At 49.4% G+C, this 72,089-nt stretch overlaps 1 protein-coding gene across 2 annotated transcripts; it reads right to left on the bottom strand.

Annotated features, from left to right (window-relative positions):
* Positions 1 to 45,910: 45,910 nt before the first annotated feature.
* On the bottom strand, positions 45,911 to 47,843 carry LOC100273913 (uncharacterized). 2 transcript variants are annotated; one of them, XM_008669811.3, is made up of 3 exons: positions 47,540 to 47,811; positions 46,676 to 47,085; positions 45,911 to 46,602 (listed from the first exon to the last, which is right to left on the bottom strand). In XM_008669811.3, the coding sequence occupies exons 1-3, from the start codon at positions 47,601 to 47,603 to the stop codon at positions 46,195 to 46,197; spliced, it is 882 nt and encodes a 293-aa protein (XP_008668033.1). In that variant the 5' UTR covers positions 47,604 to 47,811; the 3' UTR covers positions 45,911 to 46,194.
* Between the last annotated feature and the right edge of the window lie 24,246 nt (positions 47,844 to 72,089).

The following is a 72,089-nucleotide window of genomic DNA, read 5'->3' as shown; positions in this document are numbered from 1 at the left end:
ACACGCCAATCCCGAGAAAGCGGACGACGCCAGCGCGCTTGCGCAAAGCTTGCTGGACGTCGCCCTCGTACCTGAGACGACGGTGCAGTCAGTCCCCGCCGTGACTTCATCGCCGCTCGTCGACCAAAAGGTACCGACCGATTCCCATCCTACGTCATTTGGATTCATCCTCAACCCGCCTAGCGACCTTGCTTTGGCGGGCGCTCTCGTAGAGGCGAGTCCAAACCCTCTGGGGTTTCGCATGCGGTCGCCTTGGGACCGGCTGACGGACGTCTCGACCTACGGGCCCTCTGGGTCCGAGGAAGACGACGAACCCAACATCTGTTGGGATTTCTCTGGACTTGGCAACCCTAGTGCCATGCGGGACTTCATGACCGCATGTGACTACTGCCTCTCCGACTGTTCCGACGGTAGCCGCAGCCTCGACGACGAGGACTGCGGCCCAAGCCGCGAATGTTTCCACGTCGATCTAGGGGGTCCCTCCGAAGGCAATCATCTCGGCATGCCGGAGGACGGTGATCTCCCTAGGCCGGTGCCCCGCGTTGACATCCCACGGGAGCTAGCTGTGGTCCCCGTTCAGGCGGGGGGCCATGACCCACAGCTCGAGCAAATCCGCGGGGTGCAGGCCATGCTCGATGAAGGAACAGGAGCGCTTGAGCCGATCCGCCGGGACGTCGGGCAGGCATGGGCGGGCCAACCCCCGGTCGGAGAAATACGTCATCTGCCCCAGGGCTTCCAGCACCGCATCGCCGACGACGTCCGGGTCAGGCCGCCACCTGCATCTAGTGGGGTCGGCCAGAACCTGGCTGCGGCAGCGATGCTTCTCCGCGCGATGCCGGAGCCATCAACCACCGAGGGTCGGCGAATCCAGGGGGAGCTCAAGAATCTCCTGGAAGGCACCGACGGGCCGAGAGCTCTGCCTCCCGAAGGCAGGGGTACCCCTCGGAACCTCATGCCGCGACTTCCCGATTCATGCGGGAAGCCTCGGTCTACACCGGGCGCACGCGCAACACCGCGCCTGCGGCCCCGGGCCGCCTCGGCAACGAGCACCATCACCGCGACCGTCGGGCCCACCTCGACGAGAGGGTGCGCCGAGGCTACCACCCCAGGCATGGGGGACGCTACGACAGCGGGGAAGATCGGAGTCCTTCGCCCGAACCACCCGGTCCGCAGGCCTTCAGCCGGGCCATCTGACGGGCACCGTTCCCGACCCGGTTCCGACCCCCGACTACTATCACAAAGTACTCGGGGGAGACGAGACCGGAACTGTGGCTCGCGGACTACCGCCTGGCCTGCCAACTAGGTGGAACGGACGATGACAACCTCATCATCCGCAACCTCCCCCTGTTCCTCTCCGACACCGCTCGCGCCTGGTTGGAGCACCTGCCTCCGGGGCAGATCTCCAACTGGGACGACGTAGTACAAGCCTTCGCCGACAATTTCCAGGGCACGTACGTGTGCCCTGGGAATTCCTGGGACCTCCGAAGCTGCCGGCAGCAGCCGGGAGAGTCTCTCCGGGACTACATCCGGCGATTCTCGAAGCAGCGCACCGAGCTGCCCAACATCACCGACTCGGATGTCATCGGCGCGTTCCTCGCCGGCACCACCTGCCGTGACCTGGTGAGCAAGTTGGGTCGCAAAACCCCCACCAGGGCGAGCGAGCTGATGGACATCGCCACCAGGTTCGCCTCCGGCCAGGAGGCGGTCGAGGCTATCTTCCGAAAGGACAAGCAGCCCCAGGGCCGCCCATCGGAGGATGCTCCCGAGGCGTCGACTCAGCGCGGCACCAAGAAGAAAGGCAAGAAGAAGTCGCAAGCGAAACACGACGCCGCCGACGCGGACCTTGTCGCCGCCGCCGAGTACAAGAAACCTCGGAAGCCCCCCGGAGGTGCCAACCTCTTAGACAAGATGCTCAAGGAGCCGTGCCCCTATCATCAGGGGCCCGTCAAGCACACCCTTGAGGAGTGCGTCATGCTTCGGCGCCACTTCCATAGGGCCGGGCCACCCGCGGAGGGTGGCAGGGCCCGCGACGACGACAAAAAGGAAGATCACCAAGCAGGAGAGTTCCCCAAGGTCCGCGACTGCTTCATGATCTACGGTGGGCAAGCGGCGAATGCCTCGGCTCGGCATCGCAAGTAAGAGCGCCAGGAGGTCTGCTCGGTGAAGGTGGCGGCGCCAGTCTACCTAGACTGGTCCGACAAGCCCATCACCTTCGACCAAGCCGACCACCCCGACCACGTGCCGAGGCCGGGGAAATACCCGCTCGTCGTCGACCCCGTCATCGGCGACGTCAGGCTCACCAAGGTCCTTATGGATGGAGGCTGCAACCTCAACATCCTCTACGCTGAGACCCTCAGGCTCCTGCGTGTTGATCTGTCCTCCGTCCGAGCAGGCGCTGCGCCCTTCCATGGGATCATTCTCGGGAAACACGTCCAGCCCCTCGGACAACTTGACCTTCTAGTCTGCTTCGGAACGCCCTCCAACTTCCGAAGGGAGACCCTGACGTTCGAGGTGGTCGGGTTCCGAGGAACCTACCACGCGGTACTGGGAAGGCCATGCTACGCGAAGTTCATGGCCGTCCCCAACTACACCTACCTGAAGCTCAAGATGTCGGGCCCCAACGGGGTCATCACCGTCGGCCCCACGTACAAGCACGCGTTCGACGTGGAGTGCGTGGAGTACGCCGAGGCCCTCGCCGAGTCCGAGGCCCTCATCGCCGACCTGGAAAGCCTCTCTAAGGAGGTGCCAGACGTGAAACGTCATGCCGGCAACTTTGAGCCAGTGGAGACGGTTAAGGCCGTCCCCCTCGACCCCAGCGGCGACGCCTCCAAGCAAATCCGGATCGGCTCTGGGCTCGATCCCAAATAGGAAGCAGTGCTCGTCGACTTCCTCCGCGCGAACGCCGACGTCTTCGCGTGGAGTCCCTCGGACATGCCCGGCATACCGAGGGATGTCGCCGAGCACTCGCTGGATATTCGGGCCGGAGCCCGACCCGTCAAGCAGCCTCTGCGCCGATTCGACGAGGAGAAGCGCAGAGCGATAGGCGAGGAGATCCACAAGCTAATGGCGGCAGGGTTCATCAAAGAGGTATTCCATCCCGAATGGCTTGCCAACCCTGTGCTTGTGAGAAAGAAAGGGGGGAAATGGTGGATGTGTGTAGACTACACAGGTCTCAACAAAGCATGTCCGAAGGTTCCCTACCCTCTGCCTTGCATCGATCAAATCGTGGATTCCACCGCTGGGTGTGAAACCCTGTCTTTCCTCGATGCCTACTCAGGGTATCATCAAATCAGGATGAAAGAGTCCGACCAGCTCGCGACTTCTTTCATCACGCCCTTCGGCATGTACTGCTATGTCACCATGCCGTTCGGCTTGAGGAATGCGGGCGCGACGTACCAGCGGTGCATGAACCATGTGTTCGGCGAACACATCGGTCGCACGGTCGAGGCCTACGTCGATGACATCGTAGTCAAGACGAGGAAAGCTTCCGACCTCCTTTCTGACCTTGAAGTGAAATTCCGATGTCTCAAGGCGAAAGGCGTCAAGCTCAATCCCGAGAAGTGTGTCTTCGGGGTGCCCCGAGGCATGCTCTTGGGGTTCATCGTCTCCGAGCGGGGCATCGAAGCCAACCCGGAGAAGATCGCAGCCATCACCAGCATGGGGCCCATCAAGGACTTGAAAGGCGTATAGAGGGTCATGGGATGTCTCGCGGCTCTGAGCCGTTTCATCTCACGCCTCGGCAAAAGAGGTCTACCTCTGTACCGCCTCTTAAGGAAGGCCAAGTGCTTCACTTGGACCCCTGAGGCCGAAGAAGCTCTTGGGAACTTGAAGGCGCTCCTCACAAAGGCGCCTATCTTGGTGCCTCCAGCTGACAGAGAAGCCCTCCTGGTCTACGTCGCCGCGACCACTCATGTGGTTAGCGCCGCGATTGTGGTCGAGAGGCAAGAAGAGGGGCATACATTGCCCGTTCAGAGGCCAGTTTACTTCGTCAGCGAGGTACTGTCCGAAACCAAGATCCGCTACCCACAAGTTCAGAAGCTGCTGTATGCAGTGATCCTGACGCGGCGGAAGTTGCGACACTACTTCGAGTCTCATCCGGTAACTGTGGTGTCATCCTTCCCCCTGGGGGAGATCATCCAGTGCCGGGAGGCCTCGGGTAGGATTGCAAAGTGGGCGGTGGAAATCATGGGCGAGACAATCTCGTTCGCCCCTCGGAAGGCCATCAAGTCCCAGGTCTTGGCGGACTTCGTAGCCGAATGGGTCGACACCCAGCTACCGACGGCTCCGATCCAACCGGAGCTCTGGACCATGTTTTTCGACGGGTCGTTGATGAAGACGGGAGCCGGCGCAGGCCTACTCTTCATCTCGCCCCTCGGGAAACACCTACGCTATGTGCTACGCCTCCACTTCCCGGTGTCCAACAATGTGGCTGAGTATGAGGCTCTGGTCAACGGGTTGCGAATCGCCATCGAGCTAGGGGTCCGGCGCCTCGACGCCCGTGGTTACTCGCAGCTCGTCATCGACCAAGTCATGAAGAACTCCCACTGCCGCGACCCGAAGATGGAGGCCTACTGCGATGAGGTTCGGCGCCTAGAAGACAAGTTCTACGGGCTCGAGCTGAACCACATCGCTCGGTGCTACAACGAGACTGCGGACGAGCTGGCTAAAATAGCCTCGGGGCGAACAACGGTTCCCCCGGACGTCTTCTCCCGGGATCTGCATCAACCCTCCGTCAAGATCGACGACACGCCCGAGCCTGAGGCGCCCTCGGCCCAGTCTGAGGTACCCTCGGCTCAGCCCGAGGTACCCTCGGCACAGCTCGAGGCACCCTCAGCTCGGCCCGAGGCGCCCTCGGTTCAGCCCGAGGTACCCTCGGCCCCCGAGGGAGAGGCACTGCGCGTCGAGGAGGAGCGAAGCGGGGCCACGCCTGATCGAGACTGGCAGACCCCGTACCTGCGATATCTCTACCAAGGAGAGCTACCCCTCGACCGAGCTGAGGCTCGGCGGGTGGCGCGGCGCGCCAAGTCGTTCGTCTTGCTGGGCGAAGAGAAGGAGCTCTACCACCGCAGCCCTTCAGGCATCCTTCAGCGATGCATCTCCGTCGCCGAAGGTCAGGAACTCCTGCGAGAGATACACTTGGGGGCTTGCGGCCATCACGCAGCGCCTCGAGCCCTTGTTGGGAATGCTTTTCGACAAGGCTTCTACTGGCCGACAGCGGTGGCCGACGCCACTAGAATTGTCCGCACCTGCGAAGGGTGTCAATTCTATGCGAAGCAGACCCACCTACCCGCTCAGGCTCTACAGACGATACCCATCACCTGGCCTTTTGCTGTGTGGGGTCTAGACCTCGTCGGCCCCTTGCAGAAGGCGCCCGGGGGCTACACGCACCTGCTGGTCGCCATCGACAAATTCTCCAAGTGGATCGAGGTCCGACCTCTGAACAGCATCAGGTCCGAGCAGGCGGTGGCGTTCTTCACCAACATCATCCATCGCTTCGGGGTCCCGAACTCCATCATCACCGACAACGGCACCCAGTTCACCGGCAGAAAGTTCTTGGACTTCTGCGAGGATCACCACATCCGGGTGGACTGGGCCGTCGTGGCTCATCCCATGTCAAATGGGCAAGTAGAGCGTGCCAACGACATGATTCTACAGGGGCTCAAGCCTCGGATTTACAACGACCTCAACAAATTCGGCAAGCGATGGATGAAGGAACTCCCCTCGGTGGTCTGGAGCCTGAGGACAACGCCGAGCCGAGCCACGGGTTTCACGCCGTTCTTCCTAGTCTACGGGGCCGAGGCCGTCTTGCCCACAGACCTGGAATATGGCTCCCCGAGGACGAGGGCCTACAGCGATCAAAGCAACCAAGCTAGCCGAGAAGACTCGCTGGACCAGCTGGAAGAGGCTCGGGACAAGGCCTTACTACACTCGGCGCGGTACCAGCAGTCCCTGCGACGCTACCACGCCCGAGGGGTCCGGTCCCGAGACCTCCAGGTGGGCGACCTGGTGCTTCGGCTGCGACAAGACGCCCGAGGGAGGCACAAGCTCACGCCCCCCTGGGAGGGACCGTTCGTCATCGCCAAGGTTCTGAAGCCCGGAACGTACAAGCTGGCCAACAGTCAAGGCGAGGTCTACGACAACGCTTGGATCATCCAACAACTACGTCGCTTCTACCTTTAAGATGTTTTCAAGTTGTTCATATACCTCGCACCCACGCAAAGTTTAGTCATCAAGGAAGGGTCGGCCTCGCCTCGGCAAAGCCCGACCCTCCCACGGGGGCTAAAAGGGGGGGAACCCCCTCTGCGTTGAAATTTTCCTCGAAAAAAGATCTCTTCTGCCAGAATATCTTTCGTGCTTTTTGACTACTTCGAAAAGTGGATCCCGAAAATGACGGAGTACACGTAAGCAACCAAGGCTGACCGAGCCGAGGGACTCCTACGCCTCCGGGATACGGATACCTCACTCATCACCTTCTGCGATAAGTAACTCACGTTCGGATAAGTGGTTCCGCGGACCGAACAAGTCTTCACGTTTGGAAGTTCTTCTGACGAAGCGATCCTTCGAGCCTTCTCGACTGAGTCGGTGACAGAGCCTCATGGACGGGTAAAAGTGCGCGTAAGCGACAAGGCCGACCGAGCCGAGGGACTCCTACGCCTCCGGGATACGGATACCTCACTCATCACCTTCCGAGAGAAGCAACTCTCGCTCGCACAAACATCCCTGTTGCCGACAAAAAAGTCTAGATACTCGAAACAAGAGGAAAAGAGACGCAGCTTTACAACACAGCGAGGGTGTGTGTTCTGGCCTCAGCGGCCACAGGAGACACACGCTACAAGACAATCTGATCCTGCAGGCTCGGGTCTTGACGCTGGAAGGGGGCAGCAGCACCCTCGGCATCGACGACACCTTCGGCGAGGTCCGACCTAGCCTTGGACGGCGACGCGGTCCAAGGATCTCCGCTCTAAAGGACGACGTCATCGCCACACCCGGGCAATCGCTGCCAGGGTCTTCTCCGGAAATCTGGCCCGGCTCGGCCGGTCACCCCGGGGGCCTCGGCCAACCATCTTCCAAGGGCGCCAGCCCGACCCGAGGCCTCGGCTGGTCAACTCCGGCGTCGGTCCCGCTAACGGACGACCCGGCTGGGCTCCGGCCAACCAGGTTTCCTTTTCGAGCCAACTCCGCCCCTGTTCATGCTGATATCGCTACCCCTGGCCTCGGCTCATCGAAGAGCGGCCAAGGGGTCCCTTTAACTAAGCTAGAGAAGCCTCAGACAACAAGGCCGACCGAGCCGAGGGACTCCTACGCCTTCGGGATACGGATACCTCACTCGTCACCTTGACACGGGGCGACTCACGCTTGGTGAAGCGGTTCAGACAACCAACAGGCGAGTCTTAGTGCTCGAAAATGAGGAAAAAACACGGCTCCGTGCCAAAATTACATACATGTTCAGGCCTCGACAGCCACAATGAACAAAAAACACTGGCATCCAAAGTGCCATTACAAACGGAACTCCGGTTCCCCCTCCGCAGGTACGAACAACCCCACTCGATGGGGGAGGGCCTGCGGAGCAACAGAAGACCGACGAATGGCGCGCCATCGCCCGCTCCAGCAGCAGCGACGACGACGACTTCTGCTCCGGGGGGCCGAACAGCGGCAGCACTGACCTCAGGGTGGATGCTGCTGCCAAGAGGCCCCCGCCCATGCCCAAACTCGTGAGGCAAGGACGGGCAGAAGGCCGTAGAGTTGGAGGTTGGTCCGTGGCCGGCCCTGGCTATCTCGTCGGCGGAAGAACCTCTTCCAGCTGCCGTGGCAGACACTGGCGCCGCGAGCGGCTCCGAAGCCACTCGCGTCCGAGAGCCAGGCACGGTGCAGCTGCCGGCGCCACGGACGACGACCGCCCTTCCCTCCGATCACTGAGTGAAGGAGCGGGCCACCGCCCACGCAGGGGCCGACCCCAACTCGGCACACTCCCCTCCCCAGCCCTGGTGATGAAAATCCTTGAGGCTGAGGGAGGGGTAGAGGCCTGTTGGGGCGAAGGCAAAGGCGCCACCCTTCGCTCGAAGCCTTCGCTGCAGCAGCTGAGCTAACAGAGACAAAACAGGCAGGGACACCCTTCGCATGTACTGCACCAGACGAAGACTGGCGACGAAGGGCACCCCACAGTGCAGCCTCATCCAGCTTGGAGGCCCACGTGTGATCCGGCCCATCGTTACGGGCCCCGCGTGGCCGCCGTGCGTTACGGGCCTGATTTGTAAAGACATCCCTGTAATTACGGTCTGTAACCCCGCTTTATGGGAATATTCTGGGGATAATCTAGATAGCTGAGGGCACATACGTCCTTAGCTCAAGGCGTTGCGCGCTCAGGTACCTATAAATACCCCCGCACAGTGCCCGTGAGAGGCCAGATCAACAGAGCTTTTGCCATCTTGCGCGTGTGCCCTGTTGACATCACTGTTCTCCCTTGTTGGATCCCCTTGCGACCGAGAGCAAGTTCCAACATTTGGCGCCCACCGTTCGTGCTACGAGAAAATCACCTGCGATGGCACCCAAGAGAGCTAACCCGAAGGCTGACGAGGCTGCGAAGGCAGCACTGCTCGCCGCAAGAAAGGGCAAGGCCCTCGCCCTCACCCACTCCACCCACCAAGAGGCCACTGAAGACGACACCCTCCGCACCTGCGACCCTGAGGGACAATCACAACTGCCCTCAGGCTTCGCACCACCGGAGGGCGCAGACCTCACCGAGGACGGTGAAGTCCTCAGCGTCTCAGCAGAAGAACAGCTACAGCTGCGCGCCCTGCGCCTCAAGAACCGCAATCCCCAGAGGCAGAAGCAGATACTGGAGGCCAAGCGCCAGCGTGTGTCCGCACTAGCCAAAGTGCGGCAAATGATACGCGACGAAGAGCAGAAGGCTCAAGAACTCGAGCGGGAGATTGCGCTGATGCAGCGCGAAGGCCATCCCGGCCTGCAGCACGAGGCACCCCTCCAGCAGCGCGCACAACTCGAAGACGCGCGCGAAGGCCACCTCGGCCTGCAGCATGGGCCACCCCTGCAACACCGCGCGCAACCAGAGGACCCGCGTTTCCCCCAGCGCGACCACACCTTCCCGCACGCCGCACCATTCCAAGGGGTCAACTATCTCGATGAGCGAAGTCCCCTGGCGCCACACCTGCAAGTGACGCCTTGGCCAGCTAACTTCCGGGCAGGGACCTATCCCAAGTACAATGGCAGCACCGACCCAACTCAATACATAATGAGTTCTCAGGTCGCCGTTGCATCTTCCGGAGGGGACGATGCCACAATGGCGAAGTCTTTCATCATCGCCCTCGAGGGCCCGGCACTCACCTGGTTCACCAGGTTGCCTCCGCTGTCCATCGATTCCTGGAGAAGTCTCCGGGACAAGTTCCTGCTCAACTTCCAAGGGTACCGCCCAGACACCGACGCACTGGCTGAACTCTCGCTCTGCAAGCAGCTGGAAAAGGAGACTCTGAGGGAGTATTACCGCAAATTTTTAACACTCAAATCACAGCTGCCCTCAGTCGATGACCAGATTGCCATCCACTATGCTATCAGTGGCCTTCGCGCCGGCGTCCTTTACAGCCACTGCATCAGAGATCCGCCAAAGAACCTCCAGGAGTTATATCAGTTGTTTGAAAAGTACGCCAGATCCGAAGAGCTCCACCAGCGCAAGATTGAGTCCCAAAGGAAGCCAAAAGATGCTCCACAGTCCAGCCGCACGTGGACAAGGACTCCGCAGCCAGACTCCGGTCGAGACGGCCGCAACCAGCAGCAAGTGCACAACATCGCCAACCAGCATCCCGCTGCTGACCCCCCTCGCCGCCAGGAATATCCCCCTAGGGTCGCGGAAATGGCACTCGTGGTAGGGGCCGAGGGCGTGCGCAGCCGCCGCGCCGATTCTACTGCCTCTTCCATGGCGAAGACTGCGCCCACCAAACCAAAGACTGCCCCGAAACGAAGGCTACCAGAGACAGAATGGCACGGGCGCAGCCAGTCGACAACCCCAGAATTGTCGCGCACAATTACCAGCAACCCCCTCCACCATATATCCACGCTCCCGCCCCGCATCCACCGCACCACGCTTACCAACACCATCAGGAAGTACAAATCGTACCTCCTCCACCCCCACCACCACACCAGCAACATCAAAACATCCCCCATGCTCCAAAGCAGGAAGACTTTGCCGATCAACCATATCGCGGAGTCATCCACATGATAACTGGGGGGTCCAGCACTGACTTCGATACCAAGCGGCAGAAGCGGGACCATTATCGCAGCATCAACCATGTCGCCGTCACGGGCCCAGTCGTGCAGACAAAGTGGTCCCACATACCGCTAACCTTTGACGCACGGGACATCGACCTGCGCAGCGCCCCCCACTGTGACGCCATGGTTATCAATTGCAGCGTGGCAGACTGGGACCTGCACAAAGTCCTAGTTGACAACGGCAGTCAGGCGGACATCATCTTCCTCCACGCCTTCGATCGCATGGGCATAAGCCACAGCCTGCTTAAGCCTTCGGACAATCCGCTGTATGGCTTCGGTGGCAAGGGCACCTTCCCCGTCGGCAAAATAGAGCTGCCTCTCTCCTTCGGTGTAGCACCCAATGCCCGAAGCGAGCAAATAACCTTCGACATTGTGGACATGGTATATCCTTACAATGCCATCATGGGCCGGGGCTCCATTAATAAGTTCGAAGCAGCCATTCACGGACTGTACCTATGTATGAAGATACCAGGTCCGTCAGGCGTCATCACAGTCTTCGGCAATCAACAGACTGCGCGCAACATAGAGCGGGACTTCGTGCCCGGTCAAAGAAACGTGCACTGCCTCACGGCCCAACGCGAGGTCCCCGCGCCTGCCAGCCCAACCAATAAGCAGCACGACAAGGCCCAGCTGCAGAGCAACGACGGGACCAAGATTGTCCCCCTCGACCAGGCCACGCCCAGGCAAACAGTCATTATCAGCGAAGACCTTACTTCGCATGAAGAAGAGAAGCTCCTCTGCTGCCTGACCAAGAACAAAGATGTCTTCGCCTGGTCGGCCCTCGATCTGGTCGGGGTTAGCCATTCAATAATTGAGCACAGTTTGGGAATCGACCCTTCGGTACGGCCGAAAAAGCAGCGGCTTCGCAAGATGTCCGACGAGAAGATGGAGGCCGCCAAGGCAGAAGTGCACCGCCTCCTGGAAGCCAAATTCATCGAGCCGGTGGCTTACCCCACATGGCTCTCCAATGTCGTAATGGTGCAGAAAAAGAGCGGGAAGTGGCGAATGTGCATCGACTTCACCAGTCTCAATAAAGCTTGCCCAAAGGACAACTTCCCGTTGCCGCGGATCGACAAAATAGTCGATAGCGTGGCCGGATGCGAGGTCATGTCTCTCCTCGATTGCTTCTCCGGCTACCACCAGATATACATGAAGGAAGAAGACAAGGCTAGCACCAGCTTTATAACACCCTTCGGCACATATTGCTTCATTAGAATGCCGGAGGGACTCAAGAACGCCGGGTCCACCTTCTCCCGGCTTACCAAAACTGTGCTCGAGGGGCAAGTGGGCAGAAACATATTCACATATGTGGACGACATCGTCGTCGCCAGCAAGAGCAAGGAGGACCACCTCGCCGACCTCGCCGAAACATTCGCGAACATGCGAGACGCACAACTCCGCTTAAACCCGGAAAAGTGCGTCTTTGGCGTTCGCCAAGGCAAAATATTGGGCTACCTGGTATCACACCGCGGCATCGAGGCCAACCCAACCAAGATTCAGGCCATCCTAGACATGACGCCTCCGCAGTCCGTCAGGGACGTCCAACGCCTGACAGGCAGATTGGCCGCTCTCAACAGATTCATCTCCAGGTCCGCCGAGCGAAGTCTCCCCTTCCTCAAGACACTCCGTGGTGCAAAGGACTTCGCCTGGGGACCAGAGCATGCGGCGGCCTTCGCCTCATTAAAACAGTACCTGACAGAGTTGGCCGTCCTCACCAGCCCCAACCCCTCGCTCCCCCTGCTGCTCTACGTTGCGGCTTCGCCACATGCGGTCAGCGCGGCACTAGTGCAAGAGCAGACAGTCGAGGGCATGGTCCGGCAGTGCCCCGTATACTATGTCTCCGAAGTGCTGACACCGTCCAAGTGCAACATGACAGAGCTGGAGAAGATTGCCTACGCAGTCGTCATGTCGTCGCGCAAACTGCGCCATTACTTTGAAGCATTCAAGGTCCTAGTCACCTCAAACAGGGGACTCGACGAATTATTCAGAAACCCAGAGGCGTCAGTGAGGATCACCAAGTGGGCGGCCGAACTCTCCGGCTACCACATCTGCTTCGAGCCCAGGACAGCTATCAAGTCTCAAGTCCTCGCAGACTTCGTCGTCGACTGGACGGGGCCAACAACACAGCCAGACCCATCCGCAGAGAAGGTTTGGACGATCCACTGCGACGGCGCATGGTGCCATGCGGGGGCAGGCGTCGCTGCAGTCATCACCTCACCAGTCGGGGTCAAGCACAGATATGCAGCACGACTCAGCTTCAATCTGGAATCCGACAGATGCACAAATAATATAGCAGAATACGAAGCAGTCATCCTCGGCCTCCGCAAGCTAAGGGCCCTCGTAGCCACCACCTGCATCATCAAAACAGACTCCAAGGTAGTTGCCGGCCAAGTCGAGAAAGACTATGCAGCAAAGGACCCCGCGCTCATGCAGTACCTCGCGACCATTCAAAGTCTCGAGAGGCAATTCAAGGGGTTCACCTTGCAGCATGTGGATCGGGCCAAGAATGAAGAGGCCGACGCATTGGCCAAGGCTGCCGCCAGGGGCGAAACTCTGCCCTCCGACGTGTTCTTTCATGTCATCGGCACGCCAGCCGTCCGGAGCCCCGAAGGGCTCCAAATAACCAATGACAGCGAGGGCCACCGCATAGTCAACCTTATCATGACCGAGGACTGGCGGGCACCAATAACCCTGTTCCTACAGGGGTATTATCATCCAGCCGACATCAGTGAGGCCAAGCGCCTCAAACATCGAGGCCGAGACTTCGCACTGATTGAAGGCCAACTCTACAAAAAAGGGGTCAGTCAGCCAATGCTTAAGTGCGTCACTGAAGCCGAAGGCATGCAGATCCTACGTGAAGTCCACAGTGGCACGTGCGGCTCACACGCAGGGCCAAGGGCCCTAGCTGCTAAGGTGATCCGCCAGGGCTTTTACTGGCCCGCAATGATCTGCGCCGCAAATCGGGTCACACGGTCTTGCGAAGCCTGCCAGAAGTTTTCTCCTCGGTCAGGCAGCCCCTCGCAGTATACAAAGCTGATCGCCCATACATGGCCTCTCCAACGCTGGGGCCTGGACATCGTCGGGCCCCTGCCCACCGCTCAGGGGAACCTTAAGTTCGCCTTCGTCGCTGTCGAGTACTTCACCAAATGGATCGAGGCGCGGGCTGTCTCTACAATAACATCAAAGACTGCCCAAAAATTCTTCTGGCAGATCATTGTTTGCCGCTTCGGAGTACCGTCCGAACTAACAGTTGACAACGACAAGCAGTTTGACAACCAAGACTTCAAAGATTTTTGTTTCTCCATTGGCACCAAGCTTGCCTTCGCCTCAGTCTATCATCCGCAGTCCAACGGGGTCGTGGAACGCGCCAACGGGAAAATCTTCACAGCTGTCAAGAAAATGCTCCTTGATGAAAAGAAGGGCAGATGGACCGATTTGTTACCTGAGGCAGTCTGGGCACTAAACACGACTGAGTGCAGGGCGACCGGGTTTACTCCATTCCGCCTTCTATATGGATCGGAGGCCATGACCCCGCAAGAAATAAAGCATGGGTCCCCGCGAACAGTCCCGTCAGCCGTCCCCAACGTGGACGAGCCAACTTCAAAGGATCTCATTGACGGAGACCGAGTCTTCGCCCTACAGGCCCTAAACAAATATCAAGCCCAGACCAAAGCATGGCGCGACCACTCAGTCATCCCGAGGGAGTTCAGCGAGGGGGACCTCGTACTCGTCCGAACAGCTCGGACGGAGTCCAAGGGCAAGCTGGAGCCCAGGTGGGAGGGCCCCTTTATAGTCAAGACAAAAGCTTCCCCCAGTGCGTACAGGCTCACAACACCAAACAACGAGGACCTGGAGCACTCCTGGAACGTCGACAACCTCCGTAAATTTTTTGTTTGACTCCTCGGGGCTGATTTTGCCTTTGTAATTCGCAAAAACAATCCTGTACCGGCCCACACTCTTTTCCTCCCGGGGGGTGAGGTTTTTAACGAGGCGGAGCCATGTAATATATGTGTGAAAAATCCCCCGCAAAAACATGCGTCGAAAAAAGACCGCGACGACGGTCTTCGACATTCGACCAACACGTGGTCACCGCGAGGCTAAGCGTTAGCCACCCTCGCGTGCGACAAATCCGTGCAGAAGTCGCCTAAGGGTGCAGCCGGACTAGCACAACAAGTGCGGAAAAACCAGAGTCTATCGCGAAGACTATCCGCGCAGAAGTCGCCTAAGGGTGCAGCCGGACTAGCACAACAAGTGCGGAAAAACCAAAGTCTATCGCGAAGACTATCCGCGCAGAAGTCGCCTAAGGGTGCAGCCGGACTAGCACAACAAGTGCGAAAAAACGAAAGTCCATCGCGAAGACTATCCGCGCAGAAGTCGCCTACGGGTGCAGCCGGACTAGCACAACAAGTGCGGAAAAACCAGAGTCTATCGCGAAGACTATCCGCGCAGAAGTCGCCTAAGGGTGCAGCCGGACTAGCACAACAAGTGCGGAAAAACCAAAGTCTATCGCGAAGACTATCTGCGCAGAAGTCGCCTAAGGGTGCAGCCGGACTAGCACAACAAGTGCGAAAAAACGAAAGTCCATCGCGAAGACTATCCGCGCAGAAGTCGCCTACGGGTGCAGCCGGACCTTAGTGACAGGGAACGCGGAACGACGCCGCGTACCGCGTTCCGGGAACTTCGTCCCGAAACGAGGAACGGGAACGTCGCGGAACACATCAAGAAACGGTCGCGGAACGTAGATTTTCAAGGTTAGGAACGCGTACCGTGAGGAAGCCGCGCCGCCGCGCTGTCGTCGTCCAACTCCGGTCGCCGCGCTGGGTGATGCGTCGTGCGGTCGTCGCGCTGGGACGATGCCGCGCTGGGTGATGCGTCGTCCGGCGGCCGCGCTGCCGTCGTCCGACCACCGCGTTGGGACCGGCCGCGCGATGGAAGGGGAAGGGAAGCGCTGGGAGTCTGGGACCGACCGCGTGATGGAAGAGGAAGGGAAGCGCTGGGACCGACCGCGCGATGGAAGAGGAAGGTAAGAGGAAGGGAAGAGGAAGGGGGAGAGGAATCGAACCGCGTGGAAGAGGAAGGGGAATCGGCCGCGCTGAAGTATGCCGCCCGTGGAAGAGGACCACTCTGTTCGTGCGTCGTCGGTGGAAGAGGAAGCGTAGGGTTAGACGCGTTGCAGTGGGGGAAGAGGAAGCGTGGGATGCCAGCAGCCAGCCGCTCGCCGCGTTGCAGTGGGGGAAGAGGAAGCGTGGGATGCCAGCCGCTCGCCGCGTTGGGAATGGACTGGGAGTGGAGTAGTGGAGAACTGGAGATTGCCGGCCGCCGCCGTGTAGGAAGAGGAATGGACTGGGTCACTGGGACTTGGACGCGTACAGGCTACGCTGTTATTTAAATAGACTTATAGACCTCCTCACAATACCGTAGTACAGTGCCACAACAGCCCAACTCAGAGTCTGAATACCGCAGTCGCAGACATGGTTTTCGGTTCATCAAGCAAAAGAAAGCGTGCAGATGAAAAAGAAGATGATGATGTGCAAATCGTCCAAGATGTGCCTGTAGATATCCAAGATGCTGACGCAGACAGCGGTGACGAAGATGGGGCTACGGTTGCGGCTACTGGTATGAGACATCCACTACTAGATGAAATTAATATTATTGGTGTTCCGAGTGGAAAAAATGTTGGTGGAACAAAGGAGTGGCAGTGTAAACATTGCAAGAAATCGTACAAAGGTAGTTTAACTAGAGTTCGTGTTCATTTGCTTGGTCCATTACCTGGTAAAAAGGCACAAATTGCTCGTTGTATGTCATTGCAAAACGATCCCAACAAGAGCAAAGCTTTGCGGGAAAAGGTGAAAGAAGCTGATAGTAAAGGATATCATATGAGATCAACATCAGGGACGTCCACTCCGAATCCGTTGGCAAAATCGTTTGGAGTAGCCCAAAGAGAATCTGTCGATATGGAAATTACCAAATTTTTATGTGCCAACGGTATTCCATTCAATGTGTTGAGGAGCCCTCAATTTTCACAAATGATAATGGCAATAAAAATGGTCCAAAAGATTATAAAGGCCCGTCGAGTGAAAAGGCAAGGACAACTCTCCTAGATGCATGCAAGAGAAGTGTGGAGACCGACTTAGCACCACTTAAAAATACATGGTAAGTTCTTAATTTTATTGCCTTTTCATTGTATGGTTTTGTCCCGAAAACTCACTTGTAATCATGCATTAGGTTGACACAAGGTGTTTCGGTTGTGTCCGATGGATGGACGGATATTAAAAACAAGCCCCTAATCAATGTGATTGCGTCAAACAGTCGAGGTTCATGTTTCTTATATGCAGAAGATTTCTCTGGAGTTGAAAAAACAGGTGAAGCTATTGCACAATATCTCTTGAAGGCTATTGATGAAATTGGACCAGGAAATGTCCTTCAAGTGGTAACGGACAATGCTGCTAATTGCAAAGCAGCTGGAAAGGAAATTGAAAAAGTAAGTCACATATTTTGTCCTTCAAGTGTTTTTATCTTGGATTTTCTCTAATCATACTTTGTTTGATTACAGGTGCATAAGCACATTTTTTGGGCCCCATGCGTTGTTCACACGCTAAACCTTATATTCAAGGATTTTGCTGTGAAATTTCCATGGATGCTTGACACATATAAGACTGGAAAAGCCATTGTCAAGTTTTTTCAGAATCATTGCCATTGTTTGGCAATGTTTAGAACCAACTCTCGTTTGGACCTACTTAAGGTGAAAAAAACTCGATTTGCTTCACATTACATTTTGCTTCAAAGACTCATAACATGTAGAGAAGCACTTGCCACCACAGTAGTCACAAGGCAGTGGAAAGATTGGATAAATACTTGCACTAATGACGTGAAGCACCAAGCAAGGGTCATTGTCCTAACAATAAATGATGACAGCTTTTGGATGGAGGCTGAAAATATAATTGCTATCACAGAGCCAATATACTCCGTATTAAGGTTTAGTGATGGAGAAGGTCCAAAGATGGGAGAAATCTATGAGAGAATGGATTGCATGGTTGGTGAAATAAAAGATATAATGACAAAAGATGATAACCCGCATAAAGATGATTTTGTTGAGGTTGAAAGTATTGTTATGCGCCGTTGGGAGAAGATGAATCTCCCCCTTCATTGCTTAGCATATGCCTTATGCCCAAAATTTTATCATCAACAATACCTCAACACCCCAGCTCCTGGTGGCACCATAAGGCAACCTCCTAATACAGATAAGGAGGTTATGACTAATGTGCTTGAAGCTTTTAGTAAAATTGCAGATTCTTCAAGGGAACAACAAGTTTTGAGGGAACAATTTAATACTTTTATTATGAAGAAGGGAATGTTTGCGCTGCCACCTGTTCAATTGGATGCATTTACCATGGAGCCGATTGAATGGTGGGTAAGTTATGGTTCTGAGACTCCAGATTTAGCTGAGGTTGCAAAAAAAGTTTTATCTCAACCCATCAGCAGTTCATCGGCCGAGAGAATTTGGAGCACATTCAGCCATATCCATAACACCAAGCGCAATAGGATGAACACTACCACTGCAGATAAATTAGTCTTCATCCACTCCAATTTGCGACTTTTGTCAAGATCAACAGATGGCTTGGCGCACATGCTAAATGGGACATTGATCCAGAAGACTCTTCTATCTAGGCTTTGCAAGAAAGTGATTATCGTTACCGTTATATATATATATATATATATATATATATATATATATATATATATATATATATATATATATATATATATAAGCTAAGACACTATGACTTATCATTATCGGGATCCCATCATTATCAGTTATATATACATATATTATATATTATGTATGTGTCATTGCTTGTTTTAATTACGCATTGTTCCCTGTTCCATTACAATCGTTCCCTAACTTCGTTCCTAAATCGTTGGGAACACGTTCCACGCATCGAATGAACGTCGATCAGCTGTATACCCCTCAACGTTCCATGTTGCTTTAACAGACGTACCGCGTTCCTCGTTCCCGTTCCTCGTTCCCAACGTTCCGGGAACCTTGTCACTAAGAGCCGGACTAGCACAACAAGTGCGAAAAAACCAAAGTCTATCGCGAGGACTATCCGCGCAGAAGTCGCCTAAGGGTGCAGCCCGACCAACACAAGCGCGAAAAAACCAAAGTCTATCGCGAAGATTATCCGCGAAGGCAGAAACGACAACATCAAACCGTCCGCGCCAAGACCAACTATAATCACATCAGCACAACAAAACAAACCAGACAAGGTACACAACGCCTTCGCAAACGTATACAAGCGAGGGCACACAACTTCATCATACAAGCCTCTACATATACAAGCGAGGGCACCACACTCTACATCGGCTCAACCTTGGGAATAATTCCCATCTCCCTATAATTAAAAAACATTATCTTAAGCTCCTCACCCGCAAAAAGACTTCGCAGTTCCCCTTCACCTGTATTCACGGCGGCCGACAAAGACAACAGTTCCTGCCGGCCAGCCCCACTCACGCGAAGCCGAGCCCCCTCCGCCCCACTAACTCTACATTTCGCAATCGCCCTTCATCGTCGTCGCCCGGTGCTAGGACCTGGCGCATCTCCTGCGTCCGCGACGTGCGGCGAAGCCTCCGCCGCAGCCACATCCAAGGCCGCAAAATAGTCCAAGTCCTCCTCCGACGACTCCTCAGTCCACTCAACCGAGCTCCCAGAGTCAGCACAATCAAAACACTCAGATGCAGATCCACCACATTCATTACCATCTCCCGCGGTCGAAGCCGCCAAAAATTTAGTAGTAGCGGTCGTGTGCGCAGGCCCAAAATCTTGAACCTACGCAGCAACCAAAATTCAGCAACATACACAAAGTTCCCTAACCCTCTACACCCACTACGCCACCTGCGACGGCCCTGACGTTGCGGGAGCCTCCGCCGTTGGCTCCGCCGTTGCTTCCGCCGCTGTTTCCGCCGCCACCGCTGCGGGATGTTCAGCACTCGGCGCGGGCAGGTCTTCGCCGGCCGCATTGGACGCGGGGGCACCCGGCGCGTCTTCCGCTGTCTCCGGGGTCGGCTCCAGGGCGACCCCAGGTACGGCCTCCGCCGGGATCGGCTCCGGGTCAGACAGCATGCTGTTCAACGCCCCGAAGTCGTCCACCCTCTCGCCACGCGCCGCCTAAGACAAAACACACAAAATTCAGCAAACACACACACAGCCCACATCCAACAAACACCAAACAAACAAAAACGTTACCTGTGCCCTCGCCGTCTCGGCCCGCTCCCTGACCACTTCGCGACCATGCAGACCCCACATCCGGTCGTAGAGGGCTCCGGCGGATTCCTTCACTACGGGGTCTTCAACCTTAAAGATATCTCGCTCAAAATCTTCATCGGCTTGGTCAAAGACCTCGAAGTGCCGACACCCTTCGCGGGAGAGCGCGTTCATCGCCCCCTCGCAGGTGACCAGGGAGGCATACGCCATAAACCCCTCCACGACAGTGGGGAGTGCTTGCAACTCCTCCTGCACCCACTCCAGGCAGCAAAGTCCGGGCTCCCGGTCCGGCACTTCGAAATCACCGGTCCCCGCGCCCAGCCCACTGTATGTATCTACAAGCAGCTGGCGCGTCCGCTCCGCCTCCGCGCGCGACATGGCCTCGGCCCTCTCCACGCGGCTCTCCAGGGCGGTGAGCCGCTCCTGCAGCTGCTCGGCACGCTCCCTGGCAAGATTGCCCTCCGCCCGCGCCAGGTTAGCCTCCGCCTGCGTAGCCTGCGCCTTAACGAGAGCCTCGTTGGTCTCCCTCCTCTCCCCCGCCAACTGGCGCCGGAGGTCAGCCTTCTCTCCCTCCAGCGTGGCCACCTTGTCCGCCAATTTGTGACACTTGCTGTCGGCGGCCGATTTCTCACGGACGGCGTCAGCATGTTGTGTCCGAAGTCTCTCGACTTCGGCAGCCACAGCTGCCGTGAGGGCCCCCGACGCAGTGCGGCTGGCGAAGTCAGCCACCTGCAGAGCAATCGTAAGACCGTGACACCAGCAAGCCGATAAAAAAAAGAGGGGGGGGCGAAGTCCGGCTCAGCGGACCTGACTCAGCGCCTCCGTCACCTCCTTCAGCCGGCGGGTCGCAGCTCCCGCCTCATCCATGACAACCGCGAGGGCAGACACCTCGCTCCCGGCGCTAAGAGCCCCGCCCTTCGCCTTCGGCACTGCGGCAGCCGTCGTGGTCGCTGCGGCAGACGCAACCATAGCAAGTTGGCCCTCGCCCGACCCTGCGACGTACCAACGAATAAAAAAAATAATATAAATAAAAAATAAATAGAGCCAACGACTTACCACCAAGATAGTCCTCCACACTAATATCGATGGCGAAGTCGGCGACACGTTTGCCCGACAACGACAACGCTCGGGCCGCCTTCGCCACCTCCGCCACTCTGCCGGTCGGCGGCACCGCCTTCGCCGATTTCGAGCCTCCGGCGCCTGCCGTTGCCTCCGGCGCCTTGCTAGATGCAGGGACGCCCGACTTCGCCGCCAGCGGCGGCCGGCCTCCGCCGGGGCCCGCAGCCTTCGAAGCCCCTCGCTGCCTTTTCGGCCTGGCTTCAACAAGCCTGACAGCCGCCTGACGCTTCTGTGCAGCCCCCTGGCGATCCTTGTCCATCACTGCCGACACAACAACAGCAATATTCCGCCCGTAAGGAAAAACCCTCCATTCACGAACCATGCGAGATGTAAAAAAGTCCCTGCCAGCCGCGCGGGGGATAGGAACATTCCTAGGCCAACAACCCCCGGTAACCCTCAGCATCCGAGCCGAAGACTCCCGGAGCTCGGGCGAAGACATCCTTTCCCCCGGGGCCGCGCACGTCCTCATCAACTCTCTAGCAAAACCATCAGAAACCCCAAGTCCTCCCATAGTAGTACCTAATTTTCTCTTTTTAGAGGATGGGGCGCACGCCGGCGCAGGGTCGTCTCCAGTCTCCACCGCCGGTTTCTTCCCACGGCGGTCCACATCGTCTTGACCAGGGTAGTCGTCATATGGCAATTGATTTAATTCAAAAACCCTGTTCAAACGGTCATTCGACCCGCGGATCTCCCAGCTGCGCTGGCCCTCTGTCCTCGGCACGTAACGTCCAACGAGCCGCACCGCCCCATCCTCCGCCTCACGCACAAAGGCAGCCGGATCGCGGTTTCGCAGATTCAGGGCGAAGGCGGGACTCCGCACCACCCTACCGCCACGGAAAGGCATCTGGCGAGGGCACACTTCGCCCAACGCCCAGCCATGCGCCAAGGGCCATACCCCGTACGCCACGAATTCTTCAACCAAGTCGCGCCCACTGCTCAGGCCGGCGGCGCACCGAAGGGCCCCTTCGTCCACATCCTCCTCCGCCACTTCAAAGGGCGGGTACGCTGAGTAAAAATGAGAGCACATCTCGGACACGGGGAGTCCCTCATGGCCTTCGACGGTGCCCTCAGCAACGTAAAACCAAAATTCATTCCAGTTGCCCCACTTGTTGTGGGCGCAAGGAACCAACTCGACTACCTGCATCGTGGTTTTGCCGGTCTTCGGCGTGAATGTGCAGGAACCAAACTGAGCGACTTCGTCTCCAATCATCCTCTTCTGCCAGTGCAAACAATAATACTTCGCAAAGACTTCGACTGATGGCTGTCCGCCGTACGAAGTCGTCGCCCAGACGTACTTCGACAGAGCCACTATGGCATTCGGCGTCAGCTGATGTATTTGAACGTTGAACTTGCGCAGGACTTCGCCAACAAATCGGTGTGCGGGCAAGCGGAGTCCGGCGGCGAAGAACGCCTCGAAAACAACCAACTCGCCCTCCGGCTCGGGGACTTCCTCCGTCCCTGGGACTCGAGCAACTCCGCCGCCGAAGTAACCCAACCGCTGCATATCTTGCACGCGGACCGACGACATCCGCGATACGCCAAAGTCAACAGAGTCACCGGCGCGCAACTCCTCCGCCATTGAACTACTCAGCGTCTCCTCAGACGAGGCGGCGGCCGGCGGCGAGGGAACGACCGGTGGTGTAGCGGCAGCGGAAGAAGACGAGGACGGCATCGCTACGTACCGTCGGCGGCGGCGGGCGGTCTGCTTCACTCGAGCCAGATCTCCGGCGAACAAGAGCGCGGCGGGCAGACGAGCAGCAAGACGGCGGAAAGGGCGGCTAGGGTTTTCGCGGAGCGCGGAAGGTGAAGTTCGAAAAGCGCCGACCCCGCCCCCTTTTATAGGCAGGGCGCGGCTCTTCGGGAAACCCGCAATCCAACAGGGCGCGACGCTTCGGGAAACCCGCAATCCAACAGTACGCCGTCAATCAACGGTCATATCAAAAACCCCCGCAGGACCACTTCGAGCGAGGGCAGCGTCTTCGCCATCTAGCGACGTCTTCGGCACCAGGTGACTTTGTCGAACTGGTCCCTCGGAGGGCAAATGTTGGGGCGAAGGCAAAGGCGCCACCCTTCGCTCGAAGCCTTCGCTGCAGCAGCTGAGCTAACAGAGACAAAACAGGTAGGGACACCCTTCGCATGTACCGCACCAGACGAAGACTGGCGACGAAGGGCACCCCACAGTGCAGCCTCATCCAGCTCGGAGGCCCACGTGTGATCCGGCCCATCGTTACGGGCCCCGCGTGGCCGCCGTGCGTTACGAGCCTGATTTGTAAAGACATCCCTGTAATTACGGTCTGTAACCCCGCTTTATGGGAATATTCTGGGGATAATCTAGGTAGCTGAGGGCACATACATCCTTAGCTCAAGGCGTTGCACGCTCAGGTACCTATAAATACCCCCACACAGTGCCCGTGAGAGGCCAGATCAACAGAGCTTTTGCCATCTTGCGCGTGTGCCCTGTTGACATCACTGTTCTCCCTTGTTGGATCCCCTTGCGACCGAGAGCAAGTTCCAACAAGGCCGCAGCCCGGCTCGCTTTCCCCCACCATCAAGCTGGAGGTCACCATCTTGGGTGACCGCCGGCGGAGGGGTGCAGCCGGGCTGCATGATGAAAATCCTTGAAGCCGAACGATGGCTGAAAGGTACCAACTCCCACGGAGTTGCGTTCCTCCAACGATGAGGCGAAAAGACGGCGGGTATCCCCCATCCGGGGGCTTGGAAGGTGGAAAGACACGATGCATAAGGGAGCGCGAAGACATGGTCGCCTTCCGAAGGGGGTCACCCTCCTTTTAAAGGCGACTCTCCCTACTTGCGCCCCCAACCGTCGCGGGCTGAGTCTTCTCCAACACACTCCAAGGTCCCCCCCTGCGGCGCGGGGGCTGGGTCCCATACGTCATGCAAACCGGCTCAGAGCAGAAGAAGCCAAACCGCCGCGCGCGGTGCACACGTCCGCCCAGCGGTTACAAGTGACCCTCCACTTTTGCCCAGACTAACGGGCGAGAGGGGCGGGCAGCCATGCAGGCGACATGCAACCACACCAAGTGGGCGCGCTTCTCCGACTCCCAACACGCCCAGCCTGGAGGCCCAGGCCCACGCGTCATGCAACCGGCGCGCCGACTGCTTCGTGCATGCAACTGCACCGCCACTTGCGCCACCACCGCGCCTCCTCGACTGCGGAACCAATACCGCGACTCGAGGCGACCCAGCGCACGACCCAGCAGCGCCAGCCTGGCATGGCGGTCAGTGCGGCCAAAAATGGGCCGGCAGTAATGACGGTGGCAGGCGGGCAGGAGCAGCAGTCACGTCGTCAGCCAAGCTCACATCCCATCCGGGGGCAGCGAGAGAATCCTCTCTCACGGCGTGAAGACAACGCGCCCATGTTCCGTTCCTCGAACGGCTCGCGCACGCGCAACGACCGCCCCGCCAACCACTCGCCCCGTCGCATTAACTCCGCGGCGGGACAGGCGGCGCCTCTGGCAGGAGAAGCGGGCGACGCTTCGCCTTCGCCATAATGACCGCGCCAGTAAAGGTACGCCGCGTCGTTCGATTTCGTATCCTTTTCCTTTTTTCCTCTTTCTCTCTCTTGCAACAGAGACCGGGAAAGGGGGATACCCCGAAAAGGATCCTTCCCCGTGAAGGAACCAGGCTCCGAGCCTCCCTACTGATCAGGGGTTCGAAGGCTGGCCCCCCGGAAGGGTTCGACAGCCGCCTCAGATCGCGTGGGCCCTACACCCACTACTGGTCAGAGGTTCGAAGGCCGGCCCCCCGAAGGGTTCCACGGCCGCCTCAGGCTACTCGGGCTCCGCGCCCATTACTGATCAGGGGTTCGAAGGTTGGCCCCCGAAGGGTTCACAGCCGCCTCATACGCCGAGTGAGGGATGACCATGGGTACGTTCGATACATAACCAAGGCTCGGGCTGCGCTCCCGAGGTACCCTAGGACATTTCCGAGACCAGCGGGAACGATCTTGTAACGGAATCCCATCAGAGGGAGGCATCGAGCCCTCGGACCCCGTCGCCAGGGGACCGGGTCCGGCAGATCACCCGCAGGTACTTTTGGGCGTGCCTCTGGGCCCCTAGCCGACCCCTAACGAACGGGGCACGGACGTCCACTCGGATTACCCGCTTGCAGCTCACCGGAGACACCATGTTCGGCGCCCATCGAGGGCAACATGGCGCTTTCCCCCCCTCCTCCTTGCGGAAAGGCGACGCAGGGGCGTATGTAAAAAAGCCGAGTCTGTCCCTGATTGCCCTCTCGCCCTGTGCAGAGGCTCGGGGGCTGCTCTCGCAAACCCGGCTCTGGCCGAACCGTTGACAGCGTCAACATACCAGCCCGAGAACTTGGGACCCGACCGTACACCCGGGCTACGGCCAGCTCGCATGAGGGAACAACCAGACCAGCCGAAGCATTACACGAGGCATTAAGACCTCGAAGGAGTGAAACCACCCCTCCGAGGCCTCGGGGGCTACACCCGGCGGGTGCGCTCGCGCGCACCCACCGGAACAAAATGCAACCGAGAAAGGCTGGTCCCCTTGCAAAAAAGTGCGACGAAAGCCTCCAAGCGTGTGTTAACACTCCCTTCGAGGCTCGGGGGCTACTGTCGGGGACCATAATTAGGGGTACCCTCAAGACTCCTAATTCTCAGCTGGTAACCCCCATCAGCATAAAGCTGCAAAGGCCTGATGGGTGCGATTAAGTCAGGGATCAGTCCATTCGAGCGACTCGATCACGCCTCGCCCGAGCCTAGCCTCGGACAAGGGCAGCCGACCCCGGAGGATTTCCGTCTCGCCCGAGGCCCCCCTCCAACGGCGAACATATTTCCGGCTCGCCCGAGGCCCTGCCTTCGCTAAGAAGCAACCCTGACTAAATCGCCGCACCGACCGACCAAGTCGCAGGAGCATTTAATGCAAAGGTGGCCTGACACCTTTATCCTGACGCGCGCCCCCCGGCAGAGCCGAAGTGACCGCCGTCACTTCGCCGCTCCACTGACCGGCCTGACAGAAGGACAGCGCCGCCTGCGCCACTCCGACTGCGGTGCCATTTGACAGAGTGAGGCTGACAGGCAGTCAGGCCCTGCCGAAGGCACCATAGGAAGCTCCGCTTTTCCCGACCCAGGGCTCGGACTTGGGCTCAGCCCCGGAAGATGGCGAACTCCGCTTCGCCCGACCCAGGGCTCGGACTCAGGCTAAGTCCCGGAAGACGGCGAACTCCGCTCCGCCCGACCCAGGGCTCGGAATCGGGCTAAGTCCCAGAAGACGGCGAACTCCGCTCCGCCCGACCCAGGGCTCAGACTCGGGCTAAGTCCCGGAAGACGGCGAACTCCGCTCCGCCTGACCCAGGGCTCGGACTCGGGCTAAGTCCCAGAAGACGACGAACTCCGCGTCGCCCGACCCCAGGGCTCGGACTCCGCCCTGGCCTCAGCCGACGACCTCCGCCTCGCCCAACCCAAGGGCTCGGACTCAGCCTCGGCCACGGAAGACAGACTCGACCTCGGCTTCGGAGGAGCCTCCACATCGCCCAACCTAGGGCGCAGGCCAGCCACGTCAACAGGAGGCGCCATCATCACCCTACCCCGAGCTGACTCGGGCCGCAGGGAACAAGACCGGCGTCCCATCTGGCTAGCTCCGCCAGATAGGCAATGATGGCGCCCCGCGTACTCTGTGACGACGGTGGCTCTCAGCCCCCCTTACGGAAGCAAGAGGACGTCACCAAGGACCCAACCGCTCCGACAGCTGTCCCTCCGCCAGGCTCCATCGCTCCTCCGACGGCCACGACATCACACCAGCTGGGTGCCAAAATCTCTCCGGCTGCCACAACGGCATGTACTTAGGGCACTAGCTCTCCTCCGCTAGACACGTAGCACTCTGCTACACCCCCCATTGTACACCTGGATCCTCTCCTTACGCCTATAAAAGGAAGGACCAGGGCCCTCTTAGGGAGGGTTGGCCGCGCGGGGATGAGGACGAGACAGGCGCTCGCTTGGGGCCGCTCGCTCCCTCTCCCGCGTGGACGCTTGTAACCCCCTACTGCAAGCGCACCCGACCTGGGCGCGGGACGAACACGAAGGCCGTGGGATTCCCACCTCTCTCACGCCGGTCTCCGGCCGCCTCGCTCTCCCCCCTTCGCGCTCGCCCTCGCGCTCGACCCATCTGGGCTGGGGCACGCGGCGACACTCACTCGTCGGCCCAAGGGACCCCCCGGTCTCGAAACGCCGACAATGAGCGTGACGCAAAAACGAATGCCAAATCCCCATGAACAGTACGGGGTTACTGTTCACCTATTTATAGGCACGAGACGCAGCTCGTGTAAAATTACACTCATGCCCTTTACATTTGCTAATAACTCTATAGTATTCCATCGAGGTTAAAATAGCCTTTTCATCTCTAAGTCGGTTTCCCTTTCTGCTATCATGCCGAAGCCTTCCTGCGCACAGGTTCGGCTTTGCGTTATCCTTCATACTCTTTTTGTGCTTCTTCACGCGGTGGTTTCGATTCAAGACCTAAGGTACCTGTTTATGCATTATACTTCCAGAAACATTGTTAAATCATGTTTTTGAGGACCTTCGGAAGCCGAAGGCCCCCAACAGTAGCCCCTTGCAATATTAATTTGTTAGAATAATAAATTTAGATTGCAATAAGAACGAAGGCCCTGAGCTGAAGGTTCGAAAAAACACCTTCCCTTTGCTAGAATAGCAACAACCACCGACAAGCGGGCCCTCCAGCATGCAATGCACCAGGCGTATAAATAAGAGCACACCGCAATGCCATTTGGTACGCTTTCTTGCCATCTGCTCTTGCTTACTCAATTTTTAGCTCTTGCGCACCAAGACTTGCTTGGCTTTTTAAGTTTTTTAAGCTTCGGCTTTGAAAGCAGTTTTTTAGCATTTCCGAAGATGTCTGAAGATAAAAAAGCTGTTGCTGAAACGAAGCTGAGCCTTTCTGAGGAGAAGAATCTTGGCTTTCTTGAATCAATATCAAAGACAAATACAGAGAAGATTACAAGGGAAATTTTGGAAGGTTTATCTGAAGATACTGGTGATATGGACAGTTATGATGTGGAAAGTGGCGGGGAAGACTCCGAAGATCGACCCTGGCGGCCAAGCCATGCAGTTTTTGGAAAATCAACCATTAAACAAAGCAATCTTGTCAATATGAGGGGGAGATATTTTCGGGATATGTCTATTGTGAGGGCTGACAACGGAGAGAAGACTTGTCCTACTCCCGAAGAAAATGAAGTCGTGATCTTCCGAAGCTTCTTCAAGGCTGGGCTTCGGTTCCCTCTAAGCAGTTTCGTGGTTGAAGTTTTGAAGATATATGAAATCTACCTTCATCAAATTACTCCCGAAGCAATCGTAAGAATGGGGAGTCTTTGTCTGGGCCGTGAGGAGCCAAGGCTTGGAGCCAAATGCAAAAAGTTTCTGCAGTATACACGAACTGGTTTATGAGACAAAGCCTTGGGGCAAAGAGCAGTATCATAATCATTTTGGCTGTTATAGCTTCGGTGCCCGCTCTGGGTCAAGCTGCCCTGTGCCGAATTTTCGAAAGAGATGGCCCGGGGATTGTATGAAGGAATGGTTCTATGTAAAAAATGATTTAAAAGCACGAGAGGATATTAAGGATATTATTATGCGCCCTATCTGGCAGCGTTTCGGCCTCCGGAAGCCGAAGTTGGAGATTGATGAAGCAGCCGAAGAATGCCGAAAGGCTCTCGGCATAGTCTGCTCCTTCATCGGGACAAGGGACTTAGTTCAAGAGCACGTGGCCTACAGGATATGGCCATTGGTAGCCAACTGGGAAATGCCAAAGGAAACTATCAGCAACCCCCTCGAAGGTGGTCTGGTTCGACTAAAGTATACCTTCAGATTTGTAGACCAGTTTGTCGAGCCAGACGATGATTGGTTGGAAAGTGTCGAAGCTATCCAAGACAGAAGATAATGCGCTATCAGCGGCCTTCCGAGGCTGGAAAAAGAAGAGGCTGAACATAGTTTTCGATGCTATTGGATTCGTCTATCCTGACTACCGTTACCCGCTACGGGGTCAGAAAAGAAAAGGTGCAGTTTCTGTGAAGGAAGTTGCTTCGGTCGCTTCTAGTGAGCCTACGCCGAAGAGAAAAAAGGTGAAGGTTCTTACCCACCGGCCACGCTACATTGAGCCGGCCATAGTGCCTGATTTTGGTGGTGAGACCTCTTCGGCCACTGAAGCCAGAGAACCTACACATCTGCAGAATATTGAAGAGCCGACTGCAATGTCGGAGATGGAAAAAATTGAAGAACCAAGGGCTGAAGAGACAAGGACATCAGAAGTTTTAAGTCCTTCGGCAAGAGTTGAGGTGTCAATTCCGAAGGCACAAAAGGATCTTACAACAACTCCCAAGAGGAAGAGAATGGTCAACGTTTTAGATGTGCTAGAAACAATAAAATCTTCAAGCTCTACTCCGAAGAGAGCTGCCGAAGCTTCAAAAACACAAATTGAAGAGATCGAAACTGGGCCTTCAGAGCCCACCAAGAAGAAATCCTTTGAAATTAGAAAAGAAACGGAAAAAGAATCTATAGAAGAAATTTTATCTAAGAAAACTGCCATTCCTATTCCCGAAGCATCTTCCGAAGCCCTCAACTATGTTTTTCGTTATGCTTCGGGTAAAAAATTGACTGAAAAAGAAAAGCGAGAAGCTCAGTTCTATGCGCAAAAATTGAAATATCCAAAAGGGGCACTGATATTCAACGGCAGTGGAGAAGAAGACTTCTTGTATTGTCTCCCTGACAGCAAGGAGATTTCTGTCTGTCGGGAGATGAGCAAGAGCTTCAGATTCCCGACATTAGAAGACGGACTTTCGGTGCTGTCAAAAGATGAGTTGGCCGACAGCTTAGCATACAATAGTTTAAAGGTGAGAAATTGAGATTTTTGTATTTAAAACAAAATTTTTCATTTGCTTAAACTTCATACCGCATTTTTTGCAGGGCCTTATTCTTAGCAATGCCCTCAGGGCACAAAAAGATGCCGAAGATGAAGAGTGTACCATAGCCTTGAACAACCTTCGTTCCGAAGTAATTGAACTAAGGAACGAAGGTCTTGAAAAAGATAAAATATTAAACTCATTGTTGAGTAAAATAAAAGAAGACGAAGCTGTTTCCAAAGCCCAAGCCGAAGCTCAGAAACAGGAAATCGAAGATCTTCGAAAACAGCTATTCGAAGCTAAAGAAAAATGTGCTGTTGCAGAAGCTAAACGAGAAATTAGCGATCAAACGACAAAATGTTTAGAGAAAAACATTGAAGAACTTCGTATATCCAAGGAAAAATGTTTTGAGAAATCTATGGATTGTGTGAAGAGAATAAAAATTAGCTTCGCCAACGTTGGCGCGTACTCAAGCGAGGAGAATTTCATAATGGGCGATCCCGAGGGCCCAATTGAATGGACCAGCCACGAAGCTGAAGCTTTTGAGAAAGTTTTGAGTGGCCGTGGGGACATATGCGTCTTCTTGGGTGCTAGGGGGATTGCCGCTATCTTGGAGAGGATAGGCTGCGAACATGTGAAATCCTTGGCGCAAACTGAAGTTGCCTTATCTATTGAAGATACAAAAGACTTCTCGGCCGAAGCAAGCTTGGTTGGTGGAAAATTTTTCACCGACATCTGGGAAAATGGCGGTCGGGAGATGGCTCAAGAAATTATAAGGAAAAGTGAAAAAGATACTCACGATGCTAGAGAAGCAGCAGAGGCCGCTGAGAAAACTGTGGATCTCGAGAGGCGAATAGGTATTGATTAATAGCTTTTGACTTAATGTTCTAATTTTATGACTTCGAACTTATTTACGCTTTGCATCACAGCCGCACTATCTCCTCCCCTAGAGCCCGTCGAGCCATTGGCGGACCCCAAAGCAAAGGAGTATGATGAAATTATAAAAATGGCCGAAGCTATTATGGATAAAGTTGTTGATCAACTATTAAACGAAGCTGCAGAAGTAGTTTTAAAAGAAGATTAGCTTTTATTGTAAAGACATTTGGAATGTAATATTTGCTGGACAATGTGTGTAATATTTTATAATTTTGAATGTAATATATAAGCTGTTTATGATTCAATTCTTTACGATGCATGAAACTTTACGTACATACCGTTTTTGAGCCTTCGGCGAAAAAACACCTTCCCTTCTTTTCATGCTTCGTGAAGAATATTCATATTCTGTAAAAAATATACAGTTTCCGAAAAAACATTATGCTTCATAAACAATAGATCTCTTTTTCATATTAAAGTTGACGAAGCTGTATTTCTTGAAAACTTATTTTGTGCCTTGGCACTTCTTCGAAACAATCTCCGAAGTTGAATATTGTAGGTCAACATTGTATACCCTTCCGAAGGTCAACATTGCATCCCCTTCTTGTGCCATTGATGCAATATGATGTATAATGTTATGCTATGCACATGATGTAATGATGTAATGACATGTAAAATGATATTTACGCCGAAGGTACACACACATTCCCCAGTAGAGCACACAATTTTTTTGCCGTTTATTTTTCGGCTTCACCGCTTATTTTTCGGTGTAGCAGCGCTGACTTTTCGCTGTAAGCCTCCCTTAGGAGCTTCTTCGCCTTTTACTTTAGCGGAATCAGCGTTTATTTTTCGCTGTAAGCCTCCCTTAGGAGCTTCTTCGCCTTTTACATCAGCGGAATCAGCGTTTATTTTTCGCTGTAAGCTCTGCATTCCCTTTGGAACGACTTTTGAGCAGAAAACTTACACTGCGCTCCCTTAGGAACGACTTTCTGTAACTTCGACAAACTTACGCTGCGTTTCGTAGAACGACTTTTTTTGTAACTTTGAGGTATTTTCTGTAGCCATGAGCTCTTAAGAACGAGTTTTTATGCTTCGGCCCCCCTTTTTGAACTTCGTAATTCTATGGAGAAGATATATCTTCGCTATTGCACAAACGAAGCGATTACAAGAAATTAAAATCAACAAGAAAAAGCTTAAGCTTTTAATGATTGTTCCTTACTAAAAAGAAAAAATGATGACAAATACAAGGACTATTTCAGAAGTAGGATATCTTATAGTAAATGTGCTTCGACTCTGGCACAGTACTGTTGACTGTACGAGCTTCGGACTCCTCTCTGAAGTCTCGCTGCTGATGAGTATGTTGGCTCCCTTCTGGCTGCTGGCCTCGTTGTATTGGTGGTGGAGGTGGGAGTTGTTGCCAAGATGCCTGAGGTTGGCTTGCCGAAGCAATAGAAGTTGCGGGATGGTTACCCACATACTCTGGAATGTACGGTGAGTGGTACGAAGCGGTATGCATAACTTGCTTCGGCTGGCTCTGTTGGGCTGCAGCTTCTGCTATCTCTTTCTGTTTCTGGATGGTGACATGGCACATCCTGGTAGTATGGCCCTTGTCCTCACCGCAGAATAGACAATAAATTTTCCTGGGCTGATCCCCAAATCTTCCTCTGAAGCCCCTGGCACCTCTGCCCCTTGGAGCTGGGGGTCGAGGATAACTCTGTTGCTGTCCCGAAGCCTGAGAGGAGTATTGCGGTCTCTGCTGCTGAGTTCCCCTGTCGTCACTCTGAGTGGAATGAATTGATCTGACGTGCATAGGGTGGATTCTCCCTCCGAAGCCCCTGACCATTTCGGAGAATCTGTAAGCTTCCTCCCTTCTCTGCCGAAAATCATTATCAGCACGGATGTATTCATCCATCTTCTGAAGCAGCTTCTCCAGGGTCTGAGGGGGTTTCCTGGCGAAGTATTGGGCCGAAGGTCCTGGCAGAAGCCCCTTGATCATGGCCTCAATGACAATTTCGTTGGGCACTGTTGGCGCTTGTGCCCTCAGACGCAGGAACCTTCGGACATACGCCTGGCGGTATTCTTCTTGGTCTTGCATGCACTAGAACAAAGCTTGAGCAGTGACCGGCTTTGTCTGAAATCCTTGGAAACTGGTAATCAGCATGTCCTTCAGCTTCTGCCATGACATGATTGTTCCTGGCCGAAGAGAGGAGTACCAGGTTTGTGCCACATTTTTGACTGCCATGACGAAAGATTTTGCCATGACTGCAGTGTTGCCACCATACGAAGATATTGTTGCTTCGTAGCTCATCAAAAACTGCTTCGGATCTGAGTGTCCGTCATACATGGGGAGCTGGGGTGGCTTGTAAGATGGGGGCCAAGGTGTAGCCTGCAGCTCTGCTGACAGAGGAGAAGCATCATCAAAAGCAAAATTTCCATGATGGAAATCTTCATACCAGTCATCCTCGTTGTAGAAGCCTTCTTGCTGCAGCTCTCTGTGCTAGGGCCTTCGGTTCTGCTCATCTTGAGCAAGATGACGCACTTCTTCGGTAGCTTCGTCAATCTGCCTTTGCAGGTCAGCTAGCCAAGCCATCTTCTCCTTCTTTTTCTGTACCTGTTGATGAAGCATTTCCATATTCCTAATCTCTTGGTCCAAGTCATCCTCTTGAGGTGTTGGACTGGTGGCCTTCCTCTTCTGGCTTCGTGCCTCTCGAAGAGAAAGGGTCTCTTGGTTCGTATCCAGCGTCTGCTGAGCGGCAACCCCTGTCGCTGAAGCTTTCTTTGGCGGCATGACGAAGGTCGATGCTTGCCGAAGGTGGTCGAAAAGGGTTCACCGGAGGTGGGCGCCAATGTTGGGGACTTGTTCTCAAATACTATGAGTTAAGAACAAGGCAACACAGAAAATGTTAAACGTTATAGTCCTTCGTCCTCCGAAGCGTTATTTCCCTTAGGATATAATGACTTTCGGAGGACAAGGATTACAAAGGCCATACCTTCGTAAATCACAACACATGATGTTGAGAGAAAGGATCATATGAGAAATAAAAAATAATGTAAACAGTCATATATTATTATTATCTCATTTCTATTTTATTACCATAGGAAAATAGAAATGACGTTAAATTACGAGTGTACCTTCGTCTCAAAGGAAGGCAAAAAGCATGAGCGTGACGCAAAAACGAATGCCAAATCCCCGTGAACAGTATGGGGTTACTGTTCACCTATTTATAGGCACAAGACGCAGCACATGTAAAATTACACTCATGCCCTTTACATTTGCTAATAACTCTATAGTATTCCATCGAGGTTAAAATAGCCTTTTCATCTCTAAGTCGGTTTCCCTTTCTGCTATCATGCCGAAGCCTTCCCGCGCACAGCTTCGGCTTTGTGTTATCCTTCGTACTCTTTTTGTGCTTCTTCACGCGGTGGTTTCGATTCAAGACCGAAGGTACCTGTTTATGCATTATACTTCCAGAAACATTGTTAAATCATGTTTTTGAGGACCTTCGGAAGCCGAAGGCCCCCAACAATTCTTTTAGGGGAGTAATATTTTAGAGAGCAAGTCTTTATTTGCTTCCTATTTGTTTTCAATGTTAGCCCTAGGGCTTTTTCAAGGCTGCGACGGCGCGGCTAATGGCTGCGATTGCAGAGGGGGAAAGGGAGAGAGAGAGAGGGAGCACCTGACAGTGACAAGGTGGTGCGGGGACGGCAGCACAGGGATGATCGCCGGCGAAGATCCTCGGGGATGAAATCACGTAGCCTGATGGCGTGGTTAAAATGAACTGGCGCCAGGGACTTGGAAATATTTTGTCCTCCCGCGCGCCACCCATTTATATAGGCGCATTTCTACTAGTGGTTGACATAAAAAGTTGTCAGTATAATGGCTTCCACAGACTGTAAAAGCCATTTCTACTGGCGGTTCTCTATGACAACCGCCAGTATAAATGGTTTTCTACTCGCGGTTTCTTTTGTGAAGCTCCAGTAGAAATATTATTTATATATTGAATTTAGTATAATTTTTTATATTATTTAGTATAGTTTTTATATATTGTTTATGATACTATTTATATATTACATTAAGTATACCTTTATATATTATTTAATATAGTTTTATATATTGTTTAGTATACTTTTTATATATTGTATAGTATTTAGTCTACCTCTCTCCCCCTCCCTCCTCTCTCTCCTCTCTCCCTCCTCTCAACCTCTCTCTCCCCTCTACCTCTCTCCCTCCTCTATCCCTCTCCCTCCTCTCTCTCTATCCATCTTCCTCTCCCTCATTAATGGAATTAAACTTCTTTCCTTGACCACAAAAATTGAACGAAGGCAATGAAGAAAATATATTGTTCTCAAACTTAGTAGACAAGTCCTAACAACAATCAATTACATGACAAGTATATAATCCAGGAAGCTATTGTTATGCCTTGTCCATCGTGGCGTACGCAGGGCAATGAATTGTGTGGGATGATTCTCTCAAAGTTCCTTATCTTGGTTGGATGGTCTACAAAAAGAGACATGTCGTTGAACTGGTTAAAATCCTCTAAATCAGATACACCATGAACTCCTATAACTCGTTGTTTTCCAGGAAAAACAACATGCTTCGGTTTGTCGGTGCTTTTCTTCTCATTGTTTGAAATGATTTGTTCAGCATGGAAGACCTTGTGCAGCACGATTAGCAAGGATCCATGGATCATCTTTGTAACCTACCTTACTTAGATCAAGAACTCTGGCCCCATAGTTGTCCACCGTGACATGTTTGTCTTCAACCCATTGACATTGGAAAACCGAGATCTGAAATGTACCATAGTCTATTTCCCATATGTCCTCTATAAAGCCAAAATATGTAATAATCTTACCAGTTTCATCGTCTATGGCCTCGCATCGAACACCACTAATTTGTGACATGCTCATTTTGTCCTTGGACTTGGTACAAAATGTGAATCCACTAATGTCACAGGTCTTCTTCTCTACCAAAGGTCCTCAAGACGGAGAAATTTTCTATAAGCAACAAGACTGAATGACGAAGCTACAACAAGCATGCGTAAAGTGCCGAAGGACGGCAACTTCGGCTTAAGGTGGTTACGAAGATCAAACACGATGTTGAGTCGAAGAGGAAAAGACTAGTTAATCCCCGTTGTTTTGTATTAGGATTATGTGTATATATTAGGGTCATAAATGTATTTTTATCCGGGCTACGTCCTGTTCCTATAAATACATGAATGGTACCCCTCGTACTGTTCATGCAGAATTGAGACTACACTCCCATTTACTCCTTCAAGCAAGCCGATGGTATCAATGTAATATATGTAATATATTACTTTGTTAATACATGATATAAACTTCAATGTTATTTAATGTTCAATATGTTATAAATAATTATTATAAAGTTACATTGGAAGATACATTTTTGTATTTGTGAATGATGAAGACTTGTTCTTCATAACCATCGTCCAAGAACCATCAAACCTGAAAGGATTTAATGCTTCGAAGGATGAAGGTCCTTTTCATATAACATTTGTGTTATCTTGTTTTGTGATTCAACAATCATAAACATTTGCCAATTTTAGAAAGGATGGCCTCAAGTTAAACCTGGAAAATGTGTCTTCGGGGTAAAGAAAGGAAAATTCTTTGGATGTCGAGTATCAATAAAAGGAATTGAAGCTATCCCAAACAAAATAGAAGCTATACATCGGATGGAACCACCAAAATCAAGAAAAGGTGCTTAGAGATTGACAAGCATGCTGGCATCGTTGAATAGATTTATTTCAGGATCAGCAGAAAGGAATCTGCCATTCTTCGAAGTACTAAAGTCACCCGAAGTTTTTCAATGGGGGCCGGCCCAAAAAAAGGCCTTTGAAGATTTGAAACAATATCTTATACAGTTGACAACCTTGACACCACCTTCATCAGAAGCCCCATTGCTGTTGTATGTAGCTACTTCCAACGCTGTAGTTAGTGCAGCGTTGGTTCAAGAAAAGCAAGAGGAACAAACAAAGAAACAAGTTCGAATTTATTTCGTCTCCAAAGTATTAAGTCCATCGAAAAGAAATTACACAAAGATGGAAAAGGTACTGTATGCTGTACTAATGGCCTCTAGGAAGCTTCGGCATTATTTCCAGTCCTATCATACAGTAGTACCTTCGTCCCAACCTCTAAAGGATGTCATAAGAATCAGAGAATCTACAGCAAGGGTTGGCAAGTGGCTGCAGAGTTGAACGAGTTCACCATTGACTTTGTTCATAGATCTTCGATTCAATCCCAAGCACTAGCATACTTCATTGTCGATTGGACGCTTAGGGCTCATGAAGAACTACACCAAAAGATACCGAAGCCTCGACAGTATTCTGTGATGGATCATGGGGAACCTTCGGCGCAGGTGCAGCCGCTATTCTAATTTCACCATAAAAAATGAAAACATGCTACGCAGCGAGATTGGAGGTCAATTGCACAAACAATATTGCAGAATACAAAGTTGCCCTTTTTGGGCTTTGAAAGCATAGGGCCACGGGGATAAGAAGGGCAATGCTTAAATATGACTCTCAAGTCATCACATGCCAGGTTGACAAAAGTAGTAAGGCATGAGACCCGAAGTTGAAAAATATCTTGACATAGTCCGAAGAATGGAAGCCTCCTTCGAAAGATTTTTAGTGAAAAATATCCCAAGAGGAGACAATGAACAAGCAGATTTGCTAGCTAAATCAGCGGCACAAGGGTTCCCGCTTCCCCAGAAGTATTCTTTCAAACTCTCAAAGCACCTTCTACCGAACTCATGGGGTAAGAGCGGTGCTTACAATTTTGCCTGTGCATAGCGAAGATTGGAGAACAGAAATTGTATCTTTTCTCTAGGGAAACTATCCTTCGGATGATGAAGTTTACATAAAAAGGATGTGTTGGGGACTTGTTCTCAAATGCTATGAGTTAAGAACAAGGCAACACAAAAATGTTAGTGGTTAAAGCCCTTCGTCCTTCGAAGCATTATTTCCCTTAGGATATAATGATCTTCAGACGAAGGTCATGAAGGACGTACCTTCATCATTGCAGTTTATATTAATGAAAGAAGAAGCATATGAAACATGAGAAATAACATGAATAATCATATGACATCAGCATAAATCTTTATTATGTCATCATGAATAAACATGAACAATACTGAGTTACATTTGTACCTTCGGCTTGACAGAAGGCAAGAGTCCAAACGTGACGCACAAGTGAATACAAGTCAGCGTGAACAGTACAGGGGTACTGTTCATCTATTTATAGGCACATGGCAGAGCCTGTGTAAAATTACATTCATGCCCTTTATGTTCACTACTGACTTAAGGACAATCAACGAGGACTAGATAGCCTTTTCCCCTTTAAGTCGGTTCCTTTTTCTGCCGTTGAGCCGAAGCTTCCTTGCGTGTAGCTTCGGAGCTGGTTCAACCTTCGTCTCGACCATGGTTTTCATATTATGTACAGTTTTATTCCGAGTCCGAAGGTTCCTGTACATATATTACACTTGGGAAACATTGTTAATCATGTTTTTGAGGACCTTCGGAAGACGAAGGCCCCCAACAGTAGCCCCTCGCAGTATTAATTTGTTATAACAACGAATTCAGGCTGTAATGTGAACAAAGGCCTAAAGCCGAAGGTCCGAAAAAACACCGTCCCTTTGCTAGAATAGCAACAGTCATTGACACGCGAGGTCCACCAAGTTGCAAAGCACTGGGCGTATAAATATGAACCCTAGGGGAGAGGAGAGGGAAGAGAGAGGACGGAGAGAGAGAGGGAGGAGGGGGAGAGGGAGAGGGAGAGAGAGTAGAGCTAGGAGAGTGAGAGAGAGGGAGAGGAGAGAGGGAGGGAGGGAGAGAGAGGGGAAGGGATGGAGGGAGAGAGAGAGGGAAAGGGTTAATATTGTATTAATAATGTATTAATATTGTGTTAATATTATATGAATCCATTGTATGAATACAAAGTCTAGCACGTCAAGAGGATATTAGTACTAGTTTAAGCCAACAAACAGTACTAATATTAAGTTACTTAGTACCGGTTCAAAGAGAATAAAACGGTCCTAAGACAATAAAACGGAGAGGTCGGGTAGTCTGCAGGTACTATAAACCTCTTCCTGAGTCACAGGCTCACACCCAGTTCTTTGTCTTCCTCTCCTCGATCTCTTTGGCCTCTTCCGTCGTTGCAACCCCATTGGACCTAGTGGATGCCCTTGCCGCGTGCCTCAAGGCACGTACTCCGGCGGGCGGCTGGCAAAGTCACGACTCATGCATCACCGCCACCTCAAGCTCCGATGTCGGTCGAGGCTTAATCATCAAGACATCGTATGCTAGTTTTTCATGCGTGCCTGTAGAGTTCTCTCGAATCGCCGCCGTGGGCCCATCTACTCACCACCATGAGGTGGGCTCCTCGACTCTAATGACTACACGCGAGTCGTCTCCGCGCCCATCACCACCGAGGCCACCATTGAAGATTAATTACATCGTCGTGCATGTGGAGCCGGTGGCGCTAATCATCATCATCATTGTCTACGACGACGAAGATATGGAGATCGATTGGACAACACTGATGGACGAGGAGGAGTAGAAATATATGTTCTAATCTTAGTATGATATTATATATAAGAACTTAGTATGATGGATGACTTATTATGTAAGAAGTTAGTATGATATTATATATATATATGTTCTAATCTTCTGTTCCAATCTTTGTGTTCAATTATGTGAATCTTTGTTGTAATCTTTAGTTTTGTAGATGTTCTATAAAATGGGTAATTACTAGAAACCGGTACAAAAAGTCTGATGAAAGGGGTACACAACTCGATAATATCTGTACGACTCTCCCTCTCTATACATTCTACACGACTCTCCATCTCTCTCTCTCTCTACATCATATACGACTCTCCCTCTCTCCCTCTCTATACATAACTTGATAATATTCGTAACATGATATAAGGGGTTAGAGTTAGGAGTTAGGGTTAGGGGTCAGTGCTACACGTTAGTGTTAAGGGTTAGGGTTAAGTGTTATGGTTATGGTTAGTGGTTAGGGTTAGGGGTTAGGGTTAAGGGTTAGTGTTAAGGGTTAGGGTTAAGTGTTATGGTTAGGGGTTAGTGTTAGTGGTTAAGGGTTAGGGTTAGGGGTTAGGGTTAAAGGTTAAGGTTTAGGGTTTTGGATTTAGGGTTATGCTTAAGGGTTATGGTTAAGGGTTAAGGGTTAGGGTTAGGGTTAGTGTATTTGTTAATATGAATTTAATTATTGCTTATATTAATATGTGTTAATATGTATTTAATTGTTGCTTATGTATATATTGCTCAATGAGTTCTCCGGTCAAGGACCAAGGATTAAGGCCCGACCACATGGACAAGAGTGTTGCTCAAGAACAATCTAGTGGTGAAGGATATGAAACACCTAGTGACCCTTGTCCTAGCATAGATAGGGTCGCTCGCCATGAGTTGCAACGTGACCCTACTTATGATCCACGAGAGTGTGAGGTAAAGTACACATCCTTAATTTTGAGTGTGTACCTAATTAGCTGATTTCACAATGTCTATTACACATGCATGATTTCTTGTGCATTTTATTACATGAATAGGAGGTCTTGTCTCAATATCGTGCGATACTCGATGGAGTTGCGACACGATACCAAGATGTACTGGAACAGACCCAAGATGCACCATAACAGGTCGAGACAACCATCGAGAGGTCAAGGAGATGGAAGTAGAGCGATTGGAAAAGAGGTGACAGAGGACTGAACAAGTTTGTTGACAACAACTATAAAACCACAGATGTGAGGCCGTAGGTTAGCCCCCAGCGCTAGAAGTGGCACTACCTAGGTTTCGGAATGCACTTGGGTTCTTAGTTAGAGATAATCTTGACATCACAATCCGACAATGGAGAGATGTGTCAGATGATGTCAAGAATCAAATGTGGAAGAAGCTATTAATGAGGTTCGTTCCGCCTCGGGGTTCAGAAGAACTCATGAAGGAATACACGATGAAGTAGTTTGCAATCAATTTCCAAAACTCGAGGTCGGAGATGAATACAAAGTTGGCAAAGAAAGGCGAGGACCGGCCAAAAAATATAAAATCTCAGCAGGTCAGTGGGTAGTATTTCTAGAGCAGAGGAGCAATCCTGATTTCATATCTCTAAGCGAGGTAAATTTGGAACTATCTAAGAAGAACAAGTACCACCACCACCTAGGCACAGGTGGATACAAGCGTCAGATTCCTAAATGGAGATAAGAAGATGCCGAGAAGAAGACCGTAGGGTTGCTGACATTGTCAGATCAACTTGGTGAAAGGACGGCAAATTGGATATGTGCTAGAAAACCAAGGGAAACCGAGTCTGGTTTATCTTTTGATGATCCAACTGTCAAAGAAACAGCAAAAAATATATATGCAATGGCAGCTAAGCAGAGCCATGGAACTTTTAAGCCACAAAGGGAGAGAGACATCCTAATGGTTGATCTCGATAACCCTGAGCACCCTAGTCATGTACGAGGAACATCGTCTATGGAATGATGGAAGGAAGATTCGGACCACATTGGGAAGGTCTGTACAAGAAACATGATCGATGCAAGGAAGAGATGGCAGATTATTTTAAGGAGGAGGCTAAGAAAGCGTTTAGAGTCCTGATGTCTCAAATGCTATTGAATCCTCCTCTAGAATTGATGCAGCAATTGGTGAGTATGATGTCTGTTCAACAGATGACCACTCCACAAATGCAACTAATTCCAGTATCTCAACCGTTGGCTTTCACCGATTGTACGACCATCCCAAGCTCTGTCGCATCAACGGGAAATAAGGCCCGCTATCCAGTTGATGACGTCACAAGGCCTGTCGCGTGCACACTAGTTATAATATATGCTATTAAAAATCATTGTATAAAAAAGTAGGCATAGGCCTTGTGACCCCAGGATGCAAGTTCCATGGAAGCGGCATTCCAGAAGAATATTGTAGGGTAGAAGTGGCGACAGTCGTCCAAGGATCCGAGGACGACATGCTAGACATCCCTAGACCCAAAGGTATTGAGAAACTTGGACAAGCTTTCAAGAATTTCATCCTTTGGCCTCGAAGGGATGTCGAATTGGTTGATCCACCGCCTCCTCAAACAGTAGTTCCTATTGTAGACCCATCATCACCTCTTCAAACTTCACATGCTGCTCCTCATCCTCTTTCTAACTCACCGTCTCCGCCACAAGCATCGCCATTCAGGGCTCAACATCTTCTCCTCGCCATTCTCTTGGTGACCCACTATGTAAGCCACCAACAAGGGATCCACCTTCTCCACAGCCATCAAGGGATCCACGACCACCAAAGAAATCTAAATTTGCTATACCAAAATTGGTGTCCACGTTCGAGAAAAATAAGAGTAAAGCTACTACTACTGGCACAACTCGATTTTTGAAAGGGATTAGATGGAGGCTCACGTCACAAACTATTGATTTAGTCGAGAACGAGGAGTCTACAAAAAAGGCTGAGGCAATGGCCACAAAGATAAAGAAGCCAACTAAGGCAGATTATAAAAATGTGCCTAAATTATGTGTCGGGCAGACCTCTACTCACTTTTAAGAAACTAAGGAAGGTTCCGGCTGGTATTAAAAGGTTGCATGACTGGTACATGCGGGCATCTTCAGTTGGCATCGACGCCATCAGTGTTAATATACCAGACCATGCTTTTATTGGTTTAGACCGAAAGGCCTTTGTTGCATTCGAGGACATGCTTTTATTGATTTACTCGACATGCAACTTGTAACAATGTTTGCATTGTTAGTGTCGCTCATACTTCCACATATATGTGTTATTATTAGTGTATAAATTTTCAATAACTGACATGCACGTGTGCCTTGCAGAATGCAACATGATCAGTAGGAGATCCTTTACGGTACCAAGCCCAATGCTAGTGCCGGTAAAAGGGTTGGGTATCTCAACCCAATCCAGATATCGGAGAAAAGCAACACTTTCAGAATAAAAAATGACAATGAAGAATTAAACGGAAAGACGAACGAAGAAGTTGAGGGGCGTATCAAGGGACTAAAGAAATATTTTGAAGCAAGATACGCCACCTACATAGGACACACAATGCTTCAATTTTAAGACAGGGAATCCATAGTGGCCCCTTACAACTTTAAGTAAGTGCGATTTTTCATAAATAAAATCAATAATTTCAATACACACGCATCATAAATTTGATTCGTATAGGGGTCACTAGATATGCTTCATCATTTATCCTAAGGTTGGAAAGGTGCTGGTGCTCGACTCCTTGAACTACAACCCTTCAACCAATGCAAAATTCCTTAGCATATTAGAGTTGTAAGCCTTTTCTATGCATGCTACTTATATCGATGAGAATTTTAGAATAACATGGTTATTCTATTTGAGATCATGGGGCATATAGGTTCTATAATCTGCAAGGTGGAAAGTACGATACGACGAAAAAGATTCATGCCACTAGACATCCATTGTGACTAGCCGGTAAGTATGTGAATTTATAAATACATATCATATGCAATGTTGTAAATAAATAACCAATCTCATGTTATGTAGTGCCACAAGCAACCACAAGACCGGTCCTATGTGGGTTCTATGTGTGCGAGTTCATGAGAGTGAACGGATGATACATCACGAACCTTGGCCATGTATTATTAGTAATAGCCATATATGCATTTATGTCATTAAAGATGCAAATGTGTTATCGAGTGTAAATAGATGATATTTATAACTTCCTTTGCAGGAATTTCAACGAGGAAAGCCAGAGAACTTGATCGAAGGTGCATTGTATGGCATAGTTAAGGACCTATGCACATTAATATTGAAAGAGATAATTCCTGTTGAAGGGAAATATCACGATCCTACCGGTACATTACCTAGGCCAGAGTTTAGAATATTCATAGAAATTATTACACTATCTCGTAGCCGAGGAAAATAGCATTTCTACTGGCGGTTCCAAAATGATTGTAAGTGGAAATGTTGATTTCTATTGACACCTAGCACTGGCGGCACTAAAAAAAAGACAGTGGAAATACCTTTAAAACCGCCACTATAGAGCTTCTGTGTACTAATGTTGGTTGTTAAAGTCTCCTTCACCCACCTAGACTTGAATCCAGCATGCTAGGCATCCCAAACTGTGTTTAATAATCTAGTCACTGTTTGGTAATTAATCATGACTGCTCGATCCTTAAGACAAAACCAAGAGGATAAAGGGTACATGATAGTCTCCATTTCAAATTATAAGACATCCAGAGTATCTCATGTTTGATCAAATTTATAGAATGAACTAGACTAAATTTATAAAGGGAATTAGAAAGACTTACAACATCAAATAGGTGTACTATCAGGGGCGGATCTTCGACCGGGGCTGCCTGGGCTGCAACCCCAGTCGCGGCCCAGTAAAGCGAAGGGGCCCATCACTGACGGCCTGCCGCGTCCACGCTACCCTCCAGCCGCTGAGCTGCCGAGACGCAGACGCCCTCTACCCTCCACTCCTCTATCTCCAGCCGCCGCCCTCTACCAGCCTCCCTCTACCGATCTACCCTCCAGGCTCCAGCTCCAGCCGCCGCCCGCCAGCCGGACGCTGGTGAGCCGCCCACGCCCGGAGGACAGAGCACCGCCGCCCCGCGGCCCGTAGCGCCGCTCGCCCGGAGGCCGGACCGCCGGAGCACAGCCGTAGTGCCGCTCGCCCCGCTCGAAGCACTGCCGCGTGCCCGTGACCACGCCGTTGTCCCGTCGCCGCTCCGCGCCCCCTCCTTCGACCTTTGCCTTGGTTCCGCCGCGCACGCAGTGGCCGGAGTCCGGAGCATACGAGGCGAGCATCCGTGAGCCGAGTAGGGGTTTGTGAAGCAGACAAGCAGTGATTTGTGACCGTGCGCTTAACCCTAGCTGTGATTTGTGAAGCAAACAAGAAGTGAAGGTGAAACGTGTGCTATTGTTTGCTTTGAGTTTGATTTGAAGTTTTGATTTGATTATTTATTTGGTAGTAATCCCATGTTTGTACATATTCAAGATGAAAAGATTTTGAAGCATTTTGAAGGCTTAAGAACTTGGAAGATAAATTTACCTCGCAACATCAACGCATGAATGATATGTGTAAGATTATTCTATTTCTAGAATTCGTATCGACTTATTTTTGGACTACATATTTCTTGAATGTTTAAATTATATCTTGCTTCTTGTGTCATATTAAACATCAATTATATTATTTTTGTTTGGTTTAAAAAATTTTATAGCCTTATCTTAGTAGCCCCCTCTTGGATCAATCCTGGATCCGTCACTGTGTACTATGGAATTATAATTAATGTCTAATGATATTTATTTGATATTTATAAATATTACTATTTTCTCATATAAATTTTGAGATGCTTTGACTATGCAAGTAAGTTAAAATGATTATAGTTTGAGATGGAAGGAGTTCATATAGCACATACATAAAAGGAAATTCAATAGCAAAGGAGATCAGCATAATCAAAAACGCTGTTAATTATTAGTGTATCCAATTCAAATAATGCACAGTCGCCTGATGATGTCCTCGCAGAAGGCCGTTAAAGTAAGGGGGTGTTTGGTTTCTAGGGACTAATGTTTAGTCCCTAGATTTTATTCCATTTTAGTTCCAAAATTACCAAATATAGAAACTAAAACTTTATTTTAGTTTCTATATTTAGCAATTTATACACTAAAAAGGAATAAAATGAAGGGACTAAACATTAGTCCCTATAAACCAAACACCCCCTAAAACAGATCGTTCCCGTACACGCTCCACATATGAAAAACTGCGGGCAGATATGTTGTACCCATTGGCTTTATTTAGCTAATTGTGCGCTTCACTTTTCCGAGCAAGACGCATCTAGAAGAAGCTGCTGGGCCACACCCTGTACTACTACTGCTATCGCTGGTGTGCATTACAATATTGGCATAGAGGGCCGCATCAAAGCGAGCACATTCTCCCCCCATCCCCTTCTAATCGCCAATCAGCCAGAAAGACCTCAATTTTCTTTGCCCTGCTCCACATGGTTAAACAAGTCCACTCGTTGTCCCTGTCACTAGATACCTTTAATTTGCTGCACTTCCGTTGTTGCCTAAAGAAGCACATCCTAGATTGACAATCTGGGTACAAATACGGCATGTGAAAAAGTTTTAACTCTCTCTCTCTATATATATAGGCCGGTGGATACGAAGACTTTCATCTAACTAGTGTTTACCTAACTCTTTACCGTACCCATGCATCATGGTCCCTCTCTGCATGTGGTATCGTAACAAAAATGACCTTACAAATCTTTCAGAAAAAATGAGTTTAGTAATATACTCCTAGCTAGTTAGAAGACCAAGTACACTGTATCCTCATGCATTTTCTCCATCCCCTGTCTCCCTAATCCTGTCTGTCCTGCTGTGTTTCTACATGTGGTCATGTGTCGATCTCTCTGATAACCATGCCCACAAAGTACGAGTATCTTATATACTGTCCACATTATATGATTGTTCTAGATTAGATACAGCGAGAGAGATGTCTAAAAATTAACTGCATGTCAACCAAGATTTATAGAACAATAACCGTATTACCCGGCCTATCTCCTCTCGTAGCCCGTGTTTCAGGCTTTCAGCCCGCCAGTGAAAAATACAGAAATTAACTACTCCATATAAATTAACTCTACATAGTAGTATATAGTTACCGCGTCCCGGACCCATGCATGCATAATATAATGTACAGCGCCATATTTTACAAGAATGGTAGATACGATACCAAGAGTGATCTCCAGCCTCCAGGCAGCCAACAGCTTAGCTGTTGCTGTTCTACCAACCCTCACCGCCGTACCAGCTGCCGATGCCTGCGCTCTGCTCCTCGGCGAAGAATCCGTCGCCGGCGGCGGCGGCGCTGAAGAAGCCGTCCGCTTCCTGGTCCAAATGCGAATCCCCATGGTATACGGAAGGGAAAGAGGACGTCAAGAAGGAGGTGAAACCCGTGAAGCCCAGCGGGTGGCTGGTTTCTTGCTGCTGCTGATGGTCTAAGGCCGCGCCGGAGTAAGGGTAGGGCGACGCCTCCTCGTTGAACACGGCGCTCGAGTCGCTGTCCGTCGACCCGTCCTTGTTATACACAGCGGCTGCTGCTGCTGACCTCGTCGCCACCGGCAGCAGCTCCTCCGCCGCGGACTCCAGCTTCACCTCCATCTGCTTTTCCACCATGCCCCTCAGCTCCTTTATCTGACGACATGACATGACAGCTGATCTATAAATCAAAACCTCCACTCCACAATGAAAGCAATCCATCGCGTACCTCGGCGGCGAGGGCGTCTTTGTCGCGGCGGAGCGCGTCGCACTCGACGCGGAGTGCGTCGTGGCGCACGCGGAGCGCGGCGAAGTCGCGCTCGATCTGCTTGGTCTTCCAGCGCGCGCGGCGGTTCTGAAACCAGACGGCGACCTGGCGCGGGTGGAGGCTGAGGTCGCGCGCGATCCGGGCCTTGCGCTCTGGGTCCAGCTTGTTGTCTACCTCGAAGCTCCGCTCCAGGGCGCGCACCTGATCCGCCGCCAGCCGCCGCTTCTTCTCCCCGAGGCCGCCGCGGGACCCTGCGAGCTCCTCTTCTTCGTCCACCTCCTCGTCGTACGCCCCGGCGTCCACGTCGTCGCGCTCAGCCGCGGCCGTAGCATCGCCGTCCACTCCGTGCGGCTCCATGGACCTGCAGCTATCTTCTGCAAGTGCAAGCAAGGGAGAGATGAAGCTAGCTGGCTAGACTTAATTATTAGGCCATGTTGTGCCTGTCGATATATATATATATATATATATATATATATATATATATATATATATATATATATATATATATATATATATATATATATATATATATATATATATATATATATATATATATATATATATATAAATTTGCTGTCTTTGTCACGCTGACACTAACCTATACGGTTTCATATGCATCAAATCAAATGCATATGTATACGACTAAAAATCATGTTCACAAGATATTAGTTAGACCAAAATTTAGATGTAAGACGAACTGCGAAGCAACCAACCGTACGTACTCTTTTTTCTTGTTGTTGTATTTCCGATATTATTTGGATGAAAATAATAATTGAAGAATAAATATAGTTGTGTTTTGAAATAATTTGGGAGATTGTTGTCTACCTTGTAGATCTGTGGTTGCTTGCCCGCTGACCATTGAAGAACCTCTGCTGGTCGGCCTCTTCATCCGTGCTCAACTCTTGAGTGGAAATGAAGCTGGAGAGAGCTGAGAGAGATGGAGATCTTGCTATTGCATAGGAGGGTTCACATACAACGGCAGAACAGGGATGGCACTGGGACTTTGCTGTGCTAAAGGCTTGGAGAGGAGAGAGCCTGGATCTACAAGTAAACAAGCTGGCACTAGAGACTTGCCCAGCGCAAGTAAACTAGCTGATGATGCAAGAGGCCAAAGGAGGTGTATAAATAAAAGCAGCGGTTGGGTTGGGCATGTGGGTGGTGCCCTGCTGATGGCTTGTGCCACAGATATTTGATACCTAACATGTTATCTTTGGCAGGTAAGCCTTTCCTACTTCATATTTTCGTTTCAAAAATTAGATTCACAACTTAAACAACCTTAGCATACAATGCTACAATTATGATATGACTATTTTTTTTTATTTTAATTACCTTGAAGAAACCATCATTGTTCAATTTCAAGACTAACGATTTTGGCCAAATATCTAAAATTGGGTAGAATATTTCTTACTCCATGTCTGCATTTTTACAGCTGCACAATTTTCAGCACTTCACTAATTTCAACTGTGCGTATGGACTGTTGGGTTGTACTTTGGCATAGAAGTGGAAGTTGAAGTGCAGAAATTGCATTCTTGTAAGAACCATTCCTGAATAAAACTGTGGCCAGTAAGATGTTTTTAAAGGAGTAAATTTTCTCCTGCATGCTATTGCAGTAGCAGATAACTCAGCATAAATTGACTTTGCAAGGACACAACATCCTGCCCGAGACCATTTATGAATTGCATTATAAAAAATAGAGTAGTTAGGTGCCCGTGTGTTGCTATTATTTCCATTTATATTTAGTATAAAGTATAAAACACAAAGATATATGTGTTCTGTTGACTAGGTGTATGTGAATGTAAGTTTGGAGCCAACAACTAGGTTTGAATTCACATTTATGTATAATTTTAGCTTTTTTGTCATTTGAATAGGGGGGAGCCGATCAACAGTGGAAATTGGTGATTTATAGCAGTAAAGAATTGAAGTGAGTTATTTTTAAAATACAATTCAAAAAGAATTATGATGGTCTTTCTTGCTGCAAACAATGCGACAAAAGGAATCTCCTTAGTCGATCTTTTGGGTGCAGCTTGCCTCATTATTAATACTGATGTCCTCGATTCCACTTGGTGTGTAGCAGCTTATCAATGTATGTGCTATCTTTTCTTTTGTCCAAAGATTTCCCGTGAAAATAGATTACCTCAGATCAAGATTTTTTTGCAAGTGATGAAGAAAAATGAAAATACAGATTTACCAAATGGGACATTTTATAGCATAAAAAAACCAAGGTGGCCTTGGAATTCATAATTTAGACATCAAGAACACAACTCTACTAAATAAGTGGCTTTTCAAATTGCTCACAACTGAGGGTACTTGGCAACAGATACTATACAAAAAATATTTAGGATCTAAGTCTCTTTCTCAATTTCAATGGAAGAACAAGGACTGACCTTTTTGAGCTAGCATGACGAAGGTTACCCATAATCCATATTTTGGCTCAGCTTATATAGAATATCACCATTGACTCCATGTGTTGAACCTTGCATGCTTTTCACTAAATACCTGTTCAACACTCAACACCCTGGTTAATCCTTTAATTGTGTTATCATCCAAATACCAAAACCCATAAGGGACTCTCATTGTGGCATATAGAACCAAGGAGGTCATGAACTGTGGCACCAAATACATCCAAGATGATTGGTGATTGGGCTACTAGTCCCTTAGCACAAAGGTAGAACCTCAGGAATAGGGTGCACATGGAGAAAAATACATATTGATATAGAGTTTGAAATGGTGCAACAAGTTCATTACATTGTCTGTCACTAGTTAGTGTCATAGAACCCTATGTTAGGAAACACCTAGAGGACATGCAACCACTAATGATAAATCATGTTTGGAGGCATGGTTCAAAAATAGCACAAGATCAATTTCACAACATGACTCAAGCAACATGACATACCCTATGGAAAACCCGATGATGATGAGACCACTACTTAGTCCTTAATGACTTGTACTACGGTCATAAGTGAATATTGGGGACATAAATGTACTTTTGTCCGAGCTCTGTCCCATGCCTATAAATAGATGAACAGTAGCACCGTACTGTTCACGCTGATTTGTAATCTCCCTTGCATCAACACCTTCGAGCAAGCCGAAGGTATCATTGTAATATAAATCTTGTTAATTTTCATGCATGTTCTGTGGAATGCAAATACGAAGGAATCATTGAGATACTCTTACTGTTTTCATCTCTTTGCATTCTTGTTTATCTATAAGATGATGATATGTCCTTCATAACCTTCGTCTGATGATCATTACGTCCGTGAGGAGATAATGCTTCGGAAGACGAAGGTCTTTAATACTTAGCAATTGTGTTGCCTTGTTCTTGCTTCACAGCATTTGAGAACAAGTGCCCAACATTGGCGCCCACCTCCGGTGAATTCACTTCCACGATCTTCGACAAGCATTCACCTTCATCATGCCGCCGAGAAGGCAATAGTGCCAGGGGCTGCCCTGTAGCCACTGGACACCAATCAGGATATGCTCTCACTGAGAGAAGATAGGAGCCAGAAGAGAAAGGCTACCGGCCCAACACCTCAGGAGGAGGAGTTGGACCAGGAAATCAGAGACTTAGAAGCTATACATCACCAAGTACGGAGGAAAAGGAAAAGTTGCTTCGGCTAGCCGAACTTGAAAGGAAGATCGACGAAGACGCTGAATAAATGTGCCACATCGGGTAGGATGACCAAGGACGAGGGCCTCAACACAGAGAGCTTCGTCAAGAAACTCCAATCAACGATGATGGATGGTATGATGACTTGTACCATGGTAATTTTGCTTTTTATGATGCTTCTCCCCTAGCAGCAGAGTTGCAGGCTACTCCATGGCCACCTTCATACAAGCCGCCACAACTCCCCATGTATGATGGGCACTCCGACCCGAAGCAATTCCTCATGAGCTACGAATCAACCATATCATCATATGGTGGCAACACTGCTGTCATGGCAAAGTCCTTCGTCATGACAGTCAGGAGTGTGGCTCAGACTTGGTATTCTTCTCTTCGGCCGGGAACAATTACATCGTGGCAAAAGCTGAAGGATATGCTAGTCACAAGCTTCCAGGGCTTCCAAACGAAGCTAGTGACTGCTCAAGCTCTATTCCCGTGCACGTAAGAAATGAGGAGTATTTGTAGGCATACGTCCGAAGGTTTTTGCGACTAAGAGCCTAGGCGCCAACAGTGCCTAATGAAATCGTCATCGAAGCCATGATCAAGGGGCTCCAACCAGGACCGACATCACAATATTTTGCAACAAAGCCACCATAAACCAAGCAGAAGCTTCTCTAGAAGATGGATGAATACATCCAAGCTGACAATGATTTCCATCAAAGAAGGGAGGAAGCCTACAGGTATTCCAAGATGACTAGGGGCTTCGGAGGAAGACTCCACCCTAGGCATGTAATCCCAACACAAATGACGATAGGGTAAATCACACATAGAGCAGCCAGCAAAGCTCACAATCTTCGGGAATGCAGCAAACTTCCTACAGGCCACCAGCTCCAAGAGGCAGAGGGGGGAGAAGTGTGACGGAACTGCCCGAATTATTCCAACTTAAGTGCCTAAGCCCCGCCTTAGAGGCTAGACCACACTTAAATGGGAATAACCCGTCAATCCCTCGGATCTAGTCCGACACGGCCACTGACAGGATCAAGTACCACAGTCTCACTCGAAGGTGAGTCACAGAGCAAATACAATAAAGCATAAAACCATACATGTCACAATGTTAAATTATTACATCATCATCATCATCGGAATTTTGCAAAAGTAACCATCATTGTTCGAAGTGCAGCGGAATAAAACTAACGGTAAATAAAACAGAGAGATGGGGAAGCCTGTCCCATCACTCCTCATGCTCCTCCTCAGCCGAGGCGGGGTCCCACTCGACAGTCCAACCCGGTGGCAGGGTGGTCGGCCAAGTTATCCCAGCAACCATCTCCTCCAGAGAACCTGTAAAAAATTATGCCACAAGCAAGGCTGAGTATACTAATACTCAGCTAGACTTACCCGGTGTGAGGAGTCTACTCCTCTACCTCTAGACATGCAGCTGTTTGGCTGTGGGGGTTTGGTTGCCAAAAGCACTAGCTGAGTTTCTAAATCGAGATTTTAACTTAGTCAAAGTTAAGTGTGACTCTCTTAAGGCTAAAAGTGTACTATCTATTCATACAAAGTAGCAAACATTTTAGCAATCAACATCTTATATCATCTCCGCATCATTCCACTTGTTACTCAATGTAGCAGCATGGATCAAGCAGTCTCATTAGCTGCGAGAAGCAGACGATTCGAATTGAGTTTTTATCCTTGCAAGGTAAACCTAAACACACGACATGCAGGGGCACTCCGTCCCCACACATATCAACCGTCCCCATCGATTCCCTGGCAACAGATCAGGGCTCACCGCCTTGGCGTACAATGCCCCACTGACCCCGACTGGCCATCGTGCAGTGGCCGCACTTGTACCCACCATAACCGGAATGGGAGACCTCGTCTCAGGTCGCGTGAGGGGTAAAGTCTGCGGGCAGGTTCACTCAGGTACTAGGCTTACCGATTTACCATATTTCTCGGTATGTGTTTAGTACATTCAAACGCTTGACTCACGGTACCACACCTTAATCCTTATTCACATTTTATCCCGTAGACAACCAATCCCCATGGATTGTTGCCCACACCCAACATCAGTACGATATGAAAGTGGTTACAATCAATGTCCTGACCTCGCGCGAGTGCTAGAAAAATCACTCGACTTCTACCGAGATCCCTAATTAGTAAAGCAGCTACTCGACCTAGCATACTAGTATTCATCTCAATAGGATTCCTGAGATCATGCAACTAGGGTTTAAATCAACTCCTACACTTAAGTGCACAGTACAAACCTACAAACATTAAGTGCAGTAAAATAGCATATATAACGGTTATGCATAAAACCGGGGCTTGCCTTCCAAAGCAGTGGCAGGCAGGTCCTCTGGTGCTGGCTCTGGTGCTGGATCTGGGGCTACCTCCTGAGCAGCTCCTTGCTCCGGCACGAGGATGTACTCTCCGTCAGCAAGATTACAGTCTATCGAAATGCAATGAACATGTATGTCATGATTATGCGTGATTTAATAACATTATGTAAAAGAAACTAAGTCGAGAAGTACTTAGGGTTTTCTTAGTTATGCGGGGCTTCTAGTGGTGCATAGATAGACTTATCACTCTTTAGACTTAGGTTTTCCTTTAGGACAACAGATTGGTTTGGTATTGCTTTGATATATTTTTGTGGACAGCAATAAAGTTTTTTAGGGACAACCTTTATTCATATCTTCTATTTCTCTTCCCTTAATTTCCATTTAGGTTTTCTTAGGGTAGGTTTGAACTACAACAGGGTTTTAATAATTTCCAAAAATTCTGTAAAAATTACAGTGGGTTGTCACTGGCTATTTTAGCTTGTTTTAAGAATTTAAGGCTTAAGGTATAACAGTTAGGCCTTAAACAAAAATAACAAAAGTTAGGCAAAAAGGGGCACTTTACACTACACCTCCTAGTTAGGGGTAGGTTTTGTCTTAAAGGTTGTTTTTGTTGGTATCCTCTGGTGATAATAGGTCTTTGTGCTAAAAATCACAGGAAACTAAGGGGTGGTTATTTAGTTATGCTTTTCTTAAGTTTCATGCCAAAAAGGCTCTTCCTACTACATTACTATTTGCAAAATGTCAAACAGCAGATTTCATATTTTTCCTAAGTTCTTTCTAATAAAACAATAGTTATCCCAAGGGTGGGGGTGTTTTTACCTTGGGGTTATTTTGGTAGAATTTTTCTAAGTTTCACTTGTTTTATTAGAATAAAATAGATCTTAATTATTTTACACTAAAACAGGGTATGATATATTTTTCCAGTGAACTACATTGACTAAGTATCTCAACAAAAATAGGGGTACTCTCTGGTTCATTAATTAAGTTGCATTTTCTATTTTCCTCATCTTTAAGCATATTTTAGAATAAAGGGCAAAACTAACTTAAATGGAGTGGACAGAGGTGCTTAACATTTTTAACTAGGTCAGTAGGTAGATAATAACTTCTCTAAATTTTTCTAACCTTAGTTAAATAATACAACCATTTTTCTTGCTATTATTAAGCTTTTGGTTCAAACTGTAATTAAATCAGGACCTTACATTTTTCTATAGCACTTAGGTGGTTTTATATTTTTCTTAGACAGGTTACATTATTTAGAGCCTGGCAAAATTAGTTTGACCAAATTTGGGTAAACCAAACAGAAGTTATGGGTTTTTAAAGTTTCTGGTTGAATTTAAATTAGGCTTTAGTTATGTTTTCCTGGAAAAACAGTTTGCGCCGAGGCCCCTGGGTTTAAAACAATTCAAACCTCGCAGATCTACCCTTAAGGCACTATTCACTTGAGTCTCTGACCTTTCACTTAACCCCCTGGGTTTCTCTCCCTCTCACCCGCAGTCCCTCCCTCAAATGAAACAGTAGCCGTGGAAAAAGAAAGGGCGGCGCGGCTTACCGGCGGCGAGGGAGGTCCGGCGAAGGGTGGGGTCGGCTCGGGGAGGGTTTGGCGATCACGTCGATGTACGGCTCGTCGTCGGGGATGGCCGGAATCGCCCGGACCACGTGAGCAGGCGGGCGAGCTCGTCGGCGGCGTGTGCTCCGGCCTATCCACGGCGGCATAGTTCAATCCAAGGGCATAGGGAGCTTCGTGGAGGTCCAAGGAGTCTAACCGTGCAAGGAATCGAAGAGAGGTTCACTGTGTACCTCGGTTCACGGTTGCCGGCGGTCGGTTGAAGTCCGGTGACCTTGGGTCGGCCTCTCCGGCGAAGCAGAGCCCGATTCCTCGCTCGGGGAGCTTCACGGAGACGTGCACAGTCCTCTCCGAGGGCTGGACGGGGCTGGGAGTGGCTGGGTTGGCCGGTCTACGGTGGCAGGGGCTCGGGTGGCCGCGGGCGCGTCGCGTATGGGCCAACGGCGGCGAACTGAGCTCCGGTGAGGCTTGAGTGCGTGCGGAGGGGTACGGCCAAGGCTCCTGGGCGTTTTATAGCCGCGGACGCGGACCAGGGCACTGGCTTGGCTCGGGCGCGGCGCGGGGCGTGCTCGGGCGTGCTCTGGCGCGGCAGACGGCGTCGAACACGTGGCGGTTTGTTTCTTCCAGTGTTCAAATGTCGCCAGAGGTCGCAGCCGTGCGAATCTTTGCAAAGGTCCGGCGCAGACCTCTTCCTGGCACCTAGGGCTGTCACTCAACTGTGAGACGCCGGGGCAGATATGGCCTAGGGAGGAAGATCTTCGGGTGCCAAATCAGGTATGTCACACTGAGCACTTCGCGACAAAAGCCATGCCATGGCATGTCAAACGTCCGAGTCTCGAGCTCAACTTTTTCCAGTGGGTGCCCTAAGTGGTATTTCACATTTTTGGTATAGAACCCAAGTGGTTTTGGCGCCATTTTTGAAGTGAACTCGGTGGATCTTTGATTTAGGGCTAAAATGGGACTTAGAGGGAATTAGAGAGCTCTAGCTCTCTCTCCACTTGGAGATTTGAAATGGGGGGTTTCCCTAGGGGCCTTTTTGTAATATCCCCCCCTAATTGATGGTTATAAAGTTGCTTAGGGTTTGGGTAAAGATTACCCATGTTTTGCACATTTGCTCACTCTCTTTCCCCTCTTATCCATGGTTTTGGGAGTTAGGGTTTAAGAGAGGCCTAGGGCTCTTTCCCCCTCTCCCAAGGTGATAATTGTACACAATTAGAGTAATGCCCTTGGTCATTCCCAACTCTTGGCAAAAACTTAGTTTCCAAAGCCCCTTACACTTTTGCTCCTTAAGTTCTTCCACATGTGATCATAGTCTTGAGTGCCAAGGTGTGCTCCAGCCATAGCAACACCTGGGGTGTTACAGCCCTCCCCCCTTAAAGGAATCTCGTCCCGAGATTTTAGGTAGAGTCCCTTGGAGGGTGCTGGAAGGTGTGTTGGCGCTACTCTTTCTTTATACTCAAGTTTCTCTTGTTAACTGCTCTTCGAATGTCATTCTCTTTGCAACTTCAGAAGGAAGCCCTTCTTAAGTTAAATCCACAACTTAGACTATCCTTATTATCTAAGTTTTTCTTATAATTGAATTCAAAGGGCAGGTGGGGGTGGGGTTCTGGGGTTACATACCGACTCCTTTGGGTAGAAAGTCGGGGAAGCGAGAGCGTAGAAAATCCTCAGTCTCCCATGTAGCTTCTTCTGCTGAATGGTGACTCCACTGAACCTTATACATTCTGACCGACCTTGCCCGAGTTGATCTCTCCTTTTGATCTAACACCTTGACGGGGTACTCTTGATAGGACAAGTCTGGCTCTAACTCAATGTCTGGTTCTGGAAGTATTTCAGTGGGTAGACGAACGCATTTCCGCAGTTGAGATACATGGAACACATTATGAACCGCTGACATGTGAGGTGGCAATTCCACTTGATAGGCTACGGGTCCACAAGCCTCCTTGATCTCGTAAGGTCCAATATAGCGAGGAGCTAACTTGCCCTTGATCCCGAATCTCTGAACACCCTTGGTGGGTGATACCTTAAGATATACATGATCTCCCACTTCAAACTGTAGAGGCTTCCGCCTCTTATCGTGATAGCTCCTTTGCCTAGCCTGAGCAGCTTCCAAGTTCTTGGTAATGACCCTGACCTTTGCCTCTGCTTCGAGTACTAAGTCTGGCCCAAAAATTTCCCTTTCTCCTGCTTGAGACCAATTTAGTGGGGTCCTACACCTTCTCCCATACAAGGCTTCAAAAGGTGCCATCTTCAGACTGGATTGATAGCTATTATTGTAAGAAAACTCCGCCAACGGCAGACACTTGTCCCAATCCTTTCCATAATGTAGTGCACAGGCTCGCAACATATCCTCCAAAATTTGATTCACCCTTTCTGTCTGGCCATCGGTTTGTGGGTGGTATGCTGAGCTTCGGATGACATGGGTCCCAAGTGATTCTTGCAGTTTCTCCCAAAAGCGTGCCACAAACAGTGCTCCTCTGTCAGATATAATGGTCTTGGGAATACCATGTAACCTTACTATCTGATCAACATAAATTTCAGCGTACTTCTCTGCCCTGTGGGTGGTATGCACTGGCAAGAAATGAGCAGTCTTAGTCAACCTGTCCACGATGACCCAAATAGAATCATGGTGCCTGGAGGTATTGGGTAATCCCACTATGAAGTCCATGCAAATGTCCTCCCATTTCCAAGATGGTATGGGAAGGGGTTGCAGAGGGCCTGCTGCCTTCAAGTGACTAGCCTTTATCCTCTGACAAGTATCACACTCGGATATGTACTTGGCAATTTCCCTTTTCATTCTAGTCCACCAATATAAAGACCTGAGATCATGATACATCTTGTTGCTACCAGGGTGCATGGAGAATTTGGAAAGGTGAGCTTCGTCCAGTATCTTCTTTCTAAGCTCAGGGTCCTTGGGAACAACCAATCGATCTCCAAACCATAGAATTCCCTTACTGTCCTGTCGGAAACATTTGTACTTTTCTGCCTTTTGCTTGATCATATCCTTGATAACCTGAACACCCTTATCCTCAACCTGTGCCCTGACTATTTGTTCTTCCAATGTGGGCTCCACCGAGATATAGCTTAGGTTGCCCGAAGGAACAACTTCCAGGTTCAGCTTACACAAGTCATCACATAGGGTGGTCATTCCCACATCCATGCTCATACAATTACACTGGGCCTTTCTGCTCAAGGCATCTGCCACCACATTGGCCTTCCCTGGATGGTAATGCACCTCCAAATCATAATCCTTGATCAACTCTAACCATCTCCTTTGCCTCATGTTCAGATCTGCCTGAGTGAAGATGTATTTGAGACTCTTGTGATCAGTGTAGATGTTACAGTGAGCTCCCATCAAGTAGTGTCTTCATATCTTAAGAGCATGAACTACAGCTGCCAATTCTAGATCATGTGTAGGGTAGTTCTGCTCATGGGGCCTGAGTGCTCGGGAAGCATAAGCAATCACTCTGCTCTCTTGCATCAAGACACATCCCAAACCAGTGCCAGAAGCATCACAGTAAACTTCAAATGGCTTGGTGTTGTCAGGTTGAGCTAGCACTAGGGCTGTTGTCAAATGTTGCCTTAAGGTATGGAAGGCATCCTCACACTTTTGACTCCACTCAAATTTGACTCCCTTCTTCAACAGTTCAGTCATTGGTTTGGCAATTCTGGAGAAATCCGGAATAAACCGTCGATAATACCCTGCCAATCCCAGAAAACTCCGAATCTGCTTCACTGTAGTCGGGGGTTTCCAATCCATCACCTCCTGCACCTTCTCAGGATCAACTGATACCCCATCTTGAGAAATTGTATGACCCAAGAATTTGATCTCCTTCAGCCAGAACTCACACTTACTCAGCTTAGCATACAACTGATGATCACGCAGTCTCTGAAGTACAGTATGCAAGTGTTTGGTGTGCTCGGCTTCGTTTTTGGAATAGATCAGTATATCATCAATGAAAACGACCACAAACTTGTCTAACTCTGGCATGAAGACTGAGTTCATCAAATACATAAAATAAGCCGGGGCATTGGTCAGCCCAAAAGACATCACCAGAAACTCATACAGTCCATATCTGGTAGAGAAAGCCGTCTTGGGAATATCGCTGGCACGGATCTTGATCTGATGGTATCCCGAGCGAAGGTCTATTTTGGAGAATACCTTGGCTCCTACCAACTGATCAAACAGAACATCAATGCGAGGCAACGGGTATTTGTTCTTTATAGTCACCGCATTGAGAGGGCGGTAGTCAACACACATCCTCAAACTCTCATCCTTTTTCTTCACAAATAATGCTGGACATCCCCATGGTGAAGTGCTGGGACGAATAAATCCCTTGTCCAACAACTCTTGCAATTGCTTCTTCAATTCCGCCAATTCCGCGGGAGGCATCCTATAGGGTCTCTTGGAGATAGGAGCGGTCCCGGGTTGCAATTCGATGGCGAACTCAATATCTCGGTCAGGTGGCATCCCTGGCAATTCATCCGGAAAAACATCTGGGTAGTCACAGACCACTGGGATCTTTTCCACTGGGGAATCTATCATAACGAAAGCACAAGAACGGGTGCATCCCTGATCGGGCAAATATAATGTAGTTTCACCACAGGTTGGCGAGTGCACCTCAATGGCCCTGGCTGCAATATCAATAACTGCCCGATGCCTGGTTAACCAGTCAGTTCCCAATATAATATCCACACTATCCAACCCCAAAATGAGGAGGGTGGTTTTAATTATTAGACTACCAAACTTTATGGGCATGTGTCTGTTAATTTGATAGGTGGCAACCCTGCCTCCTGGTGTTGAAATTGTAATGCCCCCATCGGTGTGGTGAAAGGGCAACTGGCATTTGGCACTAAACTTGGCACTGATAAAACTATGTGATGCACCAGAATCAAATAGAATAATAGCAGGGTAATTCAAAACTGTAAAGATACCAGTCATGACGGGTGCTCCCTCTGGAATATCAGCCATGGTGGTGAAGTTCAGCCTGCCTTGCCTCACTTGCACCTTCTGCCTCTTGCCTTGGGCCTGATTAGCATTCTGCCCCTGCCTCTGCTGGTTCCTGGGGCAATTCTTGGCATAATGCCCAGTATTGCCACAAGTGAAGCACCTGTTGTCATTGGCTTGGCGGTACTGCTGCTGCTGATTATTCCGCTGTGCTGGAAATTGGTTGCGGTTGGGTGCCTGCTGCTGCTGTTGCTGAGGTCGGATTACCCATCGCCCTTGCTGCTGCTGGGTCCCCTGCCCTGAGTGTCGGACACAATCCGGAAACGCTGTGGCTGAGCTGAGGGTCCTGCCACAGGGGTCTTCCTTTTCTTCTCGGCCTGCCTAGCTGTAATGCAGTCCTCTTGGGAGATAGCCATGTTTACCAACTCATTGTAACTGTTGGCCCTGACGGTGTTGAGACGATCCCGGAGCTTAGTGCTGAGCCCCCTTCTGAATCTGTCCCTCTTCTTCTCATCTGAATCCGCATGATATCCCGCATACTGGCACAAATCATTGAAGGCCTGGGCATATTGCAACACTGTCCTGCTGCCCTGAGTGAGTGCCAAGAACTCATTAAGCTTCCTGTCCATGATCCCTGCTGGTATATGGTGTCCTCTAAAAGCTGCCTTGAACTCCCTCCACTCCACCTCTCGGTCCTCTGGCTGCATAGCAAGAAAGTGATCCCACCAAGTCCTTGCAGGTCCGCGAAGCTGTTGGGTGGCAAACCTGACTTTGGTGACCTCTGAACAAACTCCATGGAGCAGTGGAAATTTGGATTCTACCACCCTCAACCACACATCTGCATCAAGTGGGTCCTCCGCCCTGGTAAATAATGGTGGCTGAGTGCTGAGGAATTCCTGATAAGTGGCCACCGCGGGGTGACGCTGGTGGTCTCCACCACCATAATGCTGGGGTGGTGGCTGACGCTGAGCCAGCTGCCTCAGGATCTCATTCTGCTGAGCCATGAGCTCCTGCAGAGTGGGAGGTGGGGGTGGTGGTGGAACGTGCTCGTTCTGGCCACGACGCTGCCTCCCAGCCATCTGAAAAACCACATACATGTTTAACATCACAGTTTCCAAATTCAAGATTTTATCACGGGAAAAAGTTAAGCAGCGGGATTTTAAGAGGCCTAAATTTCTTTCTTCCAAGATTAAGCTAATAATAGCATCCATCCATCAAGTTCCCAAAAGAGTTTAATACGATTACATCAGATGGTTCCAAAATGACTCAACTCTACCTAGCCTAGTACCCTAAGGGTGCAAAAGCTAAGCTAGCGGCGAGGAGTCCGACTGTCTGACTTCTAAGCCTACCCTGGACACCTAGTGAGCGAACGAAGCAACACTGGACTCGGGGGAAGGTGGTCTTCCCGAGCCAGCAGTGTCCACACTGGAGGCAGGCTCATCTCCTCCCTCAATGTCGACGTCCTCGTCGTCCTCCTGGTCCTGGATCTCCTGGTGATGCATGTCCAGGTGCTCATTTGCTTCTGCCAGCTGCTGCTGAGTGTTGAGGAGCTGATCCTCTAGGACCTCAATGGTGTTCTCCCGGGTGCCCACTAGCTCCTCCAACTCATGAATCTCCCCAGACAGCTGCTCCACTTGCAAATCCTTCTCTACCATTTCTTGAGACAAGTCGACCACAAGCTCCTCTCGGTTATCCAACGTGATCTTGGTGGCCTCCAGCAGTGCCATCAGATGGGACATGGCCTCACCGCGCATCACCTGCAGACGGTACAGAGCATTCATGCACCGTACTGTCAAGTGCGCAGTCTGACCTGGGTAGATGGCCCAGATGTCCTTGGCATGTTCCACCCGATCCTTCCACATTGGGTCGTCCTCCTTTTCAGCGGGGAACAAGCCAATGGGATGGGTAGCCAGCTCCAAGGGATGGAACCCGCAGAAGGTAGTCAATCCATGCAGAGCGATCGCCTCGATCGTGTCCTCTGCCCGGTACCCGAAAGACTCTGAGTCCAAGGAGCGCCAGCCTGGCTGCAGGGGGTGAGGCTCCAAAGTCATCCTCACCCTACAGCGGGGCACTCGATGCTTCTCGAACTGCTGCACCGCGTACTGAGGGGGTGTCATGTATCCAGCCCCCTGAAGCACCTCCCACAAAATGCGGGGAAAACCCTCTCGTGCAAGTCCGTCTGTGTGGGTCAGTGCATTTCCGTCATCGGAGGATCCATGGGAAGTCATCTGTGCACGGTTAAGCGTAAGTAAAAGAAAAGGATTATAAAAAGATCAAGAAAATAAAACTCAGCCTTTCTCTAGTTAAGTAAAAAAAACACTAAGGACCTAGTTGGGTGTTATCTTGTTTTTAAGTCCTTACTTAGTTATCCATTTCTTAATTATGAATGCATGCATGCTCGTCCTGAACGTCCTCACAACAAGATAGAAGGAATAGGGAGGAACTCCCATCCTGTAAAAGTGGCCTGTAGGGCCTAGTTACTTAGCCACCTAACTTCCCTTCTATTAACCTAAGGCTTCACGTCCTAGGTCTATCCTGCTCGTCCTACTATCTATCCAACTTGTTTCTATCAAGTTTTATTTAGAAAATTGATGGTAATTACATTTTATTGATTCCTCTGTGGTGGTACAAGCTCCGATACCAGCTGTGACGGAACTGCCCGAATTATTCCAACTTAAGTGCCTAAGCCCCGCCTTAGAGGCTAGACCACACTTAAATGGGAATAACCCGTCAATCCCTCGGATCTAGTCCGACACGGCCACTGACAGGATCAAGTACCACAGTCTCACTCGAAGGTGAGTCACAGAGCAAATACAATAAAGCATAAAACCATACATGTCACAATGTTAAATTATTACATCATCATCATCATCGGAATTTTGCAAAAGTAACCATCATTGTTCGAAGTGCAGCGGAATAAAACTAACGGTAAATAAAACAGAGAGATGGGGAAGCCTGTCCCATCACTCCTCATGCTCCTCCTCAGCCGAGGCGGGGTCCCACTCGACAGTCCAACCCGGTGGCAGGGTGGTCGGCCAAGTTATCCCAGCAACCATCTCCTCCAGAGAACCTGTAAAAAATTATGCCACAAGCAAGGCTGAGTATACTAATACTCAGCTAGACTTACCCGGTGTGAGGAGTCTACTCCTCTACCTCTAGACATGCAGCTGTTTGGCTGTGGGGGTTTGGTTGCCAAAAGCACTAGCTGAGTTTCTAAATCGAGATTTTAACTTAGTCAAAGTTAAGTGTGACTCTCTTAAGGCTAAAAGTGTACTATCTATTCATACAAAGTAGCAAACATTTTAGCAATCAACATCTTATATCATCTCCGCATCATTCCACTTGTTACTCAATGTAGCAGCATGGATCAAGCAGTCTCATTAGCTGCGAGAAGCAGACGATTCGAATCGAGTTTTTATCCTTGCAAGGTAAACCTAAACACACGACATGCAGGGGCACTCCGTCCCCACACATATCAACCGTCCCCATCGATTCCCTGGCAACAGATCAGGGCTCACCGCCTTGGCGTACAATGCCCCACTGACCCCGACTGGCCATCGTGCAGTGGCCGCACTTGTACCCACCATAACCGGAATGGGAGACCTCGTCTCAGGTCACGTGAGGGGTAAAGTCTGCGGGCAGGTTCACTCAGGTACTAGGCTTACCGATTTACCATATTTCTCGGTATGTGTTTAGTACATTCAAACGCTTGACTCACGGTACCACACCTTAATCCTTATTCACATTTTATCCCGTAGACAACCAATCCCCATGGATTGTTGCCCACACCCAACATCAGTACGATATGAAAGTGGTTACAATCAATGTCCTGACCTCGCGCGAGTGCTAGAAAAATCACTCGACTTCTACCGAGATCCCTAATTAGTAAAGCAGCTACTCGACCTAGCATACTAGTATTCATCTCAATAGGATTCCTGAGATCATGCAACTAGGGTTTAAATCAACTCCTACACTTAAGTGCACAGTACAAACCTACAAACATTAAGTGCAGTAAAATAGCATATATAACGGTTATGCATAAAACCGGGGCTTGCCTTCCAAAGCAGTGGCAGGCAGGTCCTCTGGTGCTGGCTCTGGTGCTGGATCTGGGGCTACCTCCTGAGCAGCTCCTTGCTCCGGCACGAGGATGTACTCTCCGTCAGCAAGATTACAGTCTATCGAAATGCAATGAACATGTATGTCATGATTATGCGTGATTTAATAACATTATGTAAAAGAAACTAAGTCGAGAAGTACTTAGGGTTTTCTTAGTTATGCGGGGCTTCTAGTGGTGCATAGATAGACTTATCACTCTTTGGACTTAGGTTTTCCTTTAGGACAACAGATTGGTTTGGTATTGCTTTGATATATTTTTGTGGACAGCAATAAAGTTTTTTAGGGACAACCTTTATTCATATCTTCTATTTCTCTTCCCTTAATTTCCATTTAGGTTTTCTTAGGGTAGGTTTGAACTACAACAAGGTTTTAATAATTTCCAAAAATTCTGTAAAAATTACAGTGGGTTGTCACTGGCTATTTTAGCTTGTTTTAAGAATTTGAGGCTTAAGGTGTAACAGTTAGGCCTTAAACAAAAATAACAAAAGTTAGGCAAAAAGGGGCACTTTACACTACACCTCCTAGTTAGGGGTAGGTTTTGTCTTAAAGGTTGTTTTTGTTGGTATCCTCTGGTGATAATAGGTCTTTGTGCTAAAAATCACAGGAAACTAAGGGGTGGTTATTTAGTTATGCTTTTCTTAAGTTTCATGCCAAAAAGGCTCTTCCTACTACATTACTATTTGAAAAATGTCAAACAGCAGATTTCATATTTTTCCTAAGTTCTTTCTAATAAAACAATAGTTATCCCAAGGGTGGGGGTGTTTTTACCTTGGGGTTATTTTGGTAGAATTTTTCTAAGTTTCACTTGTTTTATTAGAATAAAAGAGATCTTAATTATTTTACACTAAAACAGGGTATGATATATTTTTCCAGTGAACTACATTGACTAAGTATCTCAACAAAAATAGGGGTACTCTCTGGTTCATTAATTAAGTTGCATTTTCTATTTTCCTCATCTTTAAGCATATTTTAGAATAAAGGGCAAAACTAACTTAAATGGAGTGGACAGAGGTGCTTAACATTTTTAACTAGGTCAGTAGGTAGATAATAACTTCTCTAAATTTTTCTAACCTTAGTTAAATAATACAACCATTTTTCTTGCTATTATTAAGCTTTTGGTTCAAACTGTAATTAAATCAGGACCTTACATTTTTCTATAGCACTTAGGTGGTTTTATATTTTTCTTAGACAGGTTACATTATTTAGAGCCTGGCAAAATTAGTTTGACCAAATTTGGATAAACCAAACAGAAGTTATGGGTTTTTAAAGTTTCTGGTTGAATTTAAATTAGGCTTTAGTTATGTTTTCCTGGAAAAACAGTTTGCGCCGAGGCCCCTGGGTTTAAAACAATTCAAACCTCGCAGATCTAACCTTAAGGCACTATTCACTTGAGTCTCTGACCTTTCACTTAACCCCCTGGGTTTCTCTCCCTCTCACCCGCAGTCCCTCCCTCAAATGAAACAGTAGCCGTGGAAAAAGAAAGGGCGGCGCGGCTTACCGGCGGCGAGGGAGGTCCGGCGAAGGGTGGGGTCGGCTCGGGGAGGGTTTGGCGATCACGTCGATGTACGGCTCGTCGTCGGGGATGGCCGGAATCGCCCGGACCACGTGAGCAGGCGGGCGAGCTCGTCGGCGGCGTGTGCTCCGGCCTATCCACGGCGGCATAGTTCAATCCAAGGGCATAGGGAGCTTCGTGGAGGTCCAAGGAGTCTAACCGTGCAAGGAATCGAAGAGAGGTTCACTGTGTACCTCGGTTCACGGTTGCCGGCGGTCGGTTGAAGTCCGGTGACCTTGGGTCGGCCTCTCCGGCGAAGCAGAGCCCGATTCCTCGCTCGGGGAGCTTCACGGAGACGTGCACAGTCCTCTCCGAGGGCTGGACGGGGCTGGGAGTGGCTGGGTTGGCCGGTCTACGGTGGCAGGGGCTCGGGTGGCCGCGGGCGCGTCGCGTATGGGCCAACGGCGGCGAACTGAGCTCCGGTGAGGCTTGAGTGCGTGCGGAGGGGTACGGCCAAGGCTCCTGGGCGTTTTATAGCCGCGGACGCGGACCAGGGCACTGGCTTGGCTCGGGCGCGGCGCGGGGCGTGCTCGGGCGTGCTCTGGCGCGGCAGACGGCGTCGAACACGTGGCGGTTTGTTTCTTCCAGTGTTCAAATGTCGCTAGAGGTCGCAGCCGTGCGAATCTTTGCAAAGGTCCGGCGCAGACCTCTTCCTGGCACCTAGGGCTGTCACTCAACTGTGAGACGCCGGGGCAGATACGGCCTAGGGAGGAAGATCTTCGGGTGCCAAATCAGGTATGTCACACTGAGCACTTCGCGACAAAAGCCATGCCATGGCATGTCAAACGTCCGAGTCTCGAGCTCAACTTTTTCCAGTGGGTGCCCTAAGTGGTATTTCACATTTTTGGTATAGAACCCTAGTGGTTTTGGCGCCATTTTTGAAGTGAACTCGGTGGATCTTTGATTTAGGGCTAAAATGGGACTTAGAGGGAATTAGAGAGCTCTAGCTCTCTCTCCACTTGGAGATTTGAAATGGGGGGTTTCCCTAGGGGCCTTTTTGTAATATCCCCCCCCCTAATTGATGGTTATAAAGTTGCTTAGGGTTTGGGTAAAGATTACCCATGTTTTGCACATTTGCTCACTCTCTTTCCCCTCTTATCCATGGTTTTGGGAGTTAGGGTTTAAGAGAGGCCTAGGGCTCTTTCCCCCTCTCCCAAGGTGATAATTGTACACAATTAGAGTAATGCCCTTGGTCATTCCCAACTCTTGGCAAAAACTTAGTTTCCAAAGCCCCTTACACTTTTGCTCCTTAAGTTCTTCCACATGTGATCATAGTCTTGAGTGCCAAGGTGTGCTCCAGCCATAGCAACACCTGGGGTGTTACAAGAAGCCTCAGAGGAAGGTTTGGTACTCAACCTAGGAGATTGTTCTTCTTATTCTGTGGGGAGGATAAGGGACACATGATAAGGACGTGCCAAGTCATGATCCAAAAGCAGAAGGAAATCGCTGAAGCCGAAGCACGGCAGAACCAACCGAAGCAGGTCTTGCATACTGCTTCATGCTATTCCCCATATATCCCTGAGTATGTGCGTCTGTTGCTTCGATGAGTCATTCCCAAGCTTCTTTGGCTCAGTTGCCACCACCACCACTGGTGCCTATCATGGTCCATAACCAACACCCAGAAGGGCATCGCCAGGTGCAGCAACAGCGCGTTACTCGGGAGGATTCCGAAGCTCGCACGATCAATAGCATTGTGCCCAAGTCAAGGCACATCTACTGAAAGAAGTGCAGCGCCATGACTAGACAGTTTTCTAATTCGATGTATTTTTACTTTTTTGTCTTTATATTTCCCCCTCAAAAGACAATATAAGAAGGTCTAACCTTCAGATTGATGTAATAAATCTGTGATTACACCATCGAGTGTAACAAAAAGAGGTGAAGAAGCTCCAAAGTCGTTCCTACGGGGATGCAGAGCCAAAATGCCACATAAATAAGAGGTGAAGAAGCTCCAAAGTCATTCCTACGGGGATGCAGAGCTAAAATACCACCTAAATAAGAGGTGAAGAAGCTCCAAAGTCGTTCCTAAGGGAATACAGAGCTTAGCTCCAAATTCGTTCCTACGGGGATGCAGAGCTAAATACCACATAAGTAAAAGGTGAAGAGACTCCAAAGTCGTTCCTAAGGGGATGCAGAGTCTTATTTTTATGTTTCGTGCGCCAACATCATTTGCATCACGTCACTACATCATATTGCATCATGACATCACATCATACATCATTTTGCATCAGCAAAAGCAGTGAGAAAACAAGGATAACTCCTCCTTCAGCTTTGGCAGAGACTCATGAATGAGTACTGAAGATGCACGATCCATGCTTGTGACAGCATTACCATACGAAGTTCGTGTTTTTGACAACACTATTCCTATGCAACATCTACAGCAAGAATCAAACATCATACAGTAGCTTCAGCAAAGAAGGGGGATTTCTTTCTAAAGCATGAAAAGAAGGGAAGGTGTTTTTTTCGCCGCTGGCTCAAAAAAAGGTATGTACTAAAGTTCCACGCTTCATAAAGAAATATATTACATCAATATACTTACAAATTGTTTACAATTGTTTCTTACAAAACCGGGAATCATGTTCAAGGACATTAAACTATCGAAAATACAAAGTTTTCAGTCTTCCTTAAGGACTCTGTCGGCAACTTTATTCAAAAGCCTGTCGACAGCTTCGTTAATAGTATCGTTAGCAATTTTAATTATATCCAGCGCCTCTTTATTGAACGGGTCAGCTTCAGGGTTATACGGCTCGAGAGGCGGAGAAAGCTCAACTGCATTGAAACACGAATATTTATCAGCACCGAAGCTGAAAAACTTACGAAGATGATTTAAGAAGAGCATACCTATAAGTCAGGCCCGCTCGACAACTTCTTCAACTCTTTTGGCTTCTTCTAAAGCATCATGAGATTCTTTCTCATTCCTTTTAATAGCTTCATCAGCAATTTCTCGTCCACCCTTCAGCCACACTTTGGAATAAAATTTCCCACCTATGATAGTAGCTTTGGCTAAAGGGTTTCTAGCATCATTAGCTGAGATGGCAAAATCTGGCTGAGTTACAGCCTTAGCATGATCTTAGCCAACTTTCTCTAAGATGGACATGGCGCCACGGGCACCGGAGAAGGCGCAAAAGTCCCCTTTGTCGCTAAGAATTTCCTCGAAGGCTTCGATTTCGCCATTTATCCATTGAATGACTTCATCAGGATTTCCACGAATAAATTTCTACTCGGATGAATATGCTCCAACTTTAGAAAAGTTGTTCTTCAGCTTTTTAGCGCATTCCATGGATATTTCATAGCATGTTTCCTTGGTGGCACGAAGCTCATCGACATTCTTCTATGCCCGTGATCTCTCAATTTCACATATTTCGTGTTTTACCACTTCAACTTCAAAATTCTCAGTTGCTTCGGCAACTTTCCTCTTTAGCTCTTGCACTTCTGCTTCATGAGCTGCGGCTTGAGCAGAAAGCCTGGCTTCGCTAGATTTTAATTTTTCCACTAAAGAAAGTAGGATCTTATCCTTCTCAAGAGCTTCGTTTCTTAATGTGATAACCTCTGAGTGAAGGTTTCCAAGCGCTATTCGACAGCTCTCATCCTCTGCATCTTTTTGGGCTTTTAGAGCCTTGCTTAGAATCAAGCCCTAGAAAACAAAGAGTGAACATGTAACGACGATAAGAAATACCACAAAAATAGTTTATCATAACACAAATTGCAAAATGACAAATCAAAGTATACACACCTTCAGGCTGTTGTAAGCTAGGCTATCTACAAGTTGATCCTTGGTCATCGTAGACAAGCTGAGTTCAAGCTTCGGATACCCCATGTTATCCATCATTTCACGGCAAACATTGATCTCCTTACCGTCAGGTAGACAGTAGAGTAAATCATCATCGTTATCTCCTCCGTATACCAAGGATCCTTTGGGGTACTTCAGCTCCTTTGCATAATGTTCGGTTTCGGTGACTTGCTCTGCTAATAGTTGTTTTCCCGAAGCATGTCGAACAATAAAATTCAAATCAATCTTGGAAGTAGTTTCGGGAGCAATTGCCGAGGCTTTCCCTCGAAGGCTCTCTTCCGCAAGATCTTCTGGTGTAGTTTTCGAAGGTCCTGCCTCGGCATGAGCAGAAGTGCTGGCAGTGATCATCACTGTGGCATCTTCAGTTTTGACGCTAGAGGCTTCGATAGATGAAGGAGGCAGTGTTTTCATAGATTCTAAAACAGCTTCCAAAACCCTGGCCATCCTCCTCTTCCTCAGAGTTCCTTTAGTAACTGACAGCTTCGGCAGCGCTGTCACCATCATCTTAGGCTGTTCTGGTACCTTCTCTGCTACCTTTTCCGATTCCGGCACTCTGGTCGGGTTTGCAATGGCTTCAGCAGGCATAGCAGGAGCAGTCTCTGTGACTAGGGGGTAGTTTCCACCCTTTCAATTAGCTTCGGCACATCAACCGTCTCGATGCGCCTCGGTCTGTGTGTCAAGACCTTGATTTTCTTTGTCTTCGGCACGCTAGCAGATGTCGAAGCGGTGACTTTCCTTTTTTCTCCCTTGTTTTTGGATGGGATAGCAGTAGTCTGGGTAGACGAACCCAATAACGTCAAACACTCTATTCAACCTCTTTTTGTCACGAGCGCCGAAGGCAACCATCATAGATTCGTCTTCTGCCCTCGAGTACGCTCCAAGTAGTTCACCACTTGTTGCCTCTATAGCCTCCAACCAATCATCATTTGGCTCATAAAACTAGTTTCTGAACCAAAAAGTATACTTAAGATAAACCAAGCCACCCTAGCTGGAGCCAGCGACGGCTTCCTTTGGTATTTCCCATTCACTTGCAAGAGGCCATACTTTGTAAGCAATATGCTCTTAGACTACATCTCTCCTATCAATATAAGTGCATACTATGTTAAAAGCAGCTTGGCATGCTTGCACGTCATTTCCAAGTGCGTTGGATAGCCTTCTAATGCCGAAGCGTGACCATATAGGACGCTGGATAATGCCTTTCACATCTTCCCTCTGACTCAGGTCATTCTTCACGTACAACCATTCCTTCATCCAAGAATCTGGCCACTTCTTCTGAAACGTGGGCACATGGTAGTTCTCCTCAGACCCAGACACGAAGCTGTAACAACCAAAATTGTTATGATACTATTCCTTTCTGGTTGCCTTCGTCTGATAAGACAACTCATGGATATTGCAGAAGCATCTTTCATCTAGATCTAGTCCTTAGCTCCTCATGGCCTTGATAAAAACTCCCACTCTAATAAGAGCTTCAGGGTAATCTGATGAAGGTATATCTCAAACGTCTTAAAAACTTCGACTAGCATCTTGTGGAGCGGAAAGCGAAGCCCAGCTTTCATGAAGCTCCTGAAGACTATCACTTCATCACCTTCTGGCAGGGGAACGATGTCTTCTCCTCCAGCCCTCACTATAGACACATCATGAAAGTATTTTCCTTTCATCGCTTCAATTTGGCCTTATCTAATTGTGAATTTTCCAAAAACAACGTGGCTTGGTCTCAACGTCGGATCTTCGGCATTTTCATTGTCACTCTCAACATCGAAGCTTTCACTGTCACTTGAATCACCAGATAGTCCAGCTAACATTTCGTTGGTGATCTTCTCTACGTTGGTCCTTTCCATGGCTTCGTAAAAGCCAGCGAGTGTGGGATCATCGTTTTTCTTATCCTCAGCCATTTCAGCGATGGTCACGGCAGAAAGCTGAAGCTCACAAACAATTGCACTCACAGAACAGGAAGACTAAAATGACAACTGTAGCATGAAAGCTAGATGGCACGAAAAATATTCGCAACACAGCCTTCTATATATACTCAGAGCCCCACAGCTAGGTGGGTCCCATGGTTCAGAATTCTAGCAAAGGGAAGGTGTTTTTTTGGACCTTCAGCTAAAGGCCTTCGTTCACGTCGCAGTCTAAATTTGTTACATAGAAACAAATTAATACTGCAAGGAGCTACTGTTGGGGGCCTTCCTCTTCAGAAGTTCCTCAAAAACATAATTAACCATTTGTTTTCAGCATAAGCTATTACAGGGAGCTTCGTCTTTAGGATGCAAGTCTTTTCCTCATGATGAAGCCATACGAGATGAAGATATGATCTAAGGATGATAAGAATAAACGCCAAAGCTATCGCCAGATTGACAACTTCGGCTCGTAATGGAGATGAAGTGTGATGATGATGCTGACTAAAGGGGAAAAAGACTACTTAGTCATTAATGACTTTTACTACGGTCATAAGTGAATATTGGGGACATAAATGTACTTTTACCTGCGATGTGTCCCGTGCCTATAAATAGATGAACAGTAGCACTGTACTGTTCACGCTGATCTGTAATCTCCCTTGCATCAACACCTTCGAGCAAGCCGAAGGTATCATTGTAATATAAATCTTGTTAATATTCATGCATGTTCTATGGAATGTAAATACGAAGGAATCATTGAGACACTCTTACTGTTTTCGTCTCTTTGCATTCTTGTTTATCTATAAGATGATGTTGGTATGTCCTTCATAACCTTCGTCTGATGATCATTATGTCTGTGAGGAGATAATGCTTCGGAAGACGAAGGTTTTTAATACTTAGCAATTGTGTTGCCTTGTTCTTGATTCACATCATTTGAGAACATGTGCCCAACAATTATACTCTCCTTGTATGCAATTGATATGATGATTGTGTTACCAAAGTGCATCTTTCCTACACATACTATACTCATGAGCCATTCATTTGGATGCACATTTATTCCTATCTCATGCATTCATTTACTAGAGAGGGAGACTGAGCCCACAGCCCCTAAGCTTGAAGCTAGTGAGCTAGAAGCCCAATGAAACACTAGGCAAGCAGTTATGCATGTTCAAGTTCCTAAGTTTTGTAATTTAATATTTTTATGGTTCATATTATGGGATGCATATGGATATATATTAACGAGGAGATCTATTATACTTGCATTACTACCTTATCAGTTGGGTTAATTACATAAAAGATGAAATGCTTAGAATGTTTCAAATGGTCTCTCTGGTTTAGGAGTTTTTATTGTAATTTTGCAAAGAGTCTCGGAATTTGGTAATAATAATTGAAGGATGTTGGTAAAATGTGATGCGAGACTTGACTGGTTGGTATAGAGTCACGAGAATGGAGTCTCGTGGACATAGAACAACTTGGGTTGATTAAGAACTGTCTACTCTTGATGCTGAGTTGAACAACTTTTCGTGCTACAACATATCCTCTTATGGGGAGGACAAACTGATAAACTTAGTTGCTCTGTGCT

Source organism: Zea mays, chromosome 1 (genome assembly GCF_902167145.1).
Source record: "Zea mays cultivar B73 chromosome 1, Zm-B73-REFERENCE-NAM-5.0, whole genome shotgun sequence".
In the NCBI taxonomy this organism is placed as follows: domain Eukaryota; kingdom Viridiplantae; phylum Streptophyta; class Magnoliopsida; order Poales; family Poaceae; genus Zea; species Zea mays.
Note: the sequence above shows the minus strand (reverse complement) of the source record. Positions and strands in the feature narration are given on the sequence as shown.

Excerpts from the sequence above, each read along its gene's own strand:
- LOC100273913 (XM_008669811.3), bottom strand. The coding sequence starts at position 47,603 with ATGAAGAGGCCGACCAGCAGAGGTTCTTCAATGGTCAGCGGGCAAGCA. Across the intron at positions 47,086-47,539 it reads AGCAACCACAGATCTACAAG|ATAGCTGCAGGTCCATGGAG; the intron begins GTAGACAACAAT and ends CACTTGCAGAAG. Across the intron at positions 46,603-46,675 it reads AAGACGCCCTCGCCGCCGAG|ATAAAGGAGCTGAGGGGCAT; the intron begins GTACGCGATGGA and ends TCATGTCGTCAG.